The following is a 72,089-nucleotide window of genomic DNA, read 5'->3' on the forward strand; positions in this document are numbered from 1 at the left end:
ATTACTGCAAGTTCCTCAGAGGAATCATAGATAATATAAACAGCTATTCACATGGTAGTATAAGAATTTACTTCTAGATAACTACAGAAGGAAAGTTGTTTACTGAAAGCAAGTCGGTACATGTATGTCTGGCTACCAGGGTGTCAAGGGACTTTCTGATTGTTGCATGGGGTAGGCAGTCTAAAAATTATTTGGGCTATTAACTTTTGTAGATCCATTTTCCAGTCTGCTCCACCACAAACTTTTGGTATGGGTTCTTGTATGTGGGAACTCTCTCATTCAAACAATACACAAAGTCATAGGATGAAAAATACAGATACACCACTGTTACCTCTAGTTTGTAGACAACATTCAACTCTAGGTCATCTTCAAGACCCAACACAAGCAGGCTTGGTATTTGTTTAGTGTTTGCTCATCACTGGAATGCACAGAAGTTAACTGACTATATGTCTAAATGGGCCTATAAAGCAAAAAAAAAAGTCCTTGTAACATTCAGCTTTTTCCAACTCTCAAGGCTTATAGTTGTGGAAAGAGGGATTCCGATTGCTCAGCGTGTCAGAAATCTTCATTTGGAGGAAGGCTGCAGCCTTCTGTCTCAGATGATGATGTATATTTCATCATTTGTACTTGTAAATCCTTGGCATGCAGCTACAGTGACTTAAAAGACTTAAGCCTACATCCCTTCAGTTTAACAAAAAGGCATGTTTTTTACAATATTTATTCAACATGAGCACACATGTTCAGCTAAGAACTCAAAGCACAAGCCAGCTAGATCTGTGACTAGTTTTTCATTTCATTGTAAACACAGTGACTCTCAGGTTCTTGGTGGGTTTGATTTATAAAATTCCTCCAGGATGTGAATGACTAAGCTAAGTTTAAAGCCAAATTTTAAAGGCAAATAAATCTGAACAATGCCACAAACAAATAATATTTCTTCACCTGGAAAAACTTCCATTAGATGGAAAGTTTAAGCTGGGAACTATTTTCCTGTAGCCTAAAGCAAAGACACAGCACCACCTCCTAAGAAGCTAGGACGCTCCTATCATGGAGGAAAGAGAGTGAGTGGTGTGCAATTCCTAAACGATACCCCAGTTGTGGAGCATGTCTACTTATGTTCCATAAACTCTCTGAATACAATGAAGCAAATAATCTCAAAAATGACACTTTCCTTATAGCTTCACAACTCTATGCCATAGGCAGAATGTCTAGGACAGGAAAAAAACGAAAATACAGACAGAATAGAAAGTTACAAGCTAAAAAGGCATCTGTGCTTCAACTAAATCCAGCTCAGTGTTAATTTAAGGAGAGAAAGGCTGCTGAATATTGGGAGCACCAGACAGTTGAGGTCTCCATGCTTACTTCAGAAGGGTTGGATCAGGTTTAACCAGAAGACTTAAGAGTATAATGAAGATGTCTTCAAGCTTCACCTTGCGGGCAAACCAGCCCTTCCTTCTTAAGTGGAAACCCACATCACTATAAAAGCTTCTTCAGCAGTTAGATAATTCCTTGTGTCAAAAGTATAGAAGTTACTTGCAAAAAGTACTACTTGGTGCTAAAACGGGTTGATAAGAGATAGGCAAGCTCCACCAGCTTCCCTTGTATTTTAGCACAGAGAAACTGAAATTTCAAGGATAAATAGTTCAAAAGTTAATTTTATCTGAGCAAGGAATCCAAGTTCTTGATGCACTCAGAGAACCATGGCACATTTGATGTCAGCAAGAGCATCAAAAAGTTCTATGTACTTCCCTCCAATTCTCGCTTTCTACTTCCATCTCAATTTACCTGCCCTCCTGTCTGTAGCAGACTATCCAACCCTGCCATAGGGCAGTAGTAGAGGAAAAGACTGGAAAGACACTGAAAGAATTTCCCTTCCTGCTACAGCTGTTACCACCAGCCAAACCCAATCAAGACAACAGACAAGATGGGGCAGGGTGGAAGAGAAAAGGGACAGGAAAAATTCTGCTCAAATTTCCCAGCCAAGCGAATTTCATAGGTGGGAACTTTGTCTCGCTTTGAAAACAGGCAGTCTGAGCTACTGAACACAAACATTTCAAGCCAATAACCTAGCTCAGTGAGAGGAAGGCAGAAATTCATTATTAATCATCAAATAATCCCTACAACATAGTCTAGAACCTCATTTTCTCTGAGGTGGTCAGTAGCCAAGAGATATGAAAAGGTTTTGGCAGAAGGCATGGCCTTGCACTTCTAGTGTTAGAAAAGGAACTACCCAGGTGCTTGTATTGAGCCTCTTGTCAGGTCAAAGACCCACATAACTTGATGGCTGCAGGCAGAATTTTCTCCCCATTGTAAAATTTATGAAGTCTGAATGAATCCATGGCATAGATGCTTCTGCTGCAGGTGTTTTTTAATGAACGGACACCTCCAATCCCTCGGTGATGTGTTTTTGTAGCTGATATAGCTATCAAAGTTACAGGATCCACATTCCTATAGTTCATCAGCTCCACAATACAGAGTAGTCCTTCAGGATATCTAAGGCTCAAGGAATTCTGGAACTGAAATTTTTAGTCTTTTCCCCCTGTAAGTGCTGGCAACATAGCAAGACCACTCCATGCTCAATTCGCAGGAAAAAAATGTCATATAAACCCAAAGATGGTGGAACACAACAGTCCACAATCTCCCCCATCTTCTGTCCACCCCACTGTGGTCACAATGATGGCTGCCTGCTGTATAAGATGATCCCAGGCCTCTGATTATTTTTTTGTGCTAAAGAAATCCATAGTTACTTAAGGAAGTAATCTAGTTTCGCCTGACTTATGCCAGAAGCAGAAGCTGTTGCCACCGTTAGCTTAGAAACATTCTTTTTCTTGCTCTTCACAGGCATGGGGCGAATCTCTGCCGCAATACTCTAAATTGAGATAGCTTAAGGAAAATAGCCAGGTATTTAAGGAAAGCTGATAGAGAAAAGGGGCTGGAAACACCTCCCCAAGGATACATCAAATATAAAAGTCATTGCATCTAGCACTGACTAGAATCTCCCTCCACCCTAATCCTTTCACCTAGATCAAAGTGTGCAGCATCCCAGCAGGGGGAAGAGATCAAGTGTTAGCTGTTAATACAGCCACACATTCTTCAACCACCCAAAAGCTAACAAAGATATTAGTAGGCAACTCTCTTGCCTAGCATTATTTCTAACTTCCTCTACAGCATCACTCTACAGTAGCTTCACCTTTGTGCTACCTTGCAGCTGCCAGACTCACATAGAGTCAGCTTTAAATTGGTGTAGTCAATACTGCTTATTATGGAGAGACAAGCTCTTGATGGCAACTATTTCATTTCTAGCCTATGGACTCCATATGAGGGATAAAGATAAACCCCATACACCAACACAGCTCTGTTTGAAAGAAGACTCATGAAACTTATCTGCAATAGAAATTCTGAAGTCATGTTAAATTTCTGATGAAGTTAGCATGTATCTGTGTAGCAGAATTTGCTTCCAGTTCTCATAGAAGGCTATATGTTGTAGAAGATGGGAGCTAGAATCAGCCTGTGAGTATTGTTCAACAAACAAGGAATATATTTACATAATTAAAAGAATAATGGACTTCTCTTCTACAATGTTCACAGCAGGAACGAGCTCATAATTTAATAATTCATACAGGAGAGTTGAAAGAGTATTTATTCTGGTGTCGTGGGACAGCATCTTCTCCCAATAACTACAGAGCGTTGCAACACATTAGAACATTTTGAATTGGTGTATTTCTGTAGGGTTTGTGTCATACATTCATTTTTTCCAGCTGCCCTTTTCTGCTCAAATTCCAGCAGTAAAAATCCCTTCACAAACTTGTTTGTTTAAAGCAAATGCCACTTTCTGTCATTTGTTTTAACTAAAATTATTATTCAGCCTCAGTTCATCTCTAGTAAAAACTGCAGTCAGATCAACCAAGTTTCTCAAATTTTTAAGGAAAAGGATACAGGCTGTATGAATTTGGTTCTGCCTCCTAGGCCATCATAACCCATTCTCACCTACAAAGCAGAGAATTCAGTAATTACAAACGCAAATGCCATCATGTCCTTTCTTCATGGAATAGAACAAGAAAAGTTAAATTGCTTATATGGGTTTGTAAACTGGAGACAGTCAAAGGACTGGTAGCCAGAGTATATGATCTAGTGTGGGCCAAGACTAGGCTTCTAAATTGATCCTTTAGAAATAAAAGCACCAATCTCCTCCTAAAGTTCTGGCCATACTACCAAACTCTATTTGAATCAACAATTTATCATACTGCTTCACTGAAGTCTGAACATGTGAAAATGAACAATTGCAGGTATTTCTGCCTGTCACCATAGCCTCTAGACAGCAGTGAACTGCTTGGGCAGTGAGCTGATTTATGCTCGCCCACGGAGATTGATGGATCCAACTGGCTTCCAGAACACTCTGCAGGATCCGATACCCCCTGGTGGCTCGTTAGATATGCTGGTGGAGGACTGGTATGCCCGTCTCTCCAAAGCTATCGATGAGATCGCTCCCTGTCACCCTCTTCACTCCCATGCTTGCCTGGCTCCTTGGTATTCTGAGGAGCTGAGGTGGATGAAGCAGGAGCTTAGACGGCTTGAGTGAGTGTGGAGGAGAGATTGTGACGAGGAGACAAGAACATCCTATAGGATGCTTATGAAAGCCTATGAGATGGCGGGTACAGTCGGCAAAGACAGAGTATTATGCCAACTCCATCGCATTCGCAAGCTCACGCTTGGCAAAATTATTTCAAGCAGTTTGGTCTTTGGTCTCCCTTACACAGGGAGATCGGCAAATTGTTAATTCAGATATTAGCTGTGAGGCGTTGGGGAGTTATTTTGCAGGTAAAATCCTGTCTCTCCGTTGCGACCTGCTAGCCATGAGTGATACAGTAAGGGAACTGGAGGACCCTTGGCCGTCTTTTGGATCTGGGTTAGACCAATTTAGTCTGCTCTCTCAGGATGAGGTTGACAGGATCCTGTGAGCGGTGAGGCCCACCACCTGCCCCCTGGATCCCTGCCCATCCTGGCTGGTAAAAGCCAGCCTGGACGGGCTTTGGGCTCCATTGGAGGTGTCAGGTCTGTTGTCCACAGTCCCTCCATCTTTGTAATTTATTGCAATCATCTCCTGTGTGTCTATTTTTCACATAAGCTGTCCAGTTCCTGGGAATGCTGCGCTCTTATCTGAGATGGCTCACCACAGCGGCCTTGAGACAGTTCCATCTTACTCTCCCACTGACTGTACCCAGCTGGTTGGGCACCAAGGGTGGGGAGGCTTACGTAGAGGGACTGAAACTTTGTAGCAAGCACTCCATACGTCATTCTCATCAAAGGACCTGTGTACAGCCAGATGCTTTTACTTGCCTCTGTGTAACCTATGGACATATATATGCTAAAGCTATGATATCTCATTAAAGAACCTTAACTCAAGAGAGCTTGGATTTCTTGATGCAAGGGGTGGGAGTCAACTTCAACGTATCCTGTTATCCATAGACTGACAGGAAGCTATTGTCAATCTCTCCCTTAGCTCTGGGGTTTTTCCTGGAGCATTGAAGGAGGCAGTGGTGCAGTTTCTACTGAAGAAACCATCCTTGGACCCCACTGATCCGGTCAGTTACTGCCCAGTTTCGAACCTCCCATTCCTGGGTAAGGTGATTGAGTGGGCAGTGGTGGAACAGCTCCAGGTATTCCTGGATGCATTTCAGTCCAGCTTCCGCCCTGGCCATGGGACGGAGACAGCACTGGCAGCCCTCATAGACGATCTCTGCAGGCAGCTGGATTGAGGCGGGTCGGTGCTGCTGGTGTTATTGGATCTTACTGCAGCGTTCGACATGGTTGACTATGAGCTTTTGGCCCACCGCCTCACCAATGTGGGGATTTGTGGGACAGTCTTACAGTGGCTAGTCTCTTTTCTTCACGGTTGGGGACAGAGGGTGGTGCTAGGAGAGCAGTTATTGGCACGCCACCCTTTGGTGTGTGGTGTCCCTCGGAGGACAATACTCTCCCCGATGCTGTTCAACATCTGTATGCACCCTCTTGCCCAGCTGGTGCGGAGCTTCGGGTTGGGATGTCATCAATATGCGGATGACACCCAACTTTATCTGTTGATGGATGGATGGCCAGATGCCACCACCCTGGATGATCTGGCTAAGGCTTTGGAGACTGGATGGTTAAAGCAGAGCAGACTGAAGTTGAAGCCAATGAAGATGGAGGTCCTGTGCCTGGGCTATCGGGTTCAGGGATCCAGCTCCCACCTCTTGATGGGGCACTGCTCACGTCCACTTCAACAGTGAAGAGCCTGGGTGTGGTCTTGGATGCCTCCTTGTCTATGGAGGCCCAGATCATGGTGGTTGCCAGATCAGCGTTTTACTATGTTCGCCAGATCAGGCAGCTTGCCCTCTACCTCTTACCCCGCAACCTTGCGGCGGTGATCCATGCAATGATCACCTCCAGCCTGGACTACTGTAACTCACTCTATGCTGGGCTGCCCTTGGGCCTGCTCTGGAGATTACAGCTGGTCAAGAATGCAGCGGCGTGGGTCTTGACTGGGACGCTGTTCTGGGCCCATATGACACCTATCTTGTGCCAGCTGCATTGGCTCCCAGTGGAGTTCAGGATCAGGTTCAAGGTGCTGGTCTTGACCTTTAAGGCCCTTAGTGGACTGGGACCAGCATACCTTCAGGACTGCCTCTCACCGGAGGGCACTTCGCTCAGAAGGGAAACATCTTCTGGAGATCCCCGGCCCCAAGGAGATCCATCTTGCCTCAACCAGGGCCTGGGCCTTCTTGGCTCAGGCCCAAACCTGGTGGAACTCTCTGTCTGAGACAACTTGGGACCAACGGGATCTTTTAGCATTCCGCCGGGCCTCCTACCGAAGGGGGGAAGATCCCCTTTCTGGTTTTTAGCTCATTGCTGTATATTAGCCTCCGCAGACCCAGTGATCTTGTAGGACCGTGAAATCCGCTGTCTAAATTTTGCTGCCAGTTTTAAATTGCTTTTAGCTATATGTTATTTATTGTATTATGTTTTAAACAGGTTGTGATCCGCTCTGAGCCTGCATTGCGAGGAGAGTGGACTATAAGTCTAATAAATTAATTAATTACACTGATAAGTTACACAGCAAAAGGCAACACCATAAAAGTAACATGAAATTTTTGGTCAAGAGAATTGTGCAAAAAAAATCTGCAAATTCTCCTACAGTACAGGAAATTAGGCTTCCCCAGGGAAAGAGGCACATGTCTCGATCTAATTGCATCGTATATAAGTACAGGAGCTGAAAGTGCTGCTGGCTATGATGAGACCCTTGTATGCTTACTATTCCTATGTTCCTCTGTGGCATCAGCGAGCTGCTCCCACGTGGTCTCTTGGACAGAACCGAATTTCTGATGAAAGCAGGAAGCAAGTCTTCTAGATGCTCACCTTCTGCATCAGCTGAACAGTTCTGAACAGTTTAAGAGTAAGATCTATATTATTTCTCTTCTAACTGTATGACCAAAATAAGAGCACCTATAGACAAGGTGGTGGTGGGGTTCTGTCAATTACAAAAAGGAGCACTCCCCCCCCCCATTGAGCATATTTATTGTTTCCAAGAATCATGAAATGTTAAGGGTAATTAAGGATCAGTTAAAAGATAAAACAAAAACATCGAAAATGGAGAAGGGAAACTGGTCCACTTGACATTAACAACAAAATAGTAAGAAAAACAGTGTGTGTGAAATAAAGAGTCAGGGGTTGTACGCTCTTAGATGCACATTTCCAGTCTCAGTCCTCACTTGCCCTATATGGCATGGTCTAAGATTCTTATGATTCTTTGTAAACCCCCATATAGTGAGAATTTTATTTCCAAGCAGACATTAACAATGCTAACTTACATTTAGTAGCATGCGTTAAGTAAACCAGTCTACTATGGAAAATTAAATGGTAGGCTCTGGGAATACTAAATGTCACTAGAGAAAGTAGAACAGAGATAATTTTCAGGTTCTTGGAATTCACTGGATCAGATGCTTGTGGCTTGAATCCACTGGAAGGTTTTTGTGGATAAGATGTATTTCCATCCTCCAATCTGAAATGCCTCCCCTGAAATGCCTCCCCAAATGCTGCTTTGGAACATCATGAGGAAAGATTTGGAGGTCTGCCATGTTAGGGGGGAAACGGCTGAAAATTCACACCTCACCAACATAAAAGCTCTCTGATGGATGAAAAGCAGTATATGAATCAATAGAGGGCAGCATGGAACACCAGCCCCATGCCCAGAATTAACCATGCAAAGTCAGTAGTATGAAGTTAGGCTCTCAGTATATCCTTTGCAAGATTTAGCTATAGCATTAATGCCTTCTAGATCATCAAACATGAAATGTCTATCTGAGCAGTGCAAGCTTTGATGGTTTCAGCATGACTTCTGAAGGCTACAGACTGAGTACTGAATGAAGTGAAGGCTGCAAGTTACATAACTAATTCTGAACCAGGCTGAGAAATGTGGATCAAAAAATCCACAAAGTGGAGACAGGGAAAAGCAGGAAGGGATTCCGCTACAAACCCGAGGGAAGCCTCAGTTGTACAGAAAAATCTGAAATCTAAAATAAAAAACTGGAGATTAAAATTCTGCAAAATAGTAAAAACAGCATATGTAGATTTAAGAAATGAATATAAACTGCTCTCTCACAAGACTACATTTTGAGATCTCAGTGGTCATTTTGAGTGCTGCAAGGCAACCACAACAAGCCTTTCAAGCCCTGGTTTCTGTAAATCAAAGGCAGTGGGGAGAGCAGGGATAGATTCGGAAGCCAAATCCCCTTCCCATGACTGGGAGGGCCTGATCAGGGTGAGCCTGGGGATGCCCAGCAAATGACTCACCTGGACAACTCTTTATCACACAATTTGTTTAATTTAGCCAGGCCTGGTGACAACCATTAAGCAGCTTGCAGTGATGCAACTCACTTGAATCTGGCAGCAGCCAGCTGATGACTTGCACAGGAAACTTGCTACTGCAGTACTTGCATCAATTGGTGGGACTTGGCAACAGCCACCATGCAACTCACCCAGGTGATTCCCTACCACATGGCTGGCTGGACTTTTCCAAGGGACAGGCTACTGCAGGAGGGAACAGGAGAAAGCTGAAGATTTTTATAAATAAATGCCTACAGTCTGAGCTGGCTGAGATTGAGAGAGAACTTGGGGTTGTTGTGGATAACCCACTTAAAGTGTTGACACAGTGTGCTGCAGTGGTGAAAAAGGCAAAATCCATGCTAGGATTTATTAGGAAAGGGATTGAAATTGAGACAACCGATATTGTAATGCCCTAGTATATACTATTGTGTGGCCTCATTTGGAATACTGGGCGGTTCTGGTCACTGTATCTCAAAAGGACCTTGAGGAACTGGAAAAAGTATACAGGAAGGCAACTAAGATGATTAGGGGATTGGAGCACCTTTCCTATGAGGAAAGGCTCGAGAGTCTCAGTCTTTTCAGTGTAGGAAAAAAGATGCCTAAGGGGAGGTATGATAGAAGTTTATAAAATTATGCATGGGGTGAAGAAAGCAAAAGAGTTAAGGCAGATTCATGGAGGAGAGGTCCATCAATGGCTACTACCCGCAGTGCCTGATGGAATCCTTCATGCATGGAGGCAGCAAACCTCTGAATACCAGTGCTGGGAGGCAGCGGCAGCAGCAGAGAATGACCACTGTGTGAAACAGGATGCTGAACTAGATGGACCTCTGGTCTGATCCAGCAGGCTCTTCTTATGTTCTTATGACTGGTAAGAACATAAGCAGATAAAGGTAAGTTTGGAACGAGGAGGAGGGTGGCAGATAAATGTAGGTTTGGAAGTAGAGAAGGAAGCAAGAAAAGAAGAGCAGCTATGGAGTCTGATGGAAAAAAGAGGAAGTAGAGTGGGGAGGGGAAAATAGAGGCCCCACAGAAGTCTTTACAGGTTTGTTCTTACTAAATTACTATACCTCTACTGCGTCTTTCAGAACTTTTGATAGATTTGTCACAGAGGCCCTGAAAAAAACATATGCAAATGAGTACATCACTCCAACCATTTTCAGAGGGTAATCATTTGTGAAAATTTGTTCTCTAGATTCTAAAATTTAACCATAAAAATGTGGGTTGCTCAGTATTCAGGAAAAACTGCTGCACCCACCTTGTTTCTTATATTCAGTTTCTGGTTTCAGTGACAAGCAAAGGAGGCAGTAGAGAGCTCCAGTGTTGTGTCCCAGTGACATTGTTTATCTATTTTTTGAAGTTTTAACTACATTCCATTAAAAATATTAGGAAAGGCTCTTCTTCATGCTCAGATGGAAGACAGAAAGAGCTTGTCAAAAGCAACAAATGAGAAATGCTAGTTTAGCATGTCAAATTGACACAGCATAGGTTTGCATGCTTAATATGCAAGTAGTGCATCTTACATTTTACTAACCTCTCCTCCCTCTCTACTCCTTACCCTTCCTATGGGGTCAGGCAAGTTAGGAATTGTTTAAACATTTATTGGCACTTAGTAATTTTAGCTGCATAATAAACAAAATGATAATAAGATGGGCAACCTGGCTGGGAGAAAAAAGTTTAGCTTTCATCGACAGCAGCCGGGGCACATTAGTAGCTTCTTTTATTCTGCAGTGATGAAAAAGCTTCTGCACAAGATGTTCCAGCTGAAAACAATGATTAGGGAATAGGAAATGGCTAGAGAATTGCTTGCAGCATTTGTGAAAACAGGAACGCCAGGCAGACCAAATGCACACCTAGGGGCCAATAGAGGCAAAGGAACATGACTCACGACTTTTTATCCAGTTTGAGCTTTTTGGCAGGAGCGGGGGCCGTCTTATGAGGTTGATGCTTTGGTGTCTCCACATCAAAGGTAGAATTCAGATCAATGTCATCACTGTGAGCTGGCCGATGGAGCTTTGGGCTGAGCAATTCCATGGGAGCTGGGCTGCAAGACCAAATTACGCACACATGACATCACTACTAATGAGTAGCACAACTAATTTGTACACTATCAGGTGCGTTCATCTCAGCTTTCAAATTAGTTTACATGCTGCACTGCCTATATCATAGCTTCATATTGACATTTATATCTATCTAATGGAGCAAAGGCATGCATTATCTAGCAATGCATGTTAAGCCTGTGACATTCAATGATCAAGAGTTAGGGAAAATGACAAATAATTATTTATTGAAACATTCACATCCTGCCTTTCAAGGCCATGTCAGTTACACTCAGCTTCTGAAGACTGGAAGATGACCAACATTTTGATCCTAGTCGCATCTAAAAGTAGAAAACTTAATTCAAGTCAGGGATACCATTTCCAAGACAGTAGCTAAAGTTGTAATGAGGCATCTTGATTCACTCCAGTTGCCATGGTACTGCACACAGAAGCGGCAAAAGAAATATAATTGTCAAGGAGACGGAGCTGTCCAGCTCCATCACATTTGCCAAGGGGACTGGGGAGGGGGGAAGAGAAGCAGAAAAAGAAATACTTCTTTCCTTTCTTAGAGCAGTCCTCCAGCCTGTGTGGGTCCCACAATCCTTTTCTGAAGGTTGAAAAGGACTGCGGAGGGAAGGCAGTGCAGCAAAAATCCACATCAGAGCCAGTTTGGTGCGCAGGACCCTAATCTGGAGAGCTGGGTTTGATTCCCCACTCCTCCACTTGAAGCCAGCTGGGTGACCTTGGGCTAGTCACAGCTTCTAGGAGCTCTCTCAGCCCCACCCACCTCACAGGGTGTTGTTGTGGGGATAATAATGACATACTTTGTAAACTGCTCTGAGCGGACATTACGTTGTCCTGAAGAGTGGTATATAAATCAAATGTTGTTGTTGTTGTTATTATTGTTGTTATTATTAGCTTCCCCTGACAGGCTGCTGGATCTAACCCTCTGTTTTTAGGGACTGCTCTGAAGCATTAAACCTTCTTCTGCTTCCGTTGTGCAGTACTGTTGGGACACAGTTTCTCTATTGCACCAACTCTTTGCAATGCCAACCTTTCAGACAGAAGTCGACTGAGTGCTTCACTGGTCACTGATGGCACTTTTAGAGTATCTTGCAGGATTTCTATCTTCTTCTTCAGACTCTTTAGAAGTAACAGTGAAAATAAACACCAGTCAGAAAACCACAAAGATGAAACTCAGAAAAACATTTCCCCCCTCCTTTCATAATGAAGCAGATGAGAAAGGAAGCTGGACTGTAAAGTGGGAAGGCAAGGAAGCATAATTTTAGGGTCACAAACTCTGAGCATCTTCTCCAAGTTTAAGAAATGTTCTCACTGTGATCTCCTTATCTGCACTTCTCAGATCTGTCTGGGTGCTTCTCAATTCCTCGTTTGTTTTCTCCAACTCCAGAACAATTTTCTGTATCTACAGATCAAAAACTACATATCAGAACCCCAGCACACATTATAGGGCAAACCTGTACAAAGGTTTTACCCCAGTATTTGCAGTGGATATGTTTAATGAAAGGATACTCTTTATGACTGTTTAGAGCTTGACATTAAAAAGAAAACAAACAAAGACATCTCAGGTAATTAAACCCAACCAGGAACAGCTTCTTTGAGAGATCCATACCAGCCCTCTGAATGCTTTCAAGCCACCTGCAGAGGGAGCTCTAAGTCGACTCATCAACATAGATGCCAAGGAAGAGCTACTAAGGACAAGGTGTTCTGTTGCAGTGCTAGTTTACCCAAAGTAATTCAAACAGTTTTCTTGTAGTTGGGAAATATTGATAATCAACAGGGCAGCCCTTAAAATTTTGCTCTCTCCTCCAAGATTTCTGCACCCACAAAACAATTTTCTGATACTAATACAGAATAATATGTTAAACAGAAGAGACAGAAATGTTTAAAATTAGGACAGTAAACCGTTTATGTATAACAATCTGGCCTTCACTGTTTTGATACTTATTATGAAATAGCAACAGTGTTACTGGGCTATGGAGGCAGATTTCTCAATATGCCTTTGCTGCACTTATCAGTAACAAGAAAACTGCATATGGACTTCTCTGTATAACCAATAGCTACACTTACAGCTAATGTCACTCTCTGGACAAGAACTGTGGTACAGAGGTTTTATTTAGCTGATGATTTATTTAGGTGTCTCAGCAACATATCCTCACAACAGCCACTCTTCCTTTACCTTATGATTTGCAGAAAACAACTCCTTTTTCAACTTCTCAATTTTTTCATTTGATGTTTTCCGAGACTCCTTCAAGTTCTCGTATTCCCTGGAAAGAACTCAAAAGAGTCAATCTGTGAAACAGGCTTCCAAGCAAGTAACTCTTTGCTAGAGTCAGTAATCAAATTTAGATTGAAAATATTCAATTCACAGCTTAAGTGACTGCAGAAGTTTCTATTATGCACACAAGCACATTCAGAGAAAAACAGTGCTGAACAAGCCAACACTGATTTGTACAGTGTTAGGAACATAGACACACTATAAAGCAGGTGAGAAAATGTCGTTTTTGGGGGGGAAGAGGGAGAATAGACCTCTGCCTCTTTTGGATAAGCATCAAAACAGCAGAAGTGGTATTTCCATGTCAGAATGTAAAGTGTCATCAATGTTAAGTCACATACAGTACTTTTCAGCATCTTTACTAACACAACATCCAACATCTGTCCTTTTCTTTAAAAAAAGGAGATGGTCCTGAAAGCCTTTTAATGCTGTTATAAAACTGTACTGAAGTTACTGATTACAATGCAGGTACTTAATGCTGAAGCTCATTAATAAAAGTCGTGATTGCCCATTCGCTGTGAGATATTGCCTGCACCAACTGTGAAATATACATGATATAAATAGAAAGAAGTCTAACAAACACGATAGGGACTGGTGACTACACCACAGTTATTGCCACAGCTGCATAAAGCGCTCTGCTTTTAATAGGAGAAATATCCATGCTGACTTACTCAGAATCAGGACAATCATTTGCCCCCTTGGTTCACATCAAACAGTCACCTCCTAAGCACTCCAGCAAAGCTCTGAAGGCCGTTTCCATAGCAATGAATGTGTCACTAATGCAACAATAGGAGACTTGCTGTGTTGAAATCTTCCATCTATGCCACCTTGATTTCACTATATATCAGTGGTGTAACTAACATACTGCCAGAGAACGTAAGCTTTGCTTTTCCCTACTTTTTTGATTTGGGGAATTCATAAATAAATACCATGTTAGCCCAATTTAAAATGCCTACTTTTTCAGTGAAATACAATAGACCGCAAGCTGTTCCACTGCTGCCTGTCCTGCTCCCATATCACGGATCATTTCCTCCACCTCAGGACGCTGGCCCTGCAATAACAGCTCAATCCTGGAAGGAATATAGGTTGATTAGGGATTTTCAAATGGCACAGTGGCAGCTAAGCCATATTACAGCAAATGCTAGAACAGTTTAACTTCTATTGCATATGACAGGATACTAAGGACTGTTCCCATAGCACATCTGGGCTCAGATACACATCAGTGTGCTTCAGTTGTATGGAATTATATTGACCCAAGATTTAAAATTATTAAATTCTTGCAGCAAACAAACTCAGACATGAGGCTATTTATAGGAAAGAGTATCAAGTACTTTGAAGCACCAAAGTTTGGGGTTGAGAATCAGACTTCAAGGGCAATTAGAGCCACGTTCTTTCTACCTACTCCATACAGAAATAGCATACATTCAGTCTGAAGACCAAATGGAATGTCAGAAGGCTCAGCCTTACCCTATATATTTGGATCATTTTAAGATCCTATCATGTGTAGAAACTGAGAAGGTGCTTAGACTCCAAGTTTCAAGTGTATTGGATCAATTCTACAGGGTCCTGAACATAGTGCCCCCAGCCATCCTATTTGTTTCTATAGTTTCTTATGGGAAAAGAATTTCATGCTTTTTCCAGGCCAAAGAAGCCAATAGCCAAACACACAAGACCAACCGTTGGCCAAAATCCTTCAAATGCAAACAGAACCAACAAGCCCAACACAACAAATAGCAGCAGACAACAGAAATCCAAGGCACAGACCAGAGCAGCAGCAAGTTCCACCAGGACTCCAGAAAATTTTGCCCTGAAATGGAGTCAGAAAACAAGAGAGTACCACAGTAAAATGCAGGAAAACTAACAAACACGCCGTGATAAACTAACTAGCACCAAAGGAGTCAAATCAAATTTACTTGATATATTCAAAATCAGTTAGATGCCAATAAATTCAATGTGTGTATACAGACAGCTTACATGAATATAAAGCAAACCGTATTACAGTAGCAGCATTAGTATCAGCATACAAATAGTATATGCATAGAAGTAGGTATCATGTGCAAAAGGCAGGGCATATTTCAGTAACAAGGTCAACAAAATTCCTACGTAGGTAAAGATGTAAAGTGCTTGTGCCTAACAATAGTACTAAATATCAATGTAAAAATTAATCACATGTACATAAGGCAAAGCATACATCAATACTAGCAACAATACAACAAATTTCCTATGTTTTTAAAGTGCCAGTGCTTGTAATTGACAGTCTTGTCTAAAGAGTAACCAAAAGTTCAAAAGTCATATTCTGACATGGTCTTCAAACATCTCCAAGAAAAAGCTCTGGACAATAGAAGGATTGGGCAACAACTGCAATGAGAAGCCAACAATTCACTCGTTTCGCATCTTCATCTTTTTGGCATGCCAAAAAGGGTGGACGGTTGCTGAAGTTAATTGAAAGAACTAGGAATGACATTGATATCTGTATATGTTGGAAATTTGTATACAATAACTACCTAGATGAAGATGCGAAACGAGTGAATTGTTGGCTTCTCGTCGCAGTTGTTGCCCAATACTTCTATTGTCCAGAGCTTTTTCTTGGAGATGTTTGAAGACCATGTCAGAATATGACTTTTGAACTTTTGGTTACTCTTTAGACAACACTGTCAATTACAGGCACTAGCACTTTAAAAACAGGAAATTTGTTGTATTATTGCTAGTATTGATGTATGCTTTGCCTTATGTACATGTGATTAATTTTTTCATTGATATTTAGTACTATTGTTAGGCACAAGCACTTTACATCTCTACCTACATAGGAATTTTGTTGACCTTGTTATTGAAGTATGCCCTGCCTTTTGCACATGTAACCTACTCCTATGCAGCAGTTGTTGCCCAATCCTTCTATTGTCCAGAGCCTTTTCTTGGAGATGTTTGAAGACCATGTTTACTTATAACCGTCAGAATATGACTTTTGAACTTTTGGTTACTCTTTAGACAAGACTGTCAATTACAGGCACTGGGACTTTAAAAACATAGGAAATTTGTTGTATTATTGCTAGTATTGATGTATGCTTTGCCTTATGTACATGTGATTAATTTTTTCATTGATATTTAGTACTATTGTTAGGCACAAGCACTTTACATCTCTACCTACATAGGAATTTTGTTGACCTTGTTATTGAAGTATGCCCTGCCTTTTGCACATGTAACCTACTCCTATGCAGCAGTTGTTGCCCAATCCTTCTATTGTCCAGAGCCTTTTCTTGGAGATGTTTGAAGACCATGTTTACTTATAACCGTCAGAATATGACTTTTGAACTTTTGGTTACTCTTTAGACAAGACTGTCAATTACAGGCACTGGGACTTTAAAAACATAGGAAATTTGTTGTATTATTGCTAGTATTGATGTATGCTTTGCCTTATGTACATGTGATTAATTTTTTCATTGATATTTAGTACTATTGTTAGGCACAAGCACTTTACATCTTTACCTACGTAGGAATTTTGTTGACCTTGTTACTGAAATATGCCCTGCCTTTTGCACATGATACCTACTTCTATGCATAAACTATTTGTATGCTGATACTAATGCTGCTACTGTAATACAGTCTGCTTTATATTCATGTAAGCTGTCTGTATGCACACATTGAATTTATTGGCATCTAACTGATTTTGAACATATCAAGTAAATTTGATTTGACTCTTTTGGTGCTAGTTAATCACGGCGTGTTTGTTAGTTTTCCTGAAATGGAGTCAAGCTGCATGGCATGCCTGCTTATCTTCTTTGCCCTTGCTCAGAGAGCCACGGAAGACTGTGAAAGAATAGTCATGTTTGGGCAGACTGTTCTTGCGCTCTCCCTAATGTCTGATCCCGCTGCCTCCCTCCTCCTTCCCCCTGTTGCCTGGGAAACTTGTTAAATGGAAGAAAAACAGCCCCAGGAGCATTAAAATGTCAGCTCTGGATATTCCTGAAAATATCAGGACCCAATTATCAGCATTCTGAGAATCCCAAATATTGCTCTAGATACCCCGATATTTGAAAAAAAGTTATTTTTAATATATATTTGGGCAGGAAATATCTAAATGCACATCTCAAGTGCCAAGAAAATAGAACTAATCATTTCAACCAAGAATTCCCTGAAGAATTTTCTAATCCAGAACCATTTAGGGTAAGAGCAGCAATACAGGTAAAGCTCCCATCATGGCACAGATTGGTGTAAAGTTCTGTGTTATCTGCATGAAGTTATTACATTATTATTATCATCATCATCATCGTTGTTATTGTTAGTAGTAGTAGCAGCAGTAGTAGTAGTAGTCTGCCTTTCTCACTGTGATCCATGGCAAATTACATAGTGCAAGTAAAAATACAATATAATCAACAGCTAGGACATTCACTGAGCAAAGTACGATAATGAACGGCAAGGCATCTCTCTGAGCTACTTCTTACAACCCAGCCCTATAATCTGGGTAGATAGCCCTCTTGAATAATTCAGTTTTGCATAGTTTGCGGAAAACCAGGAGAGTGGGAGCTTTCCTGGCCTCAGTCAGGCCATTCCATAAGGTGGGGGCTATATGATGTCAAGGATGTAATATGCAGTAAGGATAATATCTGACTTTAAAAACTTGAGATTTTGATCCATAAATCGTCACTTTGGTTCTTGACTTCTATTTACAGACATGGAAAATTCAAATACCAGTTTGAGAGCCCCTTGTTAAAAAGCTCTGTTTTCCATACATTATAGTCCAACATCTTCTAGAAAGATAAAAATACCATCAACATAGTCAGCACATATACAGATAAAGACATGCAAAGCTCATAACCTCTCCATAGCTTTCAGTTTATTTCGCAGTTTTCGGGACTCCTCTTTTACATTCTTTGTATCCTCTTGCTGCTGCTCCAGGTACTTCATTTGTTTCTGAGAAGGAGAAACACTGTCAATGCCTAGAAGGCAGCTCCATGGCAACCCACTACAGAACTCTTGCTACCAGGATCAAGACGGTTTTCAAAATCCCACACAGTTGAAATCATCCACTTTGCTTTCCACCCATGAACCACAGATACTCAGAGCTGATCATGAGATATAATCCACGGCATCTCTAGAAATGATACTTATTTCAGATTGTTCAGACAGACATTTGGAGAAAGAAAGGCCACTTTCTTTCCTGCAGATCCTTCCAATGTATGTGCTTCCTGTTCCTACTTCTACTCCAATTCCTTTAACATTCAATATTAAAAATAATAAAGGAATTGCCACATGGACTGGACTGATTCAAATATTATCTACAAATAACTGCTCATGTAAGTGGTGTAACCAACAAACATAGTGCAATATAGTAGGAATAAAACGTGCAAGATTGTGGCTCCTCTTTTGCAATCAGGAAAAGTATTTTCCTTAAATTCTCTTTCTACTGCTCATGTTTAAACCATTTCCACATTATATGGCCTGAGCAGTTATCTGCAGATAAATTGTAAGTCAGTTCCAATTCTTCACTTGGCAATTCCCTGACATTACGCAGTGGCAACTTGCAGATTTACATTAAAACACATTGTTTCCTTTAAGAGACCTGCACAGATTTGAAGGGGTGGGGGTGGGGACCCTCTTCAATATACTTGTGATTTCTCAGGCTTTGATTGGGCTGGTCAGATTAACACACACTTCAAAGGCTCCTGCCCACTTCTCTCCGTGCTGAAAACTAAGAAAGGAGTAATGCTGTTTGATCAGACTTCAGAGAAAAGACTGGCTTATCACTAGGAATATGTGCAAAAGATTAAAGCTGTACACTGTGCATTGTGACAGATTCTAACATGTTTGACAACAAACCATTTCAGCATCTCACCTTATTACAACACCTTAGATGCTTCCGACCTGATGAGAGTTCACATTGCGGGGCATAGATAGTACTCCATCTCTACTCACCACCACCTTTTACAGCTCATTTTAATGTTTCTATTGTATTGACTGGACAAACTCAACTGATAACTTGATATTATTTTGCAATGTCTTGCAGTGAGATGCATCCCTACATCCCATAATGCCAAACAGAGTGGGTTTAACTGCTGTGATTGCTAGAAAATGGATCAATTTGTATATTTTCCAGAATGAAAGCAGGTATTGGAACAGATTTAGTTATGCTTCTAAAATCAGACATAGAACAGAATAATAAGCTTGGAAACCATTTTATGAGGGGAAGTGTTTGTTTGAAATAAAAAATAATCAACAGGCATAGCCCTCAGTGCCTTAGAAGAGCATTTGTACTGTTCGCCTGACTGAGGAGAGCTCCAAATAAAGTGCATTCCATTGCAGCATTCAGTGTCCTGGGAGGTTAGATTATGGAAGTAAAAATGAAAAGCATGAGTGACCCGCCTCCTCCAGGCTCCCTCCAAACTTTATGCTAAAAATGCAACATCATTTAAGCATAACACAAGCAAGTAAATCCAGTCCCCGTTGCCAATTCAGAAAATATCATCCATATTAGCAAACATCTAAACATTACAGAAACATAACAAGTAGTTATAATCAACCTTTTAATTCAAATCATTAAAAAACACACTAAACATCTTCAACTTTCACACGAATTATAATTTCAGCTGCTCCTTGCTTTCTCAAAATCTTAACACTGCCCAGGGACATATCAACTATCCCCCCAGAAGGTCAGTTCAGCACCACATAAGATGGGTTCCATTTCATCACAAGTTCTAATTTTCTGTTTATGCATCTCAGTTGGCTTTTTTAGCCTAAATCAGACCTCCAAGAAAAGGAAGATGTTACAGGCCATATTGTGGGTTTTTTTCCAGATTTGGTCAAGGGGGAACAAATCCAAGAGCCAGCACTTTGCAATCAGTGTCTGTCTAAGATGGAAGGATTACTAGCCCAGCTTCCAGTGGAGTCCTCCTTTGCATATGCTGCTTAGTGTCCAGAGGCTTAGTGTCCCTGGATGCTCATGTTGCAAGCTAGAATGGTTCCATGCAATCTATCCTAGACATAATGATGTGATCTCTCACTTCGTTTTAGAGATCTGGAAATCACAAGACACTTTTAGTACTGTATTTGCATCTGTACAGAAAACAAAGCCCAGCCACTAATGTCATTATAAGGAAACTGGACATACCTTGAGAGTAGAACATAACATTTCCATGTCAGATATAGCTTTCTGAAGAGATTCAATAGTGGCATTTCGAACATCCAGAGCTTCCCTCAGTGAGTCCACAATAGATTGGCAATCTCGTTTCTCCTTCTCTGAAATAAAGCATAGTACTCATAACTGCTGCCAGGCCTCAGGACTGGAATGTGGCCTGAAGCTTGAACAAAGCACACCAAACTTTCAAAGATTTAGAAATGGTCTGGAACTCTGTCTAAGCCATTGGATAGCTGCTACTGAATCTGATGCATTAGAAACATATGCCACATCAAATAATCCTTGTAACTAATACGTTTCAAGCCCTTCTTTGGTTCCAGGGCACACTGTAGTCTCTTTTAAAGCTAGTTCACTTGGCAGTACCAGCACCAGCATACTAGCTGCCACTTCCCTCTGAAGGTCAAAACAAGCTCAGGCGCATTGGACTGTTGCTCAGGGAGACAGCATTATTCACAAACTGAACACTTTTGGGAATCGAACTTTTGATGCTTAACTTTGGAAGGTGCTATATCCTGCTCTCAGTGTGAATCCCTCTGTCCAGGGTGCATGCTTGGAAAAGACTGTGAACACTGAGAGTGCTGACATGCTGAACCGTTATTCTGCTATATCGTTATGCTTTTACATTTGTTATTTTCTTGTCCCACCTCTTTTACTGTTGGGTGAGAGGACATTCTAATATACATGGTGTAATCCCTGTTTATGCATCTCCAGTACCATAAAGACTTCTCACACCATCACATAAAAGGCATATTTTTTAACATAAAACCCAGAACAATAAGCAAATATATTGTCTTTTCACCCTGACAAGGGCCACCTAGAAAAATGTGTGAGGTTTGATGGGTTGTTTAATTTAGCATAACATTATAAATTGCCACTGTTGTTTCCAGGATAAACACGGGGCAAGTTATTCAAATTCATTCTTGTTTGGCAAGGAAAAAAACCCTTATTTTTAGCTCTTTAATTTGTATGTTTAAGGGAAAGCAACAAAATCCATTGGTGAAGAACGCTCTTTAGAAACAGAACCCTCCCTGGTTGCTCTCTTCCAACCTTTTTCATTTATGGTGATCTCATGTTTTAAGATGTCTGTCATTCAAACTGAGTGACATTTTCTTTTCACTGCTTATTATTCACAGTTCAAGACAAGCTGCCTTCAGACAATGCTTTAAATCTATTAAAGTCTCCAGGACTTTTATTCACCTGCTTCTATAAACCATTTCAAAAATTAAAGTTTACTATGTTCTTTACAACAGTGGGACAATGAAAGTGCATATGCAGTCAGACGCATGGACTGTCATTTGGACATCTGACTAAATCCTTTCCCCCTCTGCTTTCCAGTCTCCTGCTTCTATTTGGTTTCTCAGTTGTATGCAATCCTGCTGCAGTTTTCCACAAGACGACCACTGAGATATGATTTTTTTAAAAATAAATAGGCAGTAATTCCAAGTTTTCTAAATATTCTAACCCAGCTCTTCACTGATCTCAGCTGGGCAATACAAATCTTTATGGCCAAGCATAAGGATTTCAAGACCTTTCAGCCCTGGTAGCAAGTGCCCCAAACCATTTCTGTCTGTGAGCTTATCTTCATTTCTCAGTCTTTTAGGATAAAACCATCATACAAATCTTGTCACTCCCATTTCCCCCTCACAGATCTTCGTGCAGAGCAAACTCCCTTATCCACCTCCATTTTCCAACTCACCTTTCAAGGATAGCTGGGCTTTCACTCTGTCTAGTTCATTCTGAAATGTAGCACACAAAGAACCAAATTAACTTGCACCAAAACTCACAAATCTTCAGCATAGTTTAGAAGTACCACAAAATGACCCTATGCAAACTTATGCAAAAGCTCTTCACACTAAGACTGACCAAATATGATAGACAATTGAGAGCTGGGTCACCTAATGAATGTGATATTATTAATCTAGAATAGGATGTTTTGTGTGTGCACATGCATACACACACATCAAAACTGGCAAGACTTCAAGGTGGAACACTACAACAGAAATTTCTCTTTGTCTTACCCCTGTCATTCTTGTTTCTCACGTTGTCATTTTGTTTTTGGTGAACAACTTTAGGAGTCTCACAGAGAAAACACTGTGGAAAAATTTCCATACTATTTTAACTGAACAAGGCAATAAGGAGGAGATCCTGCCAGACAGAATTTGATTATTAAATACTTGCCGCTAATATTTGTAGCTAAAGAATAATACACTTATGTGCAATAGTGTTACAAAAACAGTGTTTGGATACAGTCCCATGAGCCATTTCCATACAGTTTAGGACACGGCTATAGTGATGTTTGAGACAGAATAAAACCAAAGGATTTAATGATCATGTAAATAAGTTTGGATACAGATGCTGACTTGGAACAGCAGCTGGATGAAAGGGCAATGATAAACTTATTGGCACCAAGCTGATGAAGTGGTGCTAAACGAGCACCAAAGGGGATTTTTATAACAGCTGGCAATATTTAATAATGGAGAAGGAAACATACAGCCTGTTAAAAGAAGATAACAGTACTTGTTGATACTAACAAGGTCACAACAGGGTAGATGGAGACAGGTAGGAAACAGCTCTCTTTTTGATAAATCTCACATATATCAGGTGGGGGGGGGCATCTACAACAGACTCAGCGAGAGAAGCATGGAAAAAAATCAAGGCTGAATTGGAGGGGGAAAGTAGACAAGTTGGATATTCACTGAAATTTAACAGAACAGCAAAAATGCCAGTGGTACTATCATGACACTGAATAGAATCATTCAAGAGGAAGCCTAGAACACTATGAAGATCTTTGGAATCTCGCAACCATAAAGATACTGACAAGCAGAAGAGCTCAGATAACAGAAATGCATTCAGGAACTCCTTAATGGTCAAAAAGAATAGACAACCAGTTAACGAGTGAACTATAGCTGCAGAAATTGTTTTGTTGTATGTAGAGCTTATATGTGAGCGCTGGGGTTTTTCAAGTCCCCCTTTTCTCTACATAACTGTAATACCAAGAATATCCACACATTCCCTTCCACTGACAGAGTAAAGAGATGTGTTTTACAGTAAAGAGATGTGTTTTACAGCAATGTAAGTCAGATGAGAGTCCAAATGTTAATAGTAAAGGAGATATAAGATGGAGGAGAGTAGAGCTAATAATACCTGCTTCCATTTCTGCACTTGTATCATGATAGAAGAACTGGAGGGCTGATCCCTGAGTAAAATATAGACAGGGAAATGAGTTTGGAATTGCAGGACAGTAGGAATAAAGTTTCTCTGAGGTCAGTCTGGATCTAGAAACTACAGCAAGAGGTGCAGTCCACAGTTCATTTTGGGAAGAAAAAAAGAAAGAAAGAAAAAAAAGAATGTCACGTGTGAATTAAGAGGACACCTGATACTGGTGCAAAGTTTGGGAGAGAACGCACGAGGCTATATAAGACTGGCAGAAGTTCTGGGAACATTGATTTCCCCTTCCCCATTTGATGTCCCCTGCACTCTTTTGAGGAAAGGAGGGATAAAAATGTAGTAAATAAATAACACTATTCCTCATGAAAAACCTGGATGGGGTGTAAACTGGATAATGAAAAAAGTATATTCCAGGTATATTAATAGTTAAATAAATTCTTAGCAGTCTCAATATCTTTCTGCAGTATGTTGCAAGAGGAAGCAAACATTTTCAATACATCCTGAAACAGGTGGTTTTCAACTTTTTTACAAATTACAGTTTATTTATATTTTTAACTTTTTTATATAATACAAACATTCCAATACTAAACTCCAACCTTTAACATTAAGCAATAAGGTAGACAAATTAGCATAAAATTAGTGTATTATTGCAGTGAAATAACATATACATTCAACAGATAATTTTTTCCAATATCAATATAATAAAGGATGAGTTATCTCCTATATATCAACAAAAATCAATCAATGTTTTATAATATTCTGCTTTCAGTATTGTTTGACTGTTTCATTGATTGTAAGAAAATCCAAAACTGGGAGCCATTGCGCAAGTAATTGCAACTTATGGTTTGGGGTTTCTAATTGTGCTATATGATGTTAGTTTCTCCATTATAAAATAATCCCATATGCAGATAAAGTTTTCAACATTTGACAAGTTAAAAGAGACTCCACAGCCCCTTACTACAGTGTCCAGTAGTATATGTGTGGGCTACCTAAGAATACTAGCATTATCATCATTCATTTATAAAGACTTCCAGCCTTCTTTGTCTATAGCCTGTACATTTAGCCAAGACATGAAAAAGCAGGAAGAGCAAGTTTTTTCTGCAACAAGCAGGCATTTAACACTCAAAGACCCTTGTCTGCAATAGCATTTCATTGTTGAATGCTACAGCTACTAGAACAGGACTTTATTGGAGTATTCAGCAGAAATAACAGGATGGAGGAGAATTACAACGCAGAAAAGACTCTAATAGAATATAGGAACTGTGGAAGAAGAGGATTATTGTCAAGATAATTGCTTTTTCCAGAGAGATCTTCTCTATAGCTGGTCCACTGAAAGCTCATCTCTCCAACACATCTAAAAGAAATTGTTACAAAAGGCAATGCTTGTGTGCTTTGTGCTATTTTAAAGCTATGCAACTACTATAACTATTCAGCATGTATAAAAGGAGGCTTTTAATCTCTTCTGTATGGACATTAGTTTTATTTCTTATGGAACTGTTACCAACATCAGGAAATTATGCATTTATTTATATGTACAAACACTAAATAAAAGACCTGCAAGAATTCATGGAGGAAGAGAAATCCCATCCCCCGCTAACTCTCACTTCCTCTTCTTGCACATCCCCTCATCCTGTTGCCATCTCCTCCCCCCCCAACCCCTGCTGCCACCTCTCCCTTCCTGTGCCATTTCTTCCTCCTCCCCCTAGATGCCACCACTGCCTTTTACTGTTCCCCCCAAACCATCCTGCTACTTTCTCCACCTCCTATTGGTTGCTCTATTCCCCCCTCCCGTCCTGATTGGTGGAAACATTTTTCCTTTCTGAACCTGGCCCACTGTGCAATTTTTTTGCCCTGTGTGTATGCACATGTACACACGCGTGCACACGCACACACACAGTCATGGCAATGCTCTTAAAGGCAACTACTGCAGATGCCTGCTTCCAACACAAGAGGGTAGAAGAATCCCATTATATTAAAGCAAATGGAGGCTTTCTCCCAAACAAGTCTGATATAAAGGAAATGGTGTTTTGCTAAGGCTAAGTTATTGTTAGAACAGACAACATGTAGTTTTCCATGCAGGCTTAGTCATTGCCAGTTTGCAGTACTGAACACTAATAAATTGATTTAGGCACATACCTAGATGAAGTTTTTCTTAAATATTTTCCCAGAAAACTGTAATAGAATATTGTTAAGGTACAGATTTGTTTGCTGTTTCTTCCTTTTAGAACCAACAAAAGTTCCTATATTATATACACACACACTTTACTCACTGATTATAGCATTTTGTTTAAATGTCTTTTTCTCTCTTTTAAGAGAAGAAAGTACAGAGTGGAAAATGATTGATTAGACAGAACAACAGAAAAAGTGTAACGATATGCTAAGAGAAACCTAGTGCAGATTATAACTGTGTCAGCATCCCTTTAACAGCTTCTTCCTAGTAAGAGCAAAGATTGCAAACTACCTTCACTTTTATCTGCAGACAACTTGAACAGCATACATTCCTCCCAATCATCAGACAAGTAAAGCTTGGTTACCCTGATCCACACAATATTTTAAAGCAACTGAAGACAAAGTGAAGGTTGTGCGAATCTGGAATGGCAGCAATACAGCTCATTGTGCACTATCTTATTGCAAGACACAGCAGTACCTGCTGGTTCTCCCAAACCCTATGAAGATGTGCTCTGCCCTCATTTGGGGGCTTTCTCCGTAGTTGCTACAGCCCTGAGAACAGCCTTCCAGAACAAATTAGGGAGACCCCATCTCTTCTGCAATTTTGTAAGGGTTGTTAAGATCGCCTTTAGAGTCCCTTGATGGTTTCCAGTTTGTTGATTCTTAGGGGCATGCTCATTTATAAAGTCTCTGCTGAAGAAGTGAGCTGTGGCTCATGAAAGCTCATACCCTACCACTAAATTTGTTAATCTTATAGGTGCTACTGGACTCTTGCCCTTTTCCAAAGTTTCTACTGGCAGCTTCAAAAGTTTGATGTTCTAAACTTCATGTTTTATATGGTTTTTAATCTGTTACCTGCCTTGCATCCCAGTTGATTGAAAATGGTCTTTATAAATAAACAAGTTGTAGGTAGCTGCTTTCATTTCAGTCTGTTTCTAGAATGCAAAAGTGCTTAAACTGATGACACTGATCAGATCATAGAGGCCATCCTGTGAGGGTTTAGAGAAGGCAAAACGAGCGCAAAATCAAAGAAGCATCAAGAAACACCTTTGAGCCCACCAACAGCAATAACATCACATATTTACTGGGAGGGGGTGGTAATCACAATGATAGGTATAAGCTGCTGCATTGAAGTCTACCTGTAGACTTTCTGCATCCAGGCCTGACTGCTCCTCCAGGGCAACATCAAAAAACAGTTTGTTGATGATGTGTCTTTTGCCAACCTACGTGCAAAACAGAAAGAACAAGGGCATAATTGTGAAAAAAGCAAGTAAAACGGTGAGTAATCAAGCAAGGAATTTTTTTCCAGGTACCAGAAATCTTCCTCCAATGGAGGAGTCTCTGCACTCAGATAAGTAGAGTTGAAGGATAAAACTCAATATGTGCCATCTTATTGCAGGACAATGCAAATACTGACATTTCAGTATGATGAAGCCAGTTCGGTGTAGTGGTTAAGAGCACAGGACTCTAATCTGGAGAACCGAGTTTGATTCCCCACTCCTTCACTTGAAGCCAGCTGGGTGACCTTGGGTCAGTCACAGCTTCTAGGGGCTCTCTCAGCCCCAGCTACCTCACAGGGCAATTATTGTTGTGGGGATAATAACAACATACTTTGTAAACCACTATGAGTGGGCGTTAAGTTGTCCTGAAAGGCGGTATATAAATTGCTTATTATTATTAAAACTAAATTTCCCCAGATGTAAAATGAGGGATTCTACATCAGGGATTTTATAATAGAGGATCTGAAAGAAAGACAGTCATTTGGTAGATCAGGCATGGAAAGGGATGTTAATGTATCCTGTCTAGCACACTGAAGTGACACATGATAGCAGATGATACCCTTCACACAGCTAATACCATTATGAAATCCTTTGGCTCATCATTCCACTAACAGACTTTCCAAATTTCTAGCCATCATTCCAACACAAAATTTTGGAATTTTGACAACAAAAACTCAAAGCACCTTGGAAATGAGTGCAGTTTGTTCTTTGGCAGCTTCAGCTCAGCAGCTGAGGCTGAACTCATGCTGTGCCAAATCCAACTATGTGCTGCTTGCTTTATGGGAAAAAATCATTGAAATTGAATTTGATAGCTCTCCTTACCTCCCCCATGCAGCTACAGCTTTGTGTTTTAAGTATTATATACAGTAATGACACTCGCTAATTGCATAGTTACTGCTACATAAGATATTATTTTGTGATAAATCCATGGTAACCCAGAGATGCAAGAGGCAATGAAGAATAGAAGGAATCAACAAGTCAGAAAAGCAATAAGGGGCAAGACCTGGCAAGGACTGAAAGAGAAAGGAGTGAAATAATAAGGCACATGCAGCCTGCCACCTGCAAACTGAGATTCCCTTGAAATTCAATATGGCGAATAAACCTGCAGAGGCTAACACCAAAGACTCAACAACAATTCTTAACACATCATCACTAGGGTGACCACATTATGTTCATTAGCCCAAGGGCTAAGTGTAATAATGAAGTTGTGCCAAAGTAAAACCAATGGCTCCTTTAACTAAACAAATATCACCTAGCAAATACTTTCTAATACATACTGATGAGAATCAATGAGAAATTTTTAGTCTAAGGCATAAATATTAGAGTCACTAAGTACCTGACCCTGATATAAATTTTATGCTTAAGGTAGACAATTAGATATAGCTAGATTTCTGTACAATTTTAACTCATAAGCAAAATTATTCATGTTTACAAACATGTATGCCCACAGTAATGATCCTATGACACAGGTCACCATAGTGATATAGAGAACTGAAGTGGGATTTGTACCCAGAACAAGCCCTGTTAACTATGCTAGTAATATAACTAGGGCTTTTTTTCACGGGGAATGCGGGGTAACGGAGTTCCGGCACCTCTTGAAAATACTCAGCAATAGTGCTTGAAAATAATATGATTTCAAAGAATCCCGTGTGTTTCTTCCTCATTTCCCTCTTGAGAATTCTGCCACCTCTTTTCCCAGAAAAAAACCCTGAATATAACAACGGTATAGCACTATCATAAAGCAGTTTATATGCTTAAAAAGTGACAGAATATTACTTATCAGCCAACCCAAGGCAAATTATCTTTAGATTTACCTGAATTCTGCACTGTGGGCAAGTCCGACTTGGCGCAGTGTCAAACCACTGGATGAGGCTAAGGGATCAAAAGACTGAATGTAAGTTTAGATTGGATATAAATAAATAAGGGCATAAAACTATTGTAAGTCAATATGAGCCATACAGGTAATAGCAAGCAAGAAAGACAACCAAATATATCACTGCAACACATGATGCTCCTTTTTTCAGAGGCAGACTTTAAGTTTACCCTTATACTTGGCTACAGGGTGAGCATCACCACACAATTTACACTATAGATTAAAAAAGATTTTATCCACCTGCTGTAATATTACTTCCAACATCTCAGAAAAACATCTTGAATAAGCCCAACATAAGCAAGCACCCCTCTGAAAGCAACACAAAAAACAAGGAAACTGACACAGGTAAGGAAGAGAGTTGCACACTCCTTTCACAGAGACCAATATCATAATACTAGTAACAAAGACCGTTGTGGGGAAAAATACAGGCTCTAGAAAGGGGAGGGTGGGCAAGCAGGCACTGCACCCTCCTCCATGACTGATCCTGGCCGGGTGAAGGTAGGGACAGATGTTGCCACCTGCTCCGCTACTGATCCCAGCCAGGTGAAGGGAGGGCAGGCATTGCCTCCTGCTCCACGCCTGATTCCAGCCAGGTGAAGGGGTGTGTGTGTGCAGGCATTGCCGCCTGCTCTGTGCCTGATCCCTACTGGGTGAGGGAGGCAGGCATTGCAACCTGCTCCATGCCTGATTCCGACAGGGTGAAGGGGGGGCAGGCATTGCCTTCTACTCTGTGCCTCATCCTGGCTGGGTGAAGGGAGGTGGGTGGTCATTGCTACCTACACCACCCCTGATCCTGGCCTGGGCCTCCCGCTGGGCTGCCTCTTCTGGGTCTCCCTCCATGGCAGCACCCTCTGGAGGTGCACCAGGGCAAGAACTGAGTTGTCTGGAGCACGGTTAGCATTTTATATAGTAGGATGATAAAGATCAACAGCTTCTCTCTGCTTTTTCCACACCATCACTTATACTACTAATTCTACATAAATTTGAGCTTCTTTGTTTCTGTTTTTGTCAACATTTTCTTCTTCTGTTTCAGGGTTCTTAAGAATACCCTTTTGTTAGGACCAGGAATCTGATCATCTTTCCTAATCCTAGAGGGCATATGCTTTCTTTCATGTCTGTATTGTGCTGATCATCACTGCCCCCCCCATGTCAGGCAACAAAAAAGCATCTTAATGCCTTTGATCATAGTTTTGAGAAAAAGCAAGACTGCACATAACAAAACTAGTATAATGGCTCCAGGCATTATTTCACTAATAAGTAGCAAGAAAAGAACAGAACCAGAACAGTTATTTTTCTTCAAGATTTCTCCCCACAACTCTTAACCATCCCTTTATACTCACCACAAATGGTGAAAGGTATGCCCACAGTGAATAGCAGCCACATCCCTCTCATTGTCAAAGAAGTCAGAACAGATGGTACAGTGGGCACGGATAGGCATCCTCTGTAACTGCAAAAGTAAGGGAAATGGCACAGTACAATCATGGAACTATTCTTTGTAAAAGGAAACACTAGCCTTGGAATAGCTGCTACTCAATAAGAGAACAGAGGAACAAGAACATACCTGCATACTAGCCCTTCCTTCACTTACTTATACCTTAACATACCAATCAGTGCATCAGTATAAACAAAAGAGTCTATACTGACTTCTCAGTAGTCTATAGATCAAGTGGCTGGAGACCCAGTACTGATGACAGAATCACTATAAAAGATATACACAACCCTACATAATACAATACCATTGTTTCCCCCATGAGGATGGGAGTTACTATCAGTTTTATTTATTACTGTGTTTCTATCCCATTCTTGCTCCAAGGAGCTCAAGGCAGCATACATCATTATCCCACACTGCCCTTGAAGGAAAAGCCCATAGTTTGAGGGTGCTCTTGTCCCAGACCTACTGCTGGGTAAGCAAGTGGTAGTTGTGGCTAGGAATTCCTTTTATTAGATTGAACTGGTTAGCCAGCTGTGGCCTTTCCTGGGTAGAAAAGATTCGGCCACTGTAGTACATGCTCTGGTTACAGTTAGATTAGATTGCTGCAATGTGCTCTATGTGGGGCTGCCATTGAAAACAATCTGGAAATTTCAATTGGTACAGAATGCTGCAGTTAGGATGTTGACTGTAGTGGGCTCCAAGTACCAGATCACTCCAGTCTTGCCTCATTTACACTGGCTCCCCCTCAATTTCCATGCAGAATTCAAGGTCCTTGTGTTGACTTTTAAAGTTCTATATGGTTCGGGATCAACATACCTGAAGGACCACCTACTCGCTTCTAAACCTATTCAACCACTGCAGGCATCTTCAGATGCCCTTGCCTTCCAAGATTAGGCAGGTGGCAACCCAGGAGACAGCCTTCTCAGTTGTGGCACCAAAATTCTGGAACTGTCTCCTCAGGGAGATCCCCCCATCCACTCCTGTTGCTCTCTTCCACTAGGAGGTGAAGACTTTTTTGTTTCGCCTGGCATCCCCTCAGTAATCCCTCCTCGCTTTTATCTTTTGTATATACTTTAAGTTCTGGCTTTAAGTTCTTTTAATTATATAATTATGTGTTGCTTTTAAGATGAGATTTTAATTTGTAAGTTTTAATTTGTTAGCCACCGTGGTGACCCTATGGAGGCAGAAAGGTGGCTAATCCTGTTGTTTTTATTATCCCATGTTTTCTTTCCTCACAACCCTAGTAATTAGGTTAGGCTGAGTGATATTGATTGAGCTCAGGGGAAACCAATAAGCTTCCAACATCACTCCAATTTCACTCTAGTGCTCAAACCACTGCAGCACACTAGCTCTCAAGCCACAAGCACTCCCTATAAGATCCCCTTTCTATACAAAAAAGGGCAACCACCCACACAAAAAACAAGAAAAAACTTTTTTTTTCTTCCTCAATATCATCGGTCATTTTTAAAGCCGTTTTGCTACCACAACCAGTCACCAAGTAGAGGGAAATACGGTGTGCCTGGCCCTATCCTATACACATATTCAGCACACGGACAAAACGTACCTTAATACGTACATACGAGGAGGAAGTCAAGCATTTCCCATCAGTACAACCTTATGTGGAGCAGACCACTACCTGCGTGTCGGTCAACAACTACCCCAAACACGTGTCTCTCTGTCTACACAAGGCAGAGACCCCTCCTCCCCGCCAATAACCACGAGTCTATCCTCCCGCCGACTCCCTTCTCACGAAAGCCCTGGTCTCAGGCTCAACTTCGCTTGGAACAATTATCCTCAATCGCCAGAGCAAACCTCGCCAGGCTACCGGATTCAAATTTAGTTCCTTTCTCAACCCTTTCCGGTAGAGGCAGGAAGTGACGTTTCCACGAAGGCGCCCTAAACGCGGGAGGAAAACGACTCTCCGCCCTCCTAAGGCGCTTCGGGTCTCGTCCTGGCGTTTTTTGCTTCGGAGACCGGCCCCGAAAGGGCGAGGCTAAAGAGAAGCGAGGAGCTCCGACTTTCCCCGAGCCTCTTCCAGGATTTAAAGGGCAACAGTTAAATCGTCATCCTCACTTGTGTTCTCTTATAATATATTTAAGTATTCTGGAAATAACCCTCCTTCCCGTTTGTGGAAGGGGAGCAGTCCGATTCTCCCTGAGCGCACAGGGGATAGGAGTTTCAGTAACTGGAAAGAAATTTGTGGGTCGGATGAAGTCTGCAGGCAAAGGAGATGCGAGAGAAACGAAGGTTTATTGCAAGAGACCTTGCTGGGAGAGGGTGTTGGTGTTGATTCTGGGCGAACATTTTACACTTCTTTTTCAAAGCTCCTCTTCAGGAAACTTCTTACAGAGCAGAGCTATGGTGGTTGTAATTTCAGTGGGATGCTACAAGAGCATCGGGTTAACATCAGATGAAATGAGACTGAAGGGTGTAGAGAGACTCCTATTCGTTCGTCTTAGGGCAACTGCCTTCATGCTTAACATGGGATTGTGAGAGGTTTTTTTTTTAAATTTTACAAAAGTGGTGGGTACCTGTGAAGGGAGTTCTTCCCCATTCTATATGACACTTTCCTGCCCAACGTTGAGGATTTGAATGAGGAAGAAGAGAGGCTGAGAGCTGACGTTATATAAAACTTACATGGGGCAGGAGACTAAAAGACTGTAGAAGGGATTTGGACTTTAAGGGTACAGTGGAAATATATGGCTCTGGGGGAAAAGCATTTATGAGCTTGCAGGGAGTACAGAGCTGGTTCTAGGTAAGGAGTTTCTTAAGAATTTAAGAAGAGCCTTGGTAGATCAGATCAGCGGTCCATCTAATCTAGCATACTGTTTCACATAGTGACCAGCCAGTTGCCCTGAAGTGCCAACAAGCAGAGCACAAAGTTCAGGGGCTTTCTGGCATTGTTGCCTCCTAGCACCCAGTTTCTGAGGGTTACTGCCTTGGAATATGGAAGTTTCTTATACTCACCATGATTAATAGCCATTGATACCTGCTTCTTTGCAGATAAAATCCTGGCTGTCTGCCATGACCTGCTGGCCACAGTATAGTAAGGGAACTGGAGACTCCTTGGCTGTCTTTGCATCCGACTTTAGATCACTTCAGTCTCCCAGGAGGATGTTGACAGGATCCTGTAGCTAGTGAGGCCCACTACGTGCTCCTTGGATCCCTGCCCTTCGTGGCTGGTTAAGGCTCGCATGGATGGGCTGAGGGCCCCATTGGAGGCAATTATTAACTTATCACTAAGCTCCAGGGTTTTTCCCGGGGTGTTAAAGGAAGCCGTAGTGAAGCCTCTTTTGAAAAAAACAATTTTGGACCCCACTGATCCATCCAGTTACTGCCCAGTCTCAAACCTCCTGTTTCTGGGTAAGGTGATTGAACGGGTGGTGGTGGAGCAGCTTTCCTGAAGCCTGAAGATGCATCGGTCCTGGACCCATTCCAGTCCGGCTTCTGTTCGGTTCATGGGACTGAGACAGTGCTGGTCGGCCTCACAGACGATCTCTGTAGGCAGCTGGATTGGGGCAGGTCGACACTGCTGGTGTTGTTAGATCTCTCAGCGGTGTTTGACATGGTCGACTATGAACTGTTGACTCACCGCCTCACCTATGTGGGGATTCGAAGGACTGCCTTGCAGTGGCATGTCTCTTTTCTCCATGGTCAGGGACAGGGTGACACGTGGGGGAAGGTTATCAGCATGCCAATCACTGGTGTGTGGTGTCCCACAAGGGGCAATACTCTTCCCCCCTGCTATTTAATCACCTTTGGGGTGGGGAAGGTTCTCCCCACCACTGCACCTTGTCAATTTGTTTTATTATTTGTATATTGATTTTAGTTTTTGTTTTTATCGATTTTAACTGTTCACCGCCCAGAGCCCCTGGGGATGGGCGGTATATAAATTGAATAAATAAATAAATAAATAAATATGCGCCCCCTTCGCCCAGCTGGTATGGAGTTTTGGACTGGGTTGTCACAGTACGTGGATGACACCCAGTTGTATCTGTTGATGGATGGATGGCCTGGCTCCACTCCCGATACCCTAAATAGAGCTCTGGAAGCTGTATCTCGTTTGGTGCGGCAGAGCAGACTGAAGCTGAACCCCACGAAGATGGAGGTCCTGTACTTGGGCCGTGGGGTGGTGGATATGGGGATCCAGGTCTCAGCCTTTGATGGGGCACTGCTTGTGCCCATTCCATCAGTCGGGAGTCTTGGCGTGATGCTGGACTCCTCCTTATCAGTGGAGACTCAGGTCGTGGCAGTTGTTCAGACTGCCTTTTCCACCTTCGGCAGGCCAGGCAGCTTGCCCCTTATCTTTCAACTCACGACCTAACTACAGTGATCCACACAACGGTCACCTCCAGATTGGACTACTGTAACTCACTCTATGCAGGGCTTACCTTGGGTCTGACCTGGAAATTTGTAGCAGGTCCAGAATGCTGTGGCATGTGTCCGGATGGGTACCCATACAGGGCACATGTGACTCTAATTCTGCAGCAGCTTCACTGACTCCCCATGGAATTCCGGATCAGGTTCAAGGTTTTGGTCTTAACCTATAAAACCCTAAATGGACTGGGACCAGCATACCTGAGGAACCGCCTCTCCCTGTATGTACCCTGGAGAGCACTTAGATCAGCAGGAAAATACCTCCTGGTGGTCCCGGGCCCCAGGGAGGCTCGACTGGTCTCGACCAGGGCCAGAGTGTTTTCAGTCCTGGCCCCAACCTGGTGAAACACTCTGTCAGAAGACACTCGGGCCCACCAATAACTTGTGTCCTTCTGGTGGACCTGCAAGACAGAGATGTTCCGCCAGGCATATAGTTGAGGCCAGCATTTAGATCCACCAAATCAGCCTCCCTGCCAGTCTCCTATTGGGGGGGGGGCACAATATGACCATCTGCCCCCATTCGTGAGCAGTGACCATCTGAACATTAACTCACGTCTCCACCTCCTCTCTTCTCCTTATATGGGTTGCAGGGAAGGGTGAAGGGAATTCCGTACTGGAACAGCAGGAATTTATGTTGTGGAGCTATGTTTTATGCCGCTGATCTTGGATCTTGTGAATCTGATTTTACTGTTTCATTTACTATATTTATTTGTATTCTGTAATCTGCCCTGAGCCTGCTTGTGGGGAGGGCAGGCTATACATTTATTATCATTATTATCCAAAACACAATAAATAATAAGCAGAGGTCACGTTATTATTGATTGGCATTGCTAAGCTGATACAAGTTTCCACTGGAGACCTAAGTATCAACCAGATATCAGCATAAAATGTACGCTGTTCCAAGTAACGCTGTCTTTTGCAATTCTGTAGGTGTTATGTCAGAAAGCTACAGTTTTTCCATATGAATTGCAAAGTTTTTTGAGATGGTTCCAAGTGCCCCAATGACAATGGGGACTACTATGGCATTCTTCTTCCATAGTCAGGTGGTATCTATTGCCAGATGATGATGATTATTAATTATTATTATTAATGATTGATGATGATGATAATAGACTTATTCTCCATGAATTGATCTAATTCCCTTTTAAAGTCACTGGCAATGAATTTCACAATTTGATTATTGTTTTTGCTTGTCTGCTTCTCAAATTTTTTTGGTTTGCTTTATTGTCAGCTTCCATTTGTTTTGTCAGAGCCTATGTTCCTTTCTGTGCACTTCATTCAGGCAAGACTTTTACTTTTTAAATGAAGACTTTTTGCCTTAACTAGGATTGCTAACCAGACAGGCATCCTTTCAGACTTGGTGGTGCCTTTCTTGACTTGAGGTATACATTCTATCTGGGCCTCAGTTAGTGTAGTTTTTAATAATTCCTAGGTATTCTGGTGGGGTTTTACTTACTTGGCTTCTTTCTGACTAGTCCCTTCATTTTTGAAAATTCCCCTTTTGAAATTAAAAGTTACTGTTTTTAGACTTTGGAATATCTTTCCAATGGCATGAATGAGCCAGTTTAGTGTAGTGGTTAAGAGAGTGGGACTCTAATATGGAGAACCGGGTTTGATTCCCTACTCCTCCACTTGATGCCTGCTGGGTGACCTTGGGTCAATCACAGCTTTTCCAGAGCTCTCTCAGCCCCACCCACCTCACAGGGTGTTTTGTTGTGGGGATAATAATAACATACTTTGCAAACTGCTCTGAGTGGCATTCAGTTGTTCTGAAGGGCGGTATATAAATCGAATGTTGTTGTTGTTATGCTGCTGCTGCTGAACTTAATGGTATCGTGGTGACTGTTTCCAATCAGCGAAGTAACATCTAAATCTCACACTAGGTTTCAAGCTTTGCTAAGAACCAAGTCTGAAGTCTTTACACCTCTGGTTGGTGCCATTACCAGCGACTCCAATGCACAGTCAGTTATGATATCTAAAAACTTTATTTCTTTTTTTTTTTTTTAAGTTTCAAAAAATTTTATTGAAAGTGTAACAAGTAACAAGATCAACAGTAAATGCGTAGAAAAAAGGTGACATCATACATAACAATGTTCAGATACAACAATACATAAACATCAAAACACTAACATTTGGCAATAATCAAGTGTGCAAATATTATACATAATCAACAGGAGTCTAATACAGTGTTAAGCAAGCTAATTACAACAGCGTCGGGGGAATCATGTACAGGCACATCCATTATGTCGCAGAGTAAATCCATAGTTCAAATTTCGGGGTTTATAATCGCGTAGTGAGGTAGCTTAGAGATCAGCCATTCATTCTGAGATAAAAATTCCAGGAAAGGGTACCATTGTGCGTAAAATTGTGTAGGTTTGGAGGGGTTATGCAATGCTCGAATTCTGTCTGTGATCTTTTCCATCATAAGGTGGTCCCACACCACTCTATACCATATGTCAAGAGTGGGAGGGAATCGCGATTTCCACCTGAGTGCAATTGCGGTCTTTGCAGCTGCTAGAAGAGTTCTGACCAATGCCTTCCGCAGATGGGGAATATCTAGATCTCCCCAAAGATCCAAGAAAACAAGCCCCGGGCTTGGGGGTATCACATAAGTCGTGATACGGGAAATTTCCTGGAGAACCGCCTTCCAGAAAGCAGCAACACTTTTACACTCCCACCAGCAGTGCAGGAACGTACCCTGCTCCCCGCATTTTTTCCAGCAGAGTGGAGATCTGCTGGGATATATTTTCGCCAGCTTTTGGGGAGTGAGGTACCACCTGTGGATAATCTTATAGGTTTGGAGGCGCACACTGGTGACAGGGGAGTTAAGCAATGCAGATATCCAAACATGCTCTCTATCTTCTCGTGTGAGTTCTATCCCACAGTCCTGCTGCCATCTATTGAGTAGCGCTTCAGTGTTTAGTGGTTTGGAATCAAGCAGGACGAGGTATAGTTTTGATAAGAGACCTTCACGGTTAAATGAGTGGGAGTCCAGAAGTGCTTCAAATTTAGTTGTTGGTTTAGTCATTACGCTTTTTATATTCAATTCGTTCAGAAGATATCGCAGTTGCAGGTAGAAAAACCAGGGGACTTCCCTGCCTAGGTTGTTGTTCAAGTCTACTCTGTTCATAATACCATCCTTGGTGGCTATGTCCAACAACCTCAAGTCCCTCAGGTCATCCCAGGAGCGCAGTGCGGTTATATTATGCTGGCGAGGCATGCCCTTATGTGATGTGAGCACTGAAAAGCGGGATATGGCCGGAAGAAGGGATCGCTTATGTCTGTCCCAAAGCTTTAGCAGTGCAGCAAGGAACATATTTTGATATATGGAGGAAGGACGCAAACTTGGGGTAGACCAGAAAGTTTCTCGCAATGTTTTTGGCTGGGAAAAGGTGCCCACTATGTTTACCCAATCAGAGTGTCCAGAGGGAAGTAATATCTGGAGGATGTCTGACAATCTGGCTGCATCTGAATAGAGCCCTATATTTGGGTAGTTAAAGCCCCCTGCTGTTTTAGGGGCGCACAAAACTTTGAAGGCAATCCTAGGGCGCTTATTCTGCCACAAGAATCGGTTTAATGCCGCCTGCCATTGGCTCAGAATTTTGCTAGGGATTTCAATCGGAATTGTTCTATACAAAAATGTCAATTTTGGGAGGACGAAGGATTTTATCAAATGGTATCTTTCATACCATGCCAGGTTTTGCTTGTTCCATTTGAGCAGGAGGTGTTTAATTTCTTTCATCTTTTGGACGTGGTTTACCTGGAGTAGCTGGGCTGGGTTGGGAGGGATATTTATGCCCAGATATCGGAGGTGTGATTTGGCCCACTGGTATTCAAATTGCCGTTTTAAGTCGCTACACGTCTCCTCTGGGAGATTCACTGATAGGATGGTGGATTTGGCTTGGTTTATCTTCAACCCCGATATACACCCAAAGTGAGCAAGAACAATTGCCAGAGCCTTTAGGGAAACAAGTGGGCACGTAAGAAAACTTTATTTCTGACTGGAGGGACCATATCCCTCTAGTCTTGTTCCATCTACACTGGCTCCCAATTTGCTTCTAGGTCCAATTCAAGGTGTTATTGACCTTAAAAGCCCTCTACAACATGAGGCCAGCATACTTTAAGGACTGCCTTCTTCCGTATGAACCTACTCATTAACACTGGTCATTTTCGGAGGTCCTGCTTTGGGTGCCCTTCCAACTGAGGCTAGATGGATGGCAACCTAAGAAAGGGCCTTCTTGGTTGTAGTGCCCACACTTTGGAACTCCCTCCTCAGGGAGATTAATCTGTCCCTCTCTATTGTTTTCTTCCACTAGCAGCTGAAGACTTGTTTGTTTTATTTGGCATATTCCTGATGACCATTATTGGCTGTCTTCCATGTTTTTCGTGTTGTGTGTTTGTGTGTGTTTTTATTAAATTATTTTAATACTATTTTTAATGTTTTAAACCTAAATTGTTTAAAATGGTGTTTAAAATAATTTATGTTTTAATGTTTGCTGCCTTGGGGACCCTATTAGGGTGTAAAGGTGTATATAAATGATTTAAATAAATTTCTGCAGCATGACATGAACACACATTTGCCCAGTCAATGTGAGAGTAGTTGTTAGACTTCAGGAGGCAGAAGTGGAGAAAGACTTCAAATGAGTATTATTTTTATTATACTGAAAGAGGGCATGGAGTTCTTGTAAATAAATATGAGTTGGATTAGACTACAAAAATAGCCCTGTGGGATGCATAGAGTGGAATGATTTTGATTCTTCCAGATTAATGCATCTAAATACAAGGGTGATTTTCAGCTCAATACTATGGAAAGTTTCTTCGGTCTGAGTCCATTGACATAAGTGAGCTTAGATTGAAGTAACTCTACATAGGATTGCACAGTTAGTGTATATGGTATTAGGGTTGAGAGGCTAGGAACTAGAAGAGGATAATGCGTTGATGAAACTCAGTAGTTCCTCTTGGGTGAGAGCTGAGGGTGTGGAAATGGGTCATGCAGTCTAGTGCAAGTCTTGCTGAGTTCCATTCCAAATGAAATGTGCTACCCCCCCCCCCCGCAATTTCACATTAGAACTCCTTCCACCAAATACCGTATCAGTCTAAGCTGTTTTCAAGCATGCCTTTTGAGGTTTCATACAAAAGATTTAGGAGAAGGAGTAATGAATAGTTATGAGAGCATTTACCTGTTTTCTTCTAAGTTATCTCTTAGTCTACAGTTTCCCTGAAAAAACATTGCCTTGGACTGAATGAATCTGCTGTCTGCTTGAGATATTACATTCAAAGCATGAAGACAATAAGGTCACATCCATTCTGTGTCATATCTAATAACATCATTTTGGCACAAATCTTGGGGAAAATCTGCAATTTGACCTAGCAAGGTTTCTCACAGTGGAAAACAGCGCTATTAATAGAAACTACATAATAAGTGTTGAGATTTGCTAAGTATAAACAGGGTTTGCAGAGCTATATGTGTCTAATGAGTTTTAACTAGTGCAGAAACTTCTGTGGGAATTTGAAATTCAACACATTTCTCACTTCAGCAAATTCAGTTGAAAACTGTCATGAATTGCATAAAAGGTTGCAAACCCTGACAGTTTGGGTGTGAAACCTGGAAAAGAAAGCAGTCTTGTAGGGTAACATTTGAATTCAGAGGGTGCAGAAATTGCAAATAGATACTTTCCAGCATTCTGTTATGTGCAAAATAAAACAATTAATGCAGGCTTGCAGATAGGCGCAAAATATTTAACGTCCTGCCACACTCATATGAATGTGGACATTAGGATTGTGAGGGCAACACGCATATTTCATCTGTAATTTTAGTACTTGGGTAGGATCTTAGACAGACTTCACATGTACTGCTTTTGATCCACTCTCCTGTTGCTGGTGTACATATGTTATGGCAAGTGTGTCTCTGTTTTACTATTAGCTTCCTTATTCAGTTTCTTCTGGTTTCCTCTGTGGTGGGCAGCTGCATCCTTTGCATTCATCTTCCTGGTGAAACTGACATGTGCATGGGAAAGTCATATCTTGTTCACAGGCATGTTTTCTCTTTCAAAACAGTTTGTCTTCCTAATTCCAGTATTACCGTGGTCATTGGTGAATGGAGAAGGCTTTTCTCTGACCTTTCCATTGAGTAAAAAAATGGCAGTGGAGCAGAACTCCCTGTAGGGAACATCGGCCAACATCCAGGGTGTCTTGTGTGGTAGCTGGAAGGGTGAGCATGTGAACAGCTGTAATGTGCATTAACTGAAGTGGGAGACAGTTTCTAAGTAATCGTTAAAGCCCCCCAAAATGCATGTGTGATGTTAGCTTTTAGCCTTTCTTGATTATCTTGTTCCGCCTCCATTTTCCTCTGTAAACTGTGTGTATAGAGGTAGATTATGTATCTGCTTGTTGCTTTTGTGGTCTTTCAGACATGTATGGAAGCAAAGAAGGCTATTGTGAAGCACAAATATCAAAGAATATGGCTGAGAAATTTGTTGCTGATTGGGTGGTTAGGCTTTCTTCCAGAAATGCACTTGCCAGGTCTTAGAAACTGTCTCCTGTGTTTGGGTACAAACCTATAGAGGAGGGATCCAGGGATATGCTGTATTTAGACATGTCATATTGTTTATCTTGGAGACCTTAGTCAATAGGAACAAAATGAGTATAAGATGGTGTGATTAAAAATGGCTCATGCAGGGTTTGAAATTAAAAGCTGGAAGTTCAGTGGAATAAAAAAGATTCCTGTTTGGCATGCTTTAAGACTTGGCTACTCTACAAAATTCAATTGACTTCAGATTAGAGTAACTCACAGGGTTTTCTCCCAGCGTTAAGATGAGGCAAAAACATGTCTTAGTTTAAAACAAGATGTAAGATTGTGATGTATTTTACGTGTGTTCCTTTTAATATTTGTTCTCTTTCTTTTTAAAAACCAAATACTATTTGCAGTTGCATTATAATCAGGAAAACCTCTGAACAGATTAATGAATATAGTGGTGATAAAAACAGGCAGACAACATATGAGCAGGTAATCGATTTATCCTTAGAAAGGATTTTATTTTTTTTCCGTGTGGTACAGTGAGGCAATTACACAGGAATTGCTAGGTGGCTGTCATTGAAATAAAACGGCTTTATAGACTAAACTCAAACTTACAAACATGCAGCTGGTTGTGAGGGAAGAGAAGGGGAAAGAAATGTCAAAGGTAGGAACTGAGTCAGGCAGGTGGGTAAAAAGGCCTCATTAGAGGAGGTCTGCCTCATAGACAGTTAAGAAACATGAGCCAGGCTTCCTCTAGTGTGCATTGTGTGGGAATAAGGCTGAGAGAGCAAGACCCAGTGACTGAAGGTGAGGGGCTAATGGTTCATGCTGAGGATTGTCCCTTACTTTCGTGACAGAGGGGTTGTGTTTAAATAGCAGTATGATGAACAAATTCAACTGGTACAGCTTTTCTCAGCATGAACATGCAGTGATGAGAGAAAGGTGTATGTACTGAATTTCTACTTCTTATGTAGCTAAAAAGCAATACACCTCTGTTGGAAAAGGAAGGGACAGTTGTGCCTGACCCTGGACCCCTCTCAAGTAAGCTGTACTGAGCATCGTACATGGGGTCCTACAGAGCTCTACATTACAAGGATGAAGTGCTCCTGAAGCTATTGTGCCACTTGCCTTATTTGCCTGTTTTTGAAGTGAATTTTGCACCTACTTGAACTATTGTCATACTCTTAGCCAAGGCTCTTGCACACCATAGAAAGTAGCTTGCTTCTATTATCAGTCTATCCAGAAGCCTCAACTTACATTTTAAGTACAGTTTAAGCCAAACCTAGATTTTAAAATTTCACCAAGAGAGAGGTTAAAGCAGTCTTTAATGGTTTAGTGAGCACAATGTATCATATAGAAATGCTACCACAACTGCATAAATCTATCTATTGGCCAATCCATAACTTGATCTAAAACATCCTTGTTTATGCTGCCCTATAATACGTTTTTAATAATACTTTAGCAGCCTCGAAAAGATGAAATGGGGTGTACATTTTTTGAATGAGTAAATAAAATTCTAATGTTCAGCAGGAGCTTGCCTTGAGAGTGATTTACAGTGCAAACATATGAAGAGATACTCCAGTCTAAGTCCATTAAAATGAATGGGCTTAGACTGGAGAAACTCTTCATCAAATAGCACTATTGGAATTTCCTTGAGAAGACAGCGTTCATATCCTTACAGTGGAAAAAGCCTCATCGGGTGGAAAGTTGGTCAGAAAACAAGGGAAAGTCTCTAGCTTTCAAGGATTTTTTGTCTTTCACCAGCAGCTGAAATAAATGACTCTACCATTTTAATCTTCAAAATAGTCAGATAAAGTACAGATCAGAAACATTTTATCTTAGGGGCCATTCCTGGTAAAGCTGTGATTAGAAACCAGAATGGATCAGAACTAGGCCTCTTAATGTAATTTGTCCTGTCCTTTTCACTTAAGGAGCAACTCAGCAGCCTGACAGCACAGTACAATTCCTCTACTAGTAGCCCCTATCAACAAAGTACCTTAGAACAAACTGATGATACCACCAGAGCCTGAAGTTTGCCCTGAGCTGCATTTCTTAGAGACATGATGATAGAGTTGTATGGTAACATTATATGCCATACATATAAAGCACACAACATAGTGTTAATGCAAGACACAAACATATACAAAAAGCAGTGCTACATGGGTATCTACTACAAATCATAGACTATCTTCTGTTTGTCACACATATGCACACCACCAATCTTGTTGAGATGATGCATTGATAACACATATACCTACTTACAGTATGACACACACTGAACAGTCCACAATTTCCTTTCCAGCAGAAAAGCTGTTCTGTTACCAAGAAGGAACTGCTTTGGCTGTATACGTTTGTTTGGGGCTCATGCTCTTCTTTGGTCAGACACCCACAGAAGGGGGCTCAGGAACCAACTTTCAGCAGGAACAAATGTTTCCAGCCCTTGACTAGTAGAGTGGGCAATGACAGACAGAACTGAGAAAGACATCTTGGCTCGGGGTCTGTTCCTTCCATTACATCAACTCCTGCTGTGCTCAGCACACCCTTTTTTGCTACACAGCTGTATCAATGGGAGGCAGCAGTACAGTGAGGAATTTTATCCCAGAACTGGACTGCTGTGACAGTAGTAAAGGTGGCACTAAAGTGAGAGTGGGGATGGGGTGGGGAAGAAGGTGGCCCATGCTGCCAGTGCTACTAGCCCTCCAAGTAATTGATAGAAGAATATTTTCACTATCAAAGATACAACCAGGGCAGGGCCCACAAGTCCTGTTTTCACTGGTCAAAACAGACTATTGCTACTTGAAAGTGTCCATGTGGCAATTGCTGGTATGAGTGGATCCATGCTTGGTTCCAATGATTTTTTTTTACCATGCAGTGACAAATTGCAAAAATAGGATTGCTGTAGCATGATAAAAGGGTACATTTTCACGACTGATTCATATATGCAGTAAGGGCCATGTTAGGGGGGAAATGCTGAAAAGTGTTTTGAAAAAACCCTGCAGACACATTCAAGAGGAATTTGTCATGCAAAGTGATCATGGTAAGTTACATGATGACATTTAAAATATCAAAAAGTAACATGAGGATCTGGCTGTGTTTTATTTTGATACGAAAGGCAAGATGGTAGCTTCTGTTTCAATCTGTTTCTATTTCAGGAATGAGGAGGGGGCTTGTACAGGAATAGTATTGTACCCCTGCAATGCAGTTGAATTTTCTTCTAATTGATGGAGATGGTTTTCCTGTTAGGGCCACAATTTCATTTCTCAGCTGATCCATTGGGGAACAGTTGTGATACAGTGATGGCAAACATTTAACAATGTGAGAACTTCTGTTGTAGCTTGGAGCTACCTTTTGATGGAAGCCTTGAGTTTGAAAATCGAGGTTACCATCAAGTCATCAAAATGTGGTGGGGAAAGGTCATGATTTTGAAAAGAAAGTGGTGGACTGGGGTGCTCAACTCTTCCAGCCAGCTTCTTCTCTCCCAGTTACAGAAAATTCATGGAGCTTCAGCTGGCATGAAGTTGCTTGGGGATGAGGGATGTAGGTAGTGGTGGTGGTGGGGGGTGGGGTTTAGCATTTCTTTATTGTGTTTTCCTCTAAATAGACCCCTCCCCCTTTTCAGTTGTTCAATGTTGACCCAGGCTTCCAAACCTGGGGCTGCTACCATTTGGTCTATCCTGTGCAGGTGAACTTGGACGTAAGTCCTGATGAATTTAGTGCAATTTCTGAGTAAACTTGCCCAGGATCCAGCTGATCGCTCTCATATTTCATATACTATGATAGAGTTCTTGTTGATCTCATCTCCTGTGGTTTCTCTCCCCACTCCCAGTAATTCTCATCTTTGCTTACAACCTGTATGGGTATCTTGTCCTGAAAAAAGAGTCATTAAAGTTTCATGTATGGCCTTATATCTCTTTCATAGCCTGTCAACCGAAGTCTGCAAGAAATATAGAACCATTACATTTCCTAGAGCATAAAACAAATTTAACTTTACAATATCTCTGTGAAGTAGGTATTTTCATCTCTGTTTTGCAGATGGGGGAATTGTAGTACAGAAGAAGGACAAAATGAGAACTCCGGTGTTTATTACACAGCCTGAAGAGTGCTGGCATTTGGAACACAGGGAGCAGCTTTCAGGATGAAGGTGAATGTGCTTTTATTCTCACCTTTGGTACCCAGTTGCTTGCCTGCCACAGCTCTTAGGGACCTGTGATCTGGCTCACAGTGTATAGAAACTTATGTTCCTTTTATAATATGACAAATTGTTTCCTTCTCTTATAGCTGCTAACTTTTGCAGACCATTTATTTCTGCTCATCCTCTTCCTATTCCCCCTCCATCTTGCCAACTGTGCATCCCTCCCTCTTTTACTGTTATTTTCATTCCTACACTCTATGAAATACATTCTCTACTGCAAATGCCATATTTCTTTCTACCCACTATATCTTTTAGTTGTCCTGAACAATTATGACTGGTGCATTCTGTCATTTAGAAGTGCAGAATGCTGCAGAGAGGCCTTCTATAGAACAATTGTTAAAGGGACAGGAGTTCTGTCCTCCTCTGCACCTGCTCATCTTATTTAACACAGCCTTGTATAGTTGTCAAAAAATGGAACTCCTCCCTCTGCTCTTACAGTTTGAATTATACAATGCTTATACAGAGTTTCATTCAAATAGGCCATCAATAGACTCCACCAATAAGGCTTTGTCCACCTGTCTATAGTACACATCTGGAGAACAGTGAAGCTTAACCTCTTGAACACACACGAAGCTGCCTTATACTTAGTCAGGCCATGAATCTATCATGATCAGTGCTGTTTACTCTCCCATGGCAGCAGCTCTCAAGGGTCTCAGACAGAGGTCTTTCACATCCCCTATTTCATCCTTTTAAGTGGAGATGTCTGGGATTGAATCTGAGACCTTTTGAATACAAAGCAGATGCTTTACCACTTCTAGTACAACTTCTTACAATCTAGAACTCCTTCTCAGGTGTCCCATAACTCAGATTCATATATTATCATCTACCTTGAGTTATTGGGTTAAGGTGGCAACACACAAAACACAATGCAACCTCCCATCTGCCTTTAAACTGGTAAGCCAGCCAGTTAAGTGAGGAAGTTTAGTTTCCCCGTTCCAGAAACAATTGTATCCATGTAGACAAGCACATGAACACCACTCCTCATTTGTATCCATATATTGACAATTACATGGCAGATCTGATACACACAGACATACATAGCATTTTTGTACACACATAACCATATGACAGTCATGGAGGTAAGTTGTTATGGAAGAACTCACCTGCACCTGAGTACATGGATTCCACCTGTATCCTGTATGTCTATTGTGACAGCTCCAATATGGCAGCGTGTAGACCTCTGTATCACCCAATAAGACTTTACCTGGACCTTTGTCCTCTATTTTCCTCTATCTCCAGGGTATAGCAATCAGCTGAAGGATATGGCTCTTATGTCTGACCTGGTTGCCCTAGTTTCTCACAGGTAGGTTCAGAAGGCAACAGGGCAAGATGGTAAAGATCCATGATTGGATGACCAAATATCTTTAATTTTCTTTAAAAGCAGATGGAGGGAGGAACCCAATTTGAACTGGTTGTAACAGATGCAGGGGGTGTTTAACCCTCCTTCATAATGTGTTTTCTTGGGGAATTGGTGTAGGAAAGATTCCCTCCCCTGCACTGGCACTGCAGCTCTGGTTCAGGTTAGGCCCCTGGCATCTACTTTTAAAGAAAAGATGTCTGGAGCTTTGATCAAAGATCTTCAGTGTCTTTTGACCCTGGCAGAGTGAGAAAGCTGGGTAGCAAGTGAAGGAGTGACTGACAGAGAGAATGTCCTGGGGGCAGCTAGTAGTAGGAGAAGAAACGTAATAAAAGTTACCAAACATGACAACAAAAAGGAAAGCAACGGGTGGGGGTGGGGAGAGAGTTTCATGCAATGGGCTGGGTTTCCAGAACCACTTGTTCACTTGGGCCCATCAGGGCCATTCTGGACTCTGTCACTTAAAAAATAGAAACTCTGCTGGCACCTAGCTGGAGACACATAAAGTCAGACAGTCTGACAGCCACACGCAGAGGGGTTAGTCAGGAAGCCAGGAGAGACTGGGGTACCATGCCAGTGATTATTTACAAAGAGATACAACAAAGAGAGGTGCAACTCCACCCTTGCCCGACCACCCAACTCAGCCAGTTTCCTCATTCCAGGACTCTGGGGTGGCACTAGGAGGAGTGGTTTCTTCCCCGTTACATGTAGGTGGTGGTGATGCTACTGCTGCTGCTGCTGCTGCTGGAGTTTCCCCTGGAGTTACTGGCGTCGTTTCTGGTTTTGCTGCTGCAGGACCTGGAGCCACTGATGTTGCAGCCGGCACTGCTTCAGTGGTTGCTGCTGGTTTTGTGCCATCTGCTTCAGCTTTAGCCGGTGGGGCACTGGCGGTCTCTGTTGTGGCAGCACTGTCTGTTGTGGCAGCGGTGGGCGTGGCTGGCTTTGCTCCATCTGTGTGCTCTGGTGCTCGGAGCCTCTTCATCATTGTAGTCACTCGAACAGCTTTCTGCAGTTGAAAAAATAAAAAGAAGTTACCCTCGCAGGGAATGTGACAATTTAATGTCTTCTGCTCTGTAGTATGGGGGTGAAGGTTAGAAGCTGCACCTTTTTGTCACACACTCTCTTTCCTCCAGAATTTGACATTACCTGTTCAAACTCTTACAAGTTTCTTGGCATGTTTGTTTGTTATAACCTCAGCATCAGAGAATGTCAGCTTTATTTTAAGTGCATTTTCTGTGCTTGTGACTGCAGACAAACACTTGAGAAGAATGTCTGTAATATATCCTCAAGGCTAAAACATCAGAAAGCAAGCAAATAGAGAGGAAAAACAACACCTCTTTGTATTACACCTCATGATGATTAATCCAACTGCATGAATTTTGGAGCCTAACTCCTCACTGAAGACTAGACTAGCTGTCTTTTAAAAACTACAGTCCAGGGTCATCAATCATTTACAGATGTTTTACTGTGCAATTGTAAGCAGACTTACTCCAGTTTAAGCCCCCAGAAATCAATGGACTTAGACTGGAGTAACTGTTTAGAATTGCACTATTAGTCTGTTAACAGTCTGGCTTTTAATTGAGCAATTATATTTTTTATCAAGCCTGGTTTTAATCACTCTGATATAAATCTCAGCTCCTTTTAAGTGGGAAGATAACTTGTGGTCTAATATTTAAAAAGCTACTGCTTATCACCACCATCTCCAGTATTTTTCATCCTCTCTAGATTTGGGTATATGGAATGTCATTTTCATTCAAACAGAATTATAGCTTCCAATATATATGATACTTCTTCCAGGTATGCCACTACAGTGGAAAATCCAAAAATCACCTTGATTTTATCTGCACTTCTTCCACTTTAGTGGTCTGTCTCTAAAAGGAAAACTATCCTTAAGCTTCTTTCTCATAAACTGCAGTGCAATGAGGAGGGGGCTGATGCCTGTTGGGAGTTTCTTCAAGATTTCCATTTCTTGTTTCCATTTCTTTCAAGACTTTTTTTGTTATAAACTTCACCAATTAATTGTTAATAAGTTAAAGTTTTAGGTGATTAAGCGGGCTGAATAAATGCTAACCCCTCGTGTTTCCTCATTTACATTCATCCAGCAAGAACAGGCATCAAAAATACAAATGTAATGGACTTTGCAGGCATAACTTCATGGTTCCCATGATTCCTAACTTCATGATTCACTTCCAAGTCTAGACTATGGAAAAGTGTTTTTAAAAGAAACACAATGTCCCAACAGCTGTGGAACGGCACTGGCAGTACACACGGCCCACTTCATCCAAATTTGAGATGTTTCTGTTTGCAGTTGATTCCTGTCCTTCCTCCAAAGCAAAATAGCCATGAGGCATGGCAAAATAACTACAACAGCTCTTTAAAGTAGTAGTTAGGAGTCTCATTGTGCTTCAGATGGCGGCGGGGTGGGGGGAAGTAATCTAGGTTTCCCATATCATTGACCACTTACTGTGTTGTCAGGGGTGGACAATGTCATTTCCCTTGTGTAACTGGCTGCAGTACGCTTACTAATTCTGGGATGGGAAATTCCTGGAAATTTAGGAGTGGATCCTAGGGAGGGCAGGGTTTGGGGAGGGCAGGACCTCAGTGGGGAATAATGCCATAGAGTCTACCCTCCAAAGCTGCCATTTTCTCCAGGGGAACTGATCTCTGTAGTCTGGAGATCAGTTGTAATTCTGAGAGATATCCAGGTTACACCTGGAGGCTGGTAATTCTTGGCTGTAGCGAAGCTAGGCCCTTATTTCAAAATTACAAATAATTTTAGACTTTCTGAAATAAAACTAACAGGTTTTGAAGGGACAGGGAGACTCAGAGTGAGAAGGAGGTCTATCCCTATGCCTTGAGGCAATTTCAGCTTTGTGTACTGCAAGCAGGAAACATTGCCAGTAGCATCAAGTGCAGGCAACATTACCTTCCATTTTGCTCTGGCAAAATTTTTCTCAATCTGAGCACACACGCCATCCTTTATGTTCTTGTCTGAAGCAGCATTGCCAGAGATCCTGGGGACAGAAAACATAATAGAGAGAAGAGCCTCTTGGCAACAATCCATCCTTGATCTTATTTTCTTGCTTAGTTTTACTCATTAGGCTGTTGAGGCCTAGATGGAAAGGGCTCATTCCCGCAGCCTGCAGTTACCACAATATTCTCTGCTTAGCCGAAGATGATCTACATTATGAATGCTGTGAAATATGGGAGTACCCTGTTTCTGTACCGTTCATCAGGTTCACTACATTACATTCTACAGGTAGGATCTATAGGTTTCTTCTGGCATAAAGGAGCATTACCCTACTATTATATCCTGCCTCTGTGCTCTTCCTGTCACTTTGGCTCACTCTGTTTAAAAGAAAGCTCTCTTCTGTTTTATCAGGAACAGCTATGGAGGTTTACCATTCATGGGAGATAGCTTCCTCTGCGGTAATCCTTTGGTCTTGGTCCACCTCCATCAGACGGGCCACTAAGTCCTTGGCTGGAAGAACAAAAAAGGAAATCTAGTGGGTTGCATGGGATAGAGAGAAGCTTCAAGGCAGACAATGCTCTGGCTCTGCTTAGCAGCGAGTGTAGCCAACTCTGGCTTGGGAAATCTTTGGTGATTTGGGAGTGGTGCCTGGGGAGAGAAGAAAACTCAGCAGGGATATGGTGCTATAGAATTCACCCTCCAAAGCTGCCACTTCTTGAGAACATCTCTGTAGTCTGGAGATCATTTCTAATTCTGGTAGAACTCCAGGCCACACCTTGAAGTTGGTAATCTCAAATGCAATGGTTAAAAAGGGTTTACCTGTGGTAACTTGGATGTAGTATATTTAGACTAATGTACAAGAAACATGATTAACATGTAATATATTCTTAAAATGAAAAATAGCCAGTTTGAAGGAACAGTGGAGGGAGGGCCGGCTTAAGCTACTCAGTTTTCCAAAGTCGTCATCTTCCTAAGCCTTTCCATCGGCAGAGATACCATGGTGTTGTGTGATGCTATAGGAATGTCCCATATCTCTATGGTAAATAGCAGAGATTTGGAAATTTCTTAGAGCAACATGTCAAGTTGTAATGTTACTTCCAGATACTCAACTGAAAGCCATGTCACAGCATTACATTATGCTGGTATTTTAACTCTCCTGAAACTATCAGCTAGCAGAGGAAAAGATAGTTTGGGAAGGGGGAATTTTTAGGAGAAAAACTGCCAGATAGAAAAAGGTTAAGCAGTGTTTCCTATTGCCATTCATCTGATCAAACTGTAAGTTTCCTGCAGCTGTTTTGCATTAAAACAAGCTGAGGCTTGCTTGTTTCTCCATGTAATGTCTAGCGTGGCTCTTTGTGAGGGAGTTTTGGGGGAATGTATATGGAGTGGTTCCAGTGGGAGTTTGTAAGATGGCCTCTGGGAGAGACTCATGCCCAGTGGATAGGGGACTATTGAGACTGCATGTTCTATTTGGAATTTCAGAATATAACTCCTATAGATTGCAACATGCATTTTCCTCTTCCCTCCATCAGTTCCAGGAGCTTTACCTGCTTGTGATATATCATCCCAATATGGAGGATCAAACTCATAGTCACCAGCCAAGATCTTACGGAACAGATTCTTGTCATGATTCTCATAGTCATCTTCATCCATCTCCTCATAGAAGGGTGGGTTCCCTGACAAGCTAAAGGACAGAGACAGTTGGGAGGGGGGGTTGAAGGGGAGGGTCAAGCCACTAGCCATACATCTTCATTTCTGTTTTCACCTTTGTAATGGATGATTATTGCTACAGTCTCATAACTGGATACATAGTGTCCAGTTATCTATCTCCTAAGAAATGTATTCCCATTTTCTGGACATTTCCCCCACCCAAGTAGCTATTTTGATAAGGTGAGAACTCCTGTACTTTTCACCCCTTCTTACTTACAGAATATACATGATGACACCAATAGCCCAGCAGTCTACAGGCCGCCCATATCGCTGGCGCCCTACCACCTCAGGAGCTGCAAGGACAGAAGTAGGGGGTGAAAACTGTTCCATGGACAGGTCTATTGTTCACTGAAAACATCGCAATGAAATAAAACTCCAAGGGCTATGATACAAAGAACTTTGCCTTGTTCAGAAATTAATTGTGCATTTGCACACATCACAAGATAAAGACCAAGAACTATATCACTTCAAAATGCAGGTGGAGGAATTCCATATTTGAATGGGTGCCAACTCACTGCAAATATAAAACTAGAACATCAGGGAGAGGGTCAAGCTATAACACTTCCCCTGACATACTAGCTTTCTATGTACTCAAAGTTTAGGGGACTGGAGCTGGATTCTTAGTATAAAGATGAAGCAATGTACTAAAAATATATATAACTCTTAAAAAACATTTAGCATCCAAGCTGTGAAATATGCTCAGCTGAATTTACTCTCAAGTATTGCAGGATAAAAATGTGACATTCTGAGCCTTTGGATATTGGGCTGTATGTGAAGAGGCCCCTATATAACACCAGAATCTGCAGGACTAACAACCATCCTGTAGTGCCAGGTAACAGAGTCTACAATTTCAGAGACTTGTTCTCCTAAGAATGGATGGAGTATGAATTTTGAGCAAGTTTAAATATATAGTATTTATTAATTTGTTATATTTGTATCATACCTTTACAAAATAATGTTTTTATTTCAATTCACCCTATGAGGGAGGCTAGGCTTAGAACCATTAACTTGTCCTGTCTAATCTAGATGTTGGGAATTTGAATCTGGATCTCTTAGTTCCAACATTCCATCCATTGAACTATAGTGGGCGTTCTCTCTTTCGAACCACACCAATATAGATGGATTGTTTCAAATAATTATAGGAAATAAATATACAGGGTAGCCAGGCAGAGGAGGGGAACAGAAGCTAAGGCTTTGCACGAATGGGTGCTTTGGTGTGCAGGAACAAGGAAGGGCAAATATATTATTTTCATTGGAATGTCTAAATCAGCTGTGATTAGTTCTGGTTTTTCATTATGAAAGCTCACAAGCAGTTCTCAAAGATGTAGATCACCTGGACAGAGTGGTACATCTTATCCAGTAACGTGGAGGATGTGTTTAACAAGCACAGTGGGACAACACAGTTGGATGGACACCAGTTCTTTCCTCTAGTGGTCCTTGCATGACAGTATCCCCCTGAAAGTATCAACAGACCATTTTTTACCTAGATACTCAGGAGTTCCACAGGGTTCCTTGATGAGTCCATTCTCCAACTTGGCCAAGTGAAAGTCGCTGATGACAATCTTGGAGTTCTTCAGGCGGTTATAATATACTAAATTCTCTAGCTGTGGAAATACAGCGAGGAAGAAGAATGAAAATATGAAAGAGAACAGGAGAAAGGAACCCAATTCCCTTACTGATGAACTGGTGAATGTGGACACAACTCTCTCATATTCACAAAGATATGATATACTGCTGAGCATATACCATGTTGAGGATACCATGTTGAGGAAAAGTGTGTACATGAATATATAAATTGGACTTCATGGAGCCTCAGACAATAATGAAAAAGGAAGGAAGGGATAGGGCAGCTTTGTTGCATTGGTTCATGACTGTTTCTAAGTGGAAGGAAGAGCAAATAGAGGATGGGAGAGGTGATCTGCTCAGGTGTCTGTATAGCAAAGTCTAACAGGGTTTGGCCAACTTGCCTTGAGGTTCCTATGGACAATCTTGAGTGAATGCAGGTATGCCACAGCCTCCAACACCTGACGGATGACATTACTGGTGTCTCGCTCAGAGTAGTAACCTTGGTCCAAGATCCAATCAAATACCTCCCGGCCAGTAGCCCTGCAGGTGAGAGAAGGGACAAAGCTGCACTGAGAGAAGGGAAATTGAATATCCAGCACTTACACCAGTGTCTTGCAATGGAAGCTTCCCAATTCCCTGAACATACAGTTTTGTTACTCTGTGTTTACTGCATATTTTGCTTGGAGTATAAGATGAGCATAAAATCATCAATGGTATGTAGAGGAAGTGAAGAGCAAAAAAAGCAGTGTGACGTGATGTGCCTGCAGAGGTATATAATTTCAGAGGTGAATCTACTATGAAAGCACACTCATTGCACTTCACGTGTGTAAGCTACTCTCACTCCTAAAGTGAATTTGGGAAATGCTGTTCTTCTAACTTTGAGATGAAACAGGACTTAACACTGGCCGTGCAACTGATAAATCTTTCAGTTTGGAAGAAAAAGTTGGGGTGAGCATGAACCCGGCCTATTTCCAGTTACATTTTTCTGCAACTATGCTTTGACTTCAGAGGAAAATAAAAGGCACTCTTGATAGCTGTTTGGAAGTTAGACCTGCTTCTGGCAAATTGTTGTGTAGTGGCAACAAAGTGGTTCTCCTGAGTAATGCAGAGGCCCTGGCAGTGCAAGAAGAGGAGATACACATATTTATGAGACACCTTGGGAATTCTGGGCAAAACCAACTTACAGCTCCAAGAAGAGAAAGTACTCTTTCTTGGTGACATACACATCCACCAACTGTAGAATATTGGGGTGTTTCACCCTGCAGGAAAAGGAGAAAAAAAGCAAACTGTTGGCAGTGTTCTACTGCTCTGTTTTGACCTAATATGCGCTAAAGTAATCTTTTGACAACCGTGTCCAACTTTTTCTTGAAAACATCCAAGATGGTTTTCATGACATGTATGGGTAACTTCTTCCATTCCTGTATTCTTTTTATAACTAAATTTTTTATAAGTACATTTTTTTAGTGGACATTTATATAAACTTGGTCTCTTTGATGTTCTGGTTTTTATGATCATATATTGTTGTAAAGTTTATCTTTTTATTATGGTTTTAAATAATGTTATTAAGAACTTTGGATCATTGCTAGAGAAAGGTGGGTTAAAAGTGTCACAAATAAATAAGAAAGCCTGGGAGCTGCTGCATGGTATATAGCCTAAGCTGTGACTTTATCCCAGAAAAAGGGATCCCTTATCCCGTGACTATCCCAGAAAAAGCTCATATTGAGATTCTGTCATGCAAATGCCTTAATTGCTCTGCTACATGACCATCCAGAAAAAGCCCTAGATTCAGTAGGGGAGGGTCTATAACTCAGTAGTAGAGTACATGCTTTGCACACAGAAGGTCCCCAGCATTTCCAGTTAAACGGCTCTTAGGTAGCAGGACATCTCCTTCAGACCTTAGAGAGCCACTGGCAGTCAAAGTAGACAATGGCATGATCTGATTCAGTATAAGACAGAGTCATATATTCAGTAAACATAGGAAGGATGAGCAAGGAGGCACACATGGAATGATCTGGGGTCACTAGAGTTATGTGATGAGCTAGCGTGCAATGCCAATAACTTAAGAGCTCCTTGTGGAGAGCTGAAATAGATCTGCAATTACTTACATATGATTGTTGATAAGCTCATGCCTCCCAACTTACCAGGAGGCACCATTTGCAGGATGCGGTGTTCAGAGCCTGGGGTAGGGCAGCGGCTACACTATCTCAGCTTGGGCAGCTCACAGCAGCCTCCGCACCCAGCTTGAGAGCCAATGGGCACAGGTTGCCCAGCTGGCCAACCAGTGATGGCCTGGCTGAGTGGTGGGAAGGCCCCTGGTTGGTGGGCCTGGCAAAGGCTGGCTTAAGGTCCACAGGTGGGGCTGAAAAAGGGAACCAGCTGGGCCTACAGTCACAGTTGCCTGTAATCAGCATCCCTCTCACCGTCACTTTGGCTTCATCAGGTTTTGGCTCAGAGTTTGGCCTCTCTGTCCTTCATTCTGGAGGTCTGCTTTTTACACCAGTTAGTTGCGGTTTACACTTCCGTCACAACTTTGGTTTGACATGGGGCATGGATCTTTTGGGGGGGAAACATGGCTGGCCGGCACTATTTCCCCGTAGATGGAGATCCCGTTAAGGGATCTTTGGAGCGAGGCACAGAAGAGGCAAGCCCAGCACAGAAGCTGCTGGGGTGTGCTTACTCCCAAATAGCAGGGGAACCATGCAAAGGCTTGTGCCCATGAGGATTCCAACTGACTGCCTTCCCATGATTTCCTCCTTAGCTGGTGGGTTGTGGGTATGTGGGGTCATCAGCTTGTAGGTGGGTCAGTTAACACTTGGATCCAAGCCCCGTGAGGTGCCAGTGCTCTTTAAAGTGGTATTCAATGAAGTTGTGATCTTGTTAAACTCCACCTGATGTCTCTGTGTCTTCTGTCACCCTGTCCCTTGTCCTCCACCCCTCAAGCTGGCTCTGCAATATCATACCTCAGTGTGAGGGCCAATCTTGCACTGGAATTAGTAAAGGGAGTTATGATTAACACTTTGTGAAGCAGATGTGGCCATTTCAGGATACATAGAATGAATGTGTAGGGAATAGAAGGTGGCATGGTGGCAGCAGGCTCTGCCCTCTCCCCCAGTGCATGTTGGATTGAAGGCTTGATAAGAAAGCCTCAATCTTCATGGCTCTCTGAGAATGATTAGGAAAGCACAAAAAGCAATTGCAGAACAGCGCTGGGCTTGCCTACACTCTGTTCCAGCCTGCAGTTCAAAGTGTGGAGCCCTCATGCTGTATGCCCTGCTGTTGGAAGAGGATTGCTGGCAAAGTGAAGGTGGCAATAGAGCAACTAAAGAAGCAGAGTCTTGAGTAAGGCTGATGTGGACATTCACAACTCACATTTTCAGGATGATGATCTCATTCTTGGCTGCCTTCCGTACTTTGCGGCCATCTCTTTTCAGAAACTTCTTGCACGTATAGAGCTTTCCTGTTGACTTCTCCTTGGCGCGGAATATCTCACAGAACTCTTCACTGGGGAAAGAACAATCTCCATACATTTAAATAGTTCTTGTACAAGTGCTGGAACAACCCAATTGTCAATTTGTTTAATAAACTGCTCTCCCAAGAGAAATACAGTCATCTATGTTCTTATTTTCAGATGCTCTGATAGATTTCTTGCTAAGTTCTTACCAGGTACATCAATTCAGATTCCAAATAAATTAGGATGCTTTGGGGAAAGGGGCAATACATATGTGTGTGGTGGGGGGAGCAGAGAATGAACCACACCAGCACACATCATATGTTCCTTTAGGTCTGTATCAGAACATAGCAAAATAAGTCCACTGAAGGAACAAACATCCCCTTCATTTTAATCAATTTGTAACCTATGTCTTACAGTGTATGTTGAAATGAGCCTCCTATCTTGCCAAAATGCACAGTTTCACTTATTGGGATGTGATCACTCCCTACCAGCAGCAGCCAAGGATGTGGAGTGAAAGGATGTGAGGCCAAGTAAAATTTCACATTATGGGAAGAACAGAGAGAAAATAATAGGGAGAGGTCATTTTTGGAGATTATTCTGTGTCAGCCATAACTTGTAGTAAGTTTGGCCTTGCTTAACCAGATGCAGAAGTCCTACTTTCATTGCAATAACCTCCCACCCCTCACTATATTGACTGCTCTTCTAATGTCATCCTCACTACTTCACCAGAACTGGCTTAATATATTGTCATATAGTGTGAGTGGACCTCTCCTGTCTGTGCCAAAATGTACAGAAAAAACTAATTCAATACTTACGTTTTGATGACCTGCCCCAGGTCATATCTATCAGTCACCTCAGATGGCTGGTTATAATCTTTTTTATCTCCAAGGGTAACACATCCAAACGGCATTGCCAACCCAGTACTGAAAGGTAAGAGACAAAAAGACGGTAGGTCATTGATCTTGAAATCAGGTGGTATTCCTGCTAACTTTTACTAGGGAGACCTGCTCAGTATACTACCACTGAGCAGACAAGTGAGAAGAAGCAGACAGGCACAACGTTCTGGCAGAATATTTAATTCCATTTCATTACTGTGAGGTTAGAAAGGGAATTACAGCACTTAGAATTACAGAGATTAGAAAGAGAATTACACTGGTCACAGAACAAGATACTGCTGACATTTCACCCCAACTACACCATCAAAAGTTGCTATCAACTGACCCATTTATAACCAACAATTTCATACTCTGTCACTCTCTCCTTCTGGTTATCTAAACCAGCTTTTGCCGTTCTTGCTCTAGTAACACCCAGGCTTTATTTTGAAGATGCACTGTATGTGAAGTAGCTTCTGGAAACTTATTGGAAATCTCAGTTGGTTCAGACTATTGTGGTTAGGTTGTTAACTTGGTAATGAACATATTACATTTCTATTAAAATATCTTTGTGGTTCCCCGTTGGTTTCTGGGCAAAATCCAACATGCTCATTTTGGCCATTTAAGCCCTAAAAGATCTGGGATTACAGTACCCAAAGGACTTCCTCTTTTTAGATGAATCTGCCCTCCCTGTTGAGATAATTTTGATGGTCTTTTTCCTAGTACCTTTTTTTAATGCACCAGGCAAAGCTTGTCCTGTTTTCTTGGGGCTTTTGGCACATAAGGTTCTTCCCCCTCCCCCTCTTCCTTTCCTGTTGTTGCCTGGCCAAGGGCAATCTGGCTGTTATGCTATTTCTAGTCTGATTATAAGATGCTCTTCAGTTTTATATTGTTTTATCTTTTTTGAAATGATTTCTTGTTCTGTTTTTATTGACGATTTGTCAGCTGTCCTGGATCCTATCATAAATATTACACCATAGCCATACAAAATCCAGCCTTTCTTGAGGCTCTTTCTCCTGTGTTCCTTGCTTGGTTTCCAAGGTCCAAGATTGTGTTGTTTCATGCTAAATCTGAGCACAAAGACAGACTGCAGTGCAGGTTCTTACCCTTCCTTTCAGAAAGGGTAAGAACTTCCACAAATGCCAAGAACTCTCCATGGTTCTGTATGCTCTATGCAATGTCTTACCACCTTGATTTTTCCTTTTTGGACCTGCTCCTAAGCTCAAAACCTCCTGGAGTCTTTTGATGATGTTACTCTGTACAGTGCCAGAAACACTGATGTACTACAGAACAGTATTAAAAACGAGATTGCTAGTTGTCTCTGACTCTATATGTGCCATCTTTATGCAGCTTCATGTGAATGAGCTAAATATGCATAGTTATATAAATCAGGGAAATGTTTTTATTAAGCTCTCTAAATTCTATACAACACTTGGGAAATAAGATTGCAGGCAGTCAGGGCAGAAAGATTTAGTAGAATTGGGTCAGGAAAAAGGGTGAAAGCCCCATTCATCATGCAAATGGGCCGACTCTTTGCTGTAATGGTTTGGGTGCGACCAGCAACCTCATGTATATGGAGACATTCTACAGTTCTGCTGTTTCCAAACCCATGAACAAGCATTCCCATGGGAAACGGATGCCACTGAGGCAGCAGAACAGTCCCCCATACTTTGTCTCATTGCAAGTGAACTCTGTTCTATTTCTGTTATTATTAAACTTTCTATATTCCACCGTTCCTGACTAATCAAGCCTTCAAAGAAGCTTACAAACAGAATAAAAAACATCAAACTGTCCCAAAAGATTCTACAAAGATGAAGCAAATGAAGTTAATTGAACCATGGCACCAATTTCAATACCACATTCTGTTCCGTCCTAAGTCTAAAAGCTTGTCAAAACAGGACTAGTGTTCAGCTGCCTCTTAAATTCTGAGCACAAAATATAGAGCAACACGGTAAGTATAGCAGCAACAAAACACAATTTCCTGTGCAATAACAATGTCTCCCTATTTTATTTACATTAGTTGCATAATTTAACAGAAAACTATACCACATGTAACCAGTCCTAGGAAAAATTATTTTACAGGCGTCATATATGCTCCAAAGTCAATACATAAAGTGTCCAGTGCTTCAAGTGCTCTATTAATATTGCAACAGGTATTAAAGTGCAAATGCTTCCTAGCACCATGTACACACTAATTCTTTCATTCAAGCTCGCCTTGTGTTCCAACTGGAATTGGGTATAGTCCAAGATTTAGTTCCAATAAACTGTGTAGTTCACAGATTACAAGTAGACCTTTGCGTGTATTCTTTAGGTGTACATTGATAATTCTGTGACATCAGTATTCTAACGGAAGGTCCAGATCACCATTAAATCCGTTTCCAAGCTCTTTCTCAAAGAACACAGTTGCTGGAGAAACATGCAATAACACATATTACACACCATCTAACAATAATTTACATTTACAATACAATAATAAATATTGCATATACAATCAATATCACATGTACTCACTCAAAGGTTCATGCAGCTACCACTCCATACTAGTCATCAATTTTCCAATTTTCACCATTTGCAATCCATTTAGATGACAGGAGGGTGTCCCTGATGTGTTCTGGTCCCAGACCACTTCCAATGACATCCTAAGCAGAATTATACCCTTCTAAGTTCATTGAAGTCAATGGGCTTAGAAGGATGGGGCTCTGTTAAAGCTCACACTGTTAAGAGTCAAAGCCAGCACCTTGAACTGGGCCTGAAACCAACTGTAAATCAATACAGCTGTTGCAAAACTAGAATAATGTTATCCACATAGCTGACCTCTGATGCTAGCCCAGCAGCTGTATTTTGAACCAGCTGTATTTTACAGATATTTTTCAAAGGTAGTCCAGCATAAAGCACGTTGCAGTCATCCAAACTGGAGGCTATCCTCTGCAAAATTGTGACTTGATTCCTTCCTGCCAAAGGAAGGGTTTAGTATTAATTCAGGAAATTTGGTTTATTGTGAGATGTATTGACTGGACAGCTGTTGTCTGCTCCCTAACTGCATTAGGAATTGTGCCTTGTGTCCTCACATATTCAGTGGTCAAATTGGTAGGTGTTTATGAACAAAGTTAAAGCAAAAACAACACAATGAATTGTTCTTGGTGGGTTATTTTGTGCAACTATTAAATGAATTTCCCATGCAATGGAATATCAGTTATCTTCTGGAAACAATGTCAGATTTCTCTACTTGAACTAGTACTTGGTTGCATAATGTTTTAAATTAAACATATTTGACACTGGTAATTTCTAAAATTTGCTTTAAGAATCCTTCTACTGACTGAAGGCTGCTTTGCACAAGATTTTCTACAGAGACATCATTGCCTCTAGGTAGTAAGATCATGTGCATACCACCACATAGAAACTATGCATATTGACTGGACAGCTGGTAAAGCCCTCTGTTCTTCCTGTAATTTTGTGCACATTCTCCAGGCTCTTATGTGAATATATATAATCTCCAGGAAGTTAGATGTGTTAGTCTGTAGTAGTACAACAAAATTCAAGCCCAGCGGCAACTTAAAGACCAACAACATTTCCCAGGATATACGTTTTTGTGAGTCTAAGATCACTTTATCATATACCAGATATAATTTACAATATTTTATGTATAGTCACCATTGAACTCACATTAGCTGGGACATATTAATATTTTATTGATTTATTTTTTATAATTTGTGATTAACTTTTTGCCTAGATCTATGTGTAACATCAATGGTGGGATAAGATTCTCAATACAGAGGTTTTGGAAAATTCCTATTGGGTGGCACATGATCAACATTGATACATCTTTCTGTCATTTATGTATGTGTGCAACGTCAGAAGCCACAGAAGTTAGTAAAGATTTATGGTAATAATGGTTGTACACCTATTTGGTACTCCTTTATTCTGTCCTTCTTCCAAGGAGCTCATAGGTAGCTCTTCCCACCTCCATTTAATCTTCACAACAACCCTGGAGGTAGAGTAGTTTGAGAGAGGGGCACAAGATCACCCACAATGCAACCATAAACATTTTAAGATCACTGGACTAAGATGAGAATAACACTGTTTAGGACTGCACAACCAGTGAGTTTCATGCAGAGGGAGGATTTGAACTTTTATCTCTCAAACCTAAACCATTATACCACACGGACTTTCACTAGGTATTTGTTATCGCAATAGGGAAGTTGCAAACACACCGTGGTGGTGCAAGGGTTGCCAACAGGCTTTGAGAAAAATGTCTCATCTCTTTCATAGAAGCTTAATATGTGGAAATGGGCACTTGAAGCTTTCCATGACATAGAGATAAAAATCACCTGAGAAATCATATCCCATTAAACCTTTATTAAATGGGCAGGATATATTTCTCTCCAGGGCAACCCTAGATGGGACCTGTTGTCACTTAAACAGTTCCCCATTAATAACACTTTGTAGGGTGTGAGCATTGCTGAGAGTTTGCTCTCCATGTAAAAGATATGCAGGGTGAGGAATGCTGGAAGCCGGGTTAACAAAAACGAAGCAGAGATCAGGGCTTAGATTAGTCATCCTCGTTGCCTTTCCACTGTCACACAGTGATAGTGACAGGTGCATCATTAACACATCTCCAGCAAGTGTAATTAGCCAGAAGTGCATTGAACTACAGTGTGATAAACCTAGCAGCAGAGATCACAATTCTATCACAAATCAAGGATTACCATAGCTTCCTTATTTTAAAAAGGTGTTCAGTTCTCAAAGTACTTGAGAATCTCAGAATCCTTTGAAGAAAACAAAAAGAAACCTTTTAAATCTCTGTTAAGTAGCACAGAAAAATGCATTTCTTAAAATGTTCGACCAAGCAATGTGTTTGAAGCAAGGTCTCTATTATGGTGAAAAATCTCACAAATAGGAATACTACATCCAAATGTGTGATTTTGCTAGAACTTGTATGGGGGAAGTAGCCCATAACTCAGCGATGCATCACATTCCCTGATGTCTGTAGTGAAAAGACCTTGGCTGCAGAGGAGATTGCCATCGCTCAGAAGTGGTGGTGCTCTATCCTCAGTCCTCAAATCCTCCATCTGCTGCATTTTTTGCCAGAATGTTACTTTTTGCATCCCTATACACGTGTAACTTAAATGTACTAGAGTCAATCTATACGCTGTTTGCAAAGCTTCAGTCAGAGAAGTGATCTTAATTATGAAAGCATGAAGTTGCCTTATCAGACCATTGATCTATTAAGGTCAGCATTATCTGCTCTGACTGGCAGTAGCTCTCCAGGATCATAGGAAGAGGTCTTTCACAGATCCCGTTATTTGATTCTTTTAACCGGCGATGTTGAAAGTTGAACCTGAGACTTTTTGTATGCAAAGCAGACATTCTACCATGTTCTGCCCCATCCAGAGAATGCATTGTACAACCAGATAAAAGTTGCATTGCATAACCTGTTATTGCAGGAACAAATGTGCCTAAACTATATGCACTCACATTCTACATCTGCTCAGATCATTAGCCAACCCAATTTAACAATGAAGGGATTCATTTCTGAGCCTTCCTATTGTCAAACTGAAAGATGTATGTATGTGAGATTAGGCAGTAATGTTTTGGGGGTAGAGTTTCCAGGTTGGTGTGGGGGAACATATGCAAATACTCTGGGATGAAGCTGGATAGAATTTAATTTATATATAAAACTGACATTTAGAAAGGCTAGAATGAACTTTTTCTTTTATTTACTTGGCATTCCAAATGAACAATGTAAGGGGCTACAGAGGAGGCGCCTCTTTGAAATCTCCAGAAGAAAGAAAAGTGATAAAGAGGGAATAATTCTACAGAGAAGTGTTTCTCTGTTGTAGCCTTGTGGCACAATAAAAACTAACAAACTTGTATTCCTACACAAGCTTTTGTGTACTACAGTCCACTTCTTTAGATACTACAAGTGGAAAAACAAGGTGGGAAGTAAAATAGAAAAGTTATTTAAAAGAAAAGGAAGTCACCTATGTACAATTACTTACTTCAGAGATTTGCGCAACAGAAGTTTCGTGTTCTAAGGTTTGCTTTTATCTTACATTGGTCCAGTTCTTCTTAGGCCAAAAAAAAATAAATAAAGAGGGGAGTTGGGGTGGAAGCTGGACGTACGATTGCCAACTCCAGTTTGAGAAATTCCTGGAGATTTGGGGATGTAGCCTAAGGACAGAGGGGTTTGGGGAGGGGAAGGGCCTTAGTGGGGTACAATGCCATAGAGTCCACCCTCCAAAGCAGCTATTTTCTCCAGGGTAACTGATCCTTTTAGTCTCTGGAGATCAGTTGTACTTCTAGGAGATCTCCAGGCCCTACTCAGAGGCTGGCAATGCTAGCTGGACAACAGGTTTGAATTAAAGGGAGGTAGATTGTGATGGGCTTGCCTACCTTTTCAATAGTTTTGGATGGGAGAGGGAAAAGCCAAGTGGAGAAATCCCAAAAGAAAGGTGATGAGTCCCTGAAAGTCAGGGGAGGGATTCTTCCTTCCTGTCCAAATTCTGAATGAGGAGAAAACTGGGGAAATAGGCTAGATAAGACAAACAAGCATATGCTGGTTAGTGTTAGGGGGAAATGAGGGCAGCCACTGGGATGGGGGAAGGAAACTGGCTGTGGGGGAGACTTATAGACTGTTCTGGTTTGGTTCTGCCCTAGTTCTGGCCTGATATAGGTAAGCAGTATGGACAGAGGGATCCCACAAGGATCTGGTAGGTTGGTTCTTCAGCTGCTCTGGGGCTGAAAATGAGGCATGGTGATGATGACTCCACAGCTGTGGCTGACAAGAAAGAAAGAGGGTGTTTGGGTCTGTGCATAACTCCTTGCTTGCCCTGCTCTGCTTCTTACTCAAGTTGGGAAGGAGGGGCACCAGCACATTCTCTGCTGAGTGGGAGTTCCCTCTTGCCCCTCTTTCCCCCTCAACTGGTCTCTCAATCCAGCCCTGCAGTCAGGTGCTGAATGTTGGGGCCTGCTGCCGATGGTGCTACCAATCCAGGTAATGGGGGTAAGGCAAACCACAAGAGTAGGCCCCAGTCCACTGCATCGATGGCAGATCTTATCAGTCCACCTTCTTTTCTCACTGTGATGTGGCCAGGTCACTGCCGGAGACTGCTGCTTGCCATGGCCAATCCTGATTCCACAGGAGGGCTTGTTCGGCCTGCCCTGACAAGCACTAGATGCGAGGGCCTCTGTGAACCCCTCTGGGTGCCCCTCCAGCTCTGGCACCCGAGACAATAGCCTTGGTACACCTAATAAATGGGCTGGCTCTGATATGGTGCAAAGGAACTAGGCTATTCTCCAACTTTCTTGGAGTTGGGGTGGTGGTGGTTGGAGTCATTTATTGGCCTCTCGGTCTGCCCCTTTGACTGCCCTCTGGAGCTGGCTATGGCTATCATGACTGGTACTACATACATAATGCGTGCACACACAACGTTTCCATGTTGTTGGATGCTGATGGTTCACCTTCCAAAAGATGGTCAAGGGTGGCTTCTATGCCATCAAAAGTAGCCATCCTTGACCTTCTTAAAAAATCTTGACACCAGATTATGGTGAAGACTTGAAACTTGGGATGTGGGTAAAGGGAGGGAAGAGCATGCACCCAATCCACAATCTGTCTCGTCTAGTTATGCATAACACAGTGTGACTAGAGCTGGATTGGAGAAAAGTCTTGCTGCAGGCAATAACAGTTGTCAGTGCAGCATAACAAGATGGGCAATGCTGGTCCAGTTGCCCGAGCTACAGGACTCATTTTCTCTGCCCCCATCCAATGCGAGGGCAATAGGAGGGTTTTCTTTAACTTTAGTGATGTTGTTATATAGCCATATTTGATAGACCACATGGCACCATGATGTTATTATGTTCACTATGTGACGTAAGACTGGGTTGGATTCACACAACAATCCCATACCACCACTCCAAGGTTTTTTAAAAAGGTAGCATTGTGGAGAACCAATGCAGTGAAACAATGATTTTTTTTAAATGGACACTTTTGCACCTCCACCTCCATGAGAAGGGCTAACTTTTGCATAAAAATGGAACATTACAAAAATTTGGCACATTACTAATCACAATCTTAAGGAACACCAATATACATTCTACCACTAACATGCCTGATTATTCTTCTATTCCATGTCTCAGTTGCAATAACTGTGCTAAAAAGTAGACACCCCAGTTCTTGTGTGAATCCCCTAATTTTTCATTTTTGACATCCTGAATTGGTGCTATGGGAATTGAGACAGGACTCCCTTGATCTTCCTAACCAAAATTATCTTGTTAAAATGTTACCTATATTTTATTTTCCAGTCTTTGAACAACACCATAGTAGTGAACTGGCCATGTGAGGGTTTCATTATATTCAGTGATGATGGAGTACACTGAAAATTGCTGTTGCTACCGTCACTAGCCCAAAGCAACTCACCTTTTTGGAAAACTGTTATCCGAAATAGCGCTTACTACTGTGTAACTATACTTGCTGACAGGGGAGTAAACGCCTCAATTTCAGGGTGGGGGGGGATGCAAATAGCTGAACTTGGCTCAGGCCTGCCACCTACCTCTCCCTTGCCTCACAGGGGATTTATGGCCAATTCACTCATGCCTGTGAAGTAAATTATGCTGTGTAACTGGCCGAAGGAAATCCAATGAGTTTCCATGGCAGAATAGGGATTTCAGACCCTAGTCTAAAACTCTAACCACTAAACCACACTGAATTTTCTACTGTTGAACATAGGGTTGCCAGCTCCATGTTGGGAAATCCCTGAAGATTTTCGGGGAGGAGCCTGGAGAAAGTGGGGTTTAGGGAGGGGAAGAACGTCAGCAGGGTATAATTCCATAGAATTCCAAGGTATAATTCCACCCTCCAAAGCAGCCATTTTCTCCAGGTGAACTGATCTCTATGGCCTGGAGACCAGTTGTAATTCCGGGAGATCTCCAGCTACCACCTGGAAGCTGGCAACACTGGGCCTAGGTGAGTCATGCAAGTTAAGTGGTACCATGTCGCCTGCTGATTTCTGCCAGGCCTGGCCCCAGTGAGTCTTCCTTCAAAGGCCAAAACAGCACTGGAAAGGGCCCTCCCCCTCCCCCTGCCTTTTACTGACAAAAACTAAACCTGGAATGCTGGCAAAACTTTTGAGGTTTCCTAGCATAGGCCACTGAGGGCATATGTTTCTGAAGCTACAAGTGCTCATTTTATCATTGGGAAGTTTTTTAATCCTAGGGTTCCCTAGGGTTCGCCAGTGGCAGGCAATCTCATGGTGGTTTGTCCCATTGCCTACAAATCACTGGTAATTGGCAGGAGGTTGCAAGCCACCTGGTGATTGCCTGTCACCAGCAGGCAACCTGGGCAAGTGTGAGGTGGCCATGCTCCCCATGGGGTGTGGCAACATCACTTCCGGAAGTGACATCATTGTGCCTTGTGTGGGAGCACTCCCCTGCTTTGCAGGGGCTGATTTTGACCCCAAACAGGGTGATTCTAAAAGAAGTGGCCCTGCGTGAAGCATAGGAGCATTTCTGCATAAAACACGATGACGTCACTTCCAGGAAACAAAGTCACTGCATTGGTGCCAGCAGTGTGCGTACACTTTACAGGCTCATGCCAGTGAGTACTGAGCACCCCCACCCCCCGGTCCTGCCAGGAGGATATGGGGCTTGGCAACTCTATTTAATTCCCAATGTATTTTTTTAAGACTTCAGATTTTTCTGCAAACCTGGGGTGTTTTTCAGTTTGTAGAAGATTTGTTTTGTCTGTTCATGGCTCCAAACTTTGGATTTAAGTACACTCAGTTTTGGCAGGGTTGAGAATTAGATATATTGGTATTTCATTTCTGTATGAAAGGAAATACTTCTTTTCTCTCTCTCTTTTCCTGGCTACTACCCTATGAAGCAGGTTAGGTTGAGCTGCGTATGGCCAAGGTCACATAGTAAGCTATATTGGTAAATGAGGAGTTGAACTCTGGTCTCCTCAGTCTTAGACCAATAACTCTTAACAATTATATAGCTCACATACTACATACTCAATTTGAATTGCCACATGGTTCTGAGAATCCAGAGTAAATACTGGTTTCTCAGATACCCTGGCCTGAAAGTATGGGAGCATTTGTTTAGTTGAAGTAAGGTCCAGAACAGCAGAATCACCTCAATTTTCATATTTGAGGAACTAGCTTTATCTCTCTCTTCCCACAACACAGATGTACAGAGACAAACAAAAAAAGGGAAAGACAGAAATATTTCTCTCTTCCATTTCTCTTTCTCTAAAGCAGGTCCTAGGATACCAAAATCAACTTAACTTCCACCACTTGAACCACAAATCTCTGCTTACCCTCCACCCCCCCAACACACATGGCTAAAGACAAAAATATTTCCATCTCCTCAATTCCTTTTTCTCTAAAGCAGGTCCCACGATAACGACTTCTACTTAACTTCCATCATTTGTACCCCAAGTCTCTGCTCACCGCCCCCCCACCCCTGCCACCAGGCTAAATATAAAATTGAGATGGAAATATTTATTTGAAGGAGGACTTAGGAGTAGAACAACATTGCAACCTTTGGGGAACCAGTTTTTCTCCCCATTCCCATAGCTAAAGATAAAATGGGGATGGGACCATTTCTTTGTCTAAGGCAGGTTGTACCAAGATGAGACAATGGCTGTTTTCACACGGCTGTTAATACTTCTGGGAAATTGTGCAAAACTCGCGGCACAATGGCACCTTCATAGCGCGATTTCCCATTTAATGGTGTGATGATGTCAGAAACTGCATTATTAAAAGGGGAAATTGTGTTATGAAGACACTGTCGTGCTGTGAGTTTTGCACTATTTCCTGAAGGTTTTAGCTATGTGAAAATGGCCAAAATTGCAATAATTCCCATCCCATCTGTGAAGGCAAACCATAATTCTCTCGATCCATTACTTACATCAGAACCATTACTACAGAAAACCAGAACCATTACTACAGCCTGCTTCAGTCCAACCACTGAGGCCTCTGATTGCTAGACAGATTCCACCAGTTGTCTTATTTCCCCTACCTCTTCTCCAGGTTCTTTCTCTCTCATTTCTTCACACAGACAGTATTAGCCACTGAATGTCCCCTCCCCCTCTTATCTTTACAGAAACAAACAAACCCAGCCATTCTGTGCTTCCTATGAACTTGCTAAGTTGCTACAAACAAGACTGACTGACCTTGACAGCCTGAGCAACTTCATGATGTTACCTGGCATGGGGAGGGGGGATTGTCTCCACAAGGAAATCCTGGAGGGGGCTTGAGCCCTACTATCACCCTGAAGTTTATGCCCCTGCTTGCTGATAGAGAAAGGCCCTTCTCATCAACAAGAGCTCTCTCTTATCTGGTTCTACTGGTAATATTTGGTGACAGAAGACAACACTGTTAAACAGTCAATACCACCTAGGAGTTTGGTTTCATCAGAGATTAACTTGGTCAGTGCAAACTGCTCATGTTAAAAGATTGGCTACAGCAGCAACAAATATTATCTGTCGCTTTTTTATTCATCTGGGCTCAATATATTTGAGCTGCCATTGAACTCTTCCAAGCCAAGGTAGCCTTTATGTCAGCACACGTAAATACTTTACCATCTAGTTTTGCAAGGGAGGTGTCATAGGATGTCATACTCTGACAGATGCAACCGTGGTGTGGGTAGTGTGGACACTTTATATCATGAGACTTTTGAATGCAGCTATTTTTCTGAGGCTAGAAATCTTTAAATCTTTCCTTTGCTCCAAAATATAGATCATATGGAGGCGTTACCTTTTTATTAGAAGATAATAGTAGACCCATCATTCTTTCAGTTGCAAAATTTTATGTGCTTGTGATCAATTTTCAGAGCTGTTTAAATGCAGTCTAGTTTTTTTATATTTGAGTAGTCTGCTTAAAATTAATAAGTTAAGAAATGGTATGAGGTAGAGAGTTAAACAGAGCCAGGAAGCAAGAGGACTGTCTGTTCCTTCTCCAAGTGCTACTCTTTGATTTCACAGCAAGGACATGGATGCCAGTCCAGGCACAATCGGGGTTTTCTGTTTGTTTTTGAGACTTTTAACTTCCATTTCTCTAACAATTTCTCTAACAAACTTCCAATTTCTTTAACCAACTTCCATGTTGGTAACAATGCTATTTGAAAACACTGTAAAATTAAGATAAAAATTATAAATATCTGACCATAAAAGCCAGAACACCAGAGAACCCAAGTTTATATAAATGCCCATCTGAGTGAGGCAGTTTTGCCCAGTCTCCAAAACAGTGCAGAGGCCTTCCTACCATCCACAGGAAGGCCAGCCTACCATGTAGGGGCTACTACTGAGAAAGTTCTAATATGATGATGGCCAGGGCTTTTTTTCAGCTGGAACATGGTGGAACGGAGTTCCGGAACCTCTTGAAAACGGTCACATGGCTGGTGGCCCCACCCCCTGATCTCCAGACAGAGGGGAGTTGAGATTGCCCTCTGTGCCGTTCCAGCGGCACGGAGGGCAATCTCAACTCCCCTCTGTCTGGAGATCAGGGGGCAGGGCCACCAGCCATGTGACCATTTTCGCCGAGGGCAACCCACTGAGTTCCACCACCTCTTTTCCCAGAAAAAAAGCCCTGATGATGGCCATTGCACACTTATCCCTAACAGGCCCAGCATAAAGGCCTAGAGTAACATGGTGACAAAGAGGCCATGCTCACCTATGCAGGAGAATGAGGATTTACAGAGGCAGCAGAATCCTGAGCTGATAGAGTGAGGACAGTGATACCTGATGGGGAATTCAAGCTTTGCATGTTCTCTCATGTTAAAAAAAAAAACTAGCACAGCAAGGAGAAAAGTTCTACCTGCCTCTTTCTTGGCTTGTGATGATTTCATATTTTGGGGCTTTTTAACATAGGAGGGCATTCCAAAATGAGATCTTCCATCTTTACTTTGAAATGGTATAACTCATTCTACCACTTCAGCACCCTACCCACCTCATTTACTCCATATACAAAACTACACAGATATCCTCTCCCCTGATTTCCCATTCTGCTGTGAAGGTTGTGGTGAGTATGGTCCCAAGCTTCCAGGTTTGAGTTTGGGTTGTGTATTGGAGATATACTGTGTTATGTCCCATGAGAGAAGGGATGAAAAGACAGGGCACCTTAACCTGGACACTGTGAAGAACACTGTTGGCTGGAATCTCAGCAATGGCCATTGCCACTTTGATTTATGTGATTTATATTCCTATCTAATCCAACACCAGATAGAGAGGTGGGCTAGAAGTAGGTGAGCATCCATCTGTGAGAATGAGGAGGAAAGAACAGTAAGATCAATATTGTGGAAAAGTAATTTTCATATGTCTAACAGAGGGCAAGACCAAGTTGAGATGCTCTGTTACTGAAGGACACGTAGATCTGAGAAGCACAAAGAGGACAAGATTATGGATAAAGAATGTTAAATTGATTGATATCTTTTGAATCCCTATGTTACTGCTAAAAGTGGCTCGATGCTTGCTATACATGTTTGTCAAGTCTTCCTTTCAAGTGTACATATTCTGTGGCAATCTCTCACCTATGCTACAAATCCCAATGGTAGAGCTGGAACATGACTCAGTGCATAAAATATTACATACTTGATGCGAGACTTGATTTGTGCCAGAGCTGACAATGGTCCAACCTTTATATTTGTTGTCAATGTCTAGTCCTTGGACAGATGAAGACAGAAGTGTCCTTGAGCAGTGCAGAGTGCATTTCTTTCACTAGAGAGCCCTCATACATTAAGGATTGCAGAAATGCTTCTTGAGCAGAGGATAGTGGTACAGACAAGAGCCCCGACTTCTCATTCTAGAAATTAGGCACAGTATATACGGAGACCACTCTGTACTGAGAGAAAGTGGCTTAGAGAGCAATACTAAGCAGGTCTACTCAGAATCCTACTCAGAACTATTTTTGGGGGGAAACACTTCCTAAAAGCATCCAGGGCAAATCACCAGTGTGAAACTGGCACGTGTTGCACGCATTTCATACTCTCAAGTTCCAGCCATTAAAGAAGGCTGATAGTCACATGTCTTGCTGCAAGAATGGTGACTTTCTGCCCAGGAATAGCGTTTACACATGAATGAAAGTAAAGAGGAGCTGCACAGCTCTCTGTGATCCATAGATTATAGCCATTGTGCCTATTTCCCTGGTCATATTGAAGTTTCTGGCAGCCATAATCCAGAAAGGAGAGGCTGTGATCTAGAGACATATTACATGTTCAAAGCAGTCATGCAATAGCACACAACATTCCTGAGTAAACTTCCCCCACCCTCCAACATCAGCCAACAGAGGCTATACTCCTGATGAGGAAGATTGGTGCATAGGAAAGGTATTGATTAACCCTTTCACTTCCCGCCAATTTTTCCACAAAAAAGTTTACTTTAGTCTTAGAAGAGCAAATTTCGGCACCTTCCACGAGCAGAGGGGTCACTTGGGCACCAGAGGGCGCCATGATACAAATTATTGAAAACTTGCCAGCGGCAGCCGAGGCTTTGGCTGTTATGTGCGCTGCCTGGTTAGGGCATAAAAGAGAATGTTGCCATATGGACCACCTTTGGGAATGGTGGGGCTATGGCACAAAGGACAAAAAGAACAGAAATAATCACTTTTAACATGGCTATTCTACCCTGAATTTAGAAAACTCTGAAATGTGACTGAAGGGATATTATTGTGACTGAAGGGATATTATTCCAAATGCAGAAGTATTATTTCAGATACAACATTTTGGTATGTTTTAATTGTGAACCCTAAGAAGCTTCTAAAAAGGAAAGCTGTGGACACAAACGTATTTTACAAGATAGAGAAAGCACAAAAAGTTGTGCAGGAAAAAATAGTTTTGAGAGAATA

The 72,089-nt window shown here is 41.8% G+C and overlaps 2 protein-coding genes across 2 annotated transcripts; both read right to left on the reverse strand.

The window, feature by feature from the left end:
- Positions 1 to 491: 491 nt before the first annotated feature.
- TRAIP (TRAF interacting protein) lies at positions 492 to 32,051 on the reverse strand. The gene is made up of 16 exons (XM_054977403.1): positions 31,804 to 32,051; positions 30,148 to 30,254; positions 28,749 to 28,806; positions 26,794 to 26,877; positions 22,014 to 22,053; positions 20,291 to 20,418; positions 18,002 to 18,096; positions 14,145 to 14,258; positions 13,093 to 13,180; positions 12,229 to 12,318; positions 11,947 to 12,035; positions 10,742 to 10,897; positions 9,924 to 9,969; positions 7,286 to 7,411; positions 3,934 to 3,984; positions 492 to 2,866 (listed from the first exon to the last, which is right to left on the reverse strand). Exons 2-16 carry the CDS (start codon positions 30,243 to 30,245, stop codon positions 2,741 to 2,743), a joined length of 1,389 nt encoding a protein of 462 aa, XP_054833378.1. The 5' UTR covers positions 30,246 to 30,254; positions 31,804 to 32,051; the 3' UTR covers positions 492 to 2,740.
- Positions 32,052 to 47,070: 15,019 nt separating this feature from the next.
- On the reverse strand, positions 47,071 to 57,290 carry CAMKV (CaM kinase like vesicle associated). Its single transcript, XM_054977372.1, has 10 exons — positions 57,196 to 57,290; positions 56,299 to 56,430; positions 54,114 to 54,188; positions 53,331 to 53,469; positions 52,847 to 52,967; positions 51,581 to 51,656; positions 51,201 to 51,337; positions 50,085 to 50,163; positions 49,609 to 49,696; positions 47,071 to 47,688 (listed from the first exon to the last, which is right to left on the reverse strand). Exons 1-10 carry the CDS (start codon positions 57,288 to 57,290, stop codon positions 47,323 to 47,325), a joined length of 1,308 nt encoding a protein of 435 aa, XP_054833347.1. The 3' UTR covers positions 47,071 to 47,322.
- Between the last annotated feature and the right edge of the window lie 14,799 nt (positions 57,291 to 72,089).

This window comes from Eublepharis macularius, chromosome 4, assembly GCF_028583425.1.
Source record: "Eublepharis macularius isolate TG4126 chromosome 4, MPM_Emac_v1.0, whole genome shotgun sequence".
Classification (NCBI taxonomy): domain Eukaryota; kingdom Metazoa; phylum Chordata; class Lepidosauria; order Squamata; family Eublepharidae; genus Eublepharis; species Eublepharis macularius.

Bases quoted from the DNA above. Each gene is read 5' to 3' on its own strand.
- TRAIP (XM_054977403.1), bottom strand. From the start codon at position 30,245: ATGCCTATCCGTGCCCACTGTACCATCTGTTCTGACTTCTTTGACAAT. The intron at 22,054-26,793 runs GTAGACTTCAAT...GCTACATTTCAG, and splicing joins TGGATGCAGAAAGTCTACAG to AATGAACTAGACAGAGTGAA. The intron at 18,097-20,290 runs GTATGTCCAGTT...TCTCCTTCTCAG, and splicing joins TGTTATGTTCTACTCTCAAG to AAACAAATGAAGTACCTGGA.
- CAMKV (XM_054977372.1), bottom strand. From the start codon at position 57,290: ATGCCGTTTGGATGTGTTACCCTTGGAGATAAAAAAGATTATAACCAG. The intron at 49,697-50,084 runs GTAAACCTCCAT...TTCTGTCCCCAG, and splicing joins GAAGCTATCTCCCATGAATG to GATCTCTGGCAATGCTGCTT. The intron at 47,689-49,608 runs GTAATGTTGCCT...TTTCAACTGCAG, and splicing joins TTGCCAGAGCAAAATGGAAG to AAAGCTGTTCGAGTGACTAC.